Here is a 72,089-nt window from a genome sequence, read left to right on the forward strand (position 1 = left end):
CCGATCTCTTCTTCTGGTCAAGTTGTGCCACAAACTTCTCTTCTCCCCAATCCTATTCAATACTTCCTCATTAGTTATGTGATCTGCCCATCTAATCTTCAGCATTCTTCTGTAGCACCACATTTCGAAAGCTTCTATTCTCTTCTTGTCCAAACTATTTATCGTCCATGTTTCACTTCAACTTATTTTGATTATTAATAGGCATTTCGTTTGTTAGCTAAAAGCGTGACACTTCAGGTGCTGCATTTTCTTTTCTTTTAATTTTTATTTTATTTTATTTAGTAAAAGAAGTGGTAAACATTGCTGTTTCTTGGGTCATGTATTGCACTTTATCGTGGTGCCCAGTGATTTTAATAAATTATGATGTAGCGTTACGAAATAGTTTCCTAGTACGGCAAACTGTCCTGAAACACTCCGAATTTGTCGCCATGACATTTCGGAACTTAACAGATTTCCATTTTTAAAATATTTTTCTGGAAAAAATTATTGAGTTTCTGTTCTGGTACAATGTTTTTAATCTATGTTCATCTTTACGGAAACGAAAATATCACATCCAGCAATAATTTTCATGTCATTAGTACCAGTAGAACATATTGCTATGACGAATGATTAAAATGAGCGTAATGGCTTGGAAATATGTACAGTCGAGAGGAAATGACGCAGTTACTCATGAAAGGAGGGGAACACTATTTTACAGTATTGTACGTTCACTAGATTAACTGCCACCGCGCGCGCGCACACACACACACACACACACACACACACACACACACACACACAAAACAGAATTTATCTACTACTTGTTCGTAAACATATGTTGAGGCAGTCTTACGAATTTCGATATTAGACTATACGTCGTTAGTTTTCAACGTAGGAAGTATCTGTTAGTAGAATATTAACTGTAATTAGACATTCGTGGTACTTCCAAATGAAAAGTTACTTTTCCTCCGTTCTCGTATTTAGATTCATCCATTGCAGCGACAGTTGGTCGTCATTGCTCTTACCATGAATAAGTGTTTAAAAGCAGGGCACACGCATGTGATGGATCAAATGGCTCTGAGAACTATGGGACTTAACAGCTATGGTCATCAGTCCCCTAGAACTTAGAACTACTTAAACCTAACTAACCTAAGAACGTCACACAACACCCAGTCATCACGAGGCAGGGAAAATCACTGACCCCGCCGGGACGCATGTGATACTAAAGTTTCGTTCTTAGCGCAAAACGTAAACAATAGGTGTTACACGAAAACCATGCAACGATACCAGTCTGATGCCGGCTACATGCGCAGTACGCTGCGCTTCGAGCCTCGATATTCCTACTCCGCGTGTGACTGTAGCGATCCTTTTGCTCGTAGGAAGCGGTGAAGTGAGAACCTGCACAGCCGCAGCAACTGCCAGATGATTTACGACGTCTGCGACGCAAAGTGGTTTCAGTCGGTTGCGGATCGGAGCCGGTCCTGAGCGCATCAGTATTTATAGAGGGCGGCTGCACAGCCATTGTGTGGCCCGCCCGCTTCTGGGAAGCCCGCCGTGCGCCGTGGCTGTGGCCGCGAAACGACGGACCGCGAACTGCAAGCGAAGGGGGCCGCCGCCGCTCCACAGGTGCCCGCCCGGCACGCGCGACCGCGCTGTTGCACGAGCGCGGCAAACCACCTCGTTTGTATGCTCTCGCCGTTGCAAACTAGCAGGTCGGATTGCAAATGCTATGTACCAGTTTCGTACCGAGTTTGATAGAAGTACGTTGAAGTGGCTTGAAAGCTACTTGAAAGACAGTTACGTGTTGTCTGTGGCAATGCAAAGTCGCAGTGGAAGCAAGTTCTCTCATGGGAGCAACGGGGTCAGTCCTGGGTCCGCTACTGTTTTTCTTCTTGGTGTTTTTGTTTTCAGTCTTGATATTGGTTTGATGCAGCTCTCCATGCTGCAGTATCCTGTCCAAGGCTCTTCATCTCCGACTAACTGCTGCAATCCACATTCTTCTGAATTTGCTTACTGTATTCATCCACTGACCTCCCTCTACGACTTTTACCCCCTCACTTACCTCCAAATTTCTGAACCCTTGATATCTTAGTACGAGGGTCAAATGAAAACCTTAAATATTTTTTGAAATATTATTTACTGTGCAGAAGTGGTACAAAGCCATATCACTTTTCAACATAATCTCCCCCACGCTCGATGCAAGTCCTCCAGTGCTTACAAAGTGAATAAATTCCTTTAGAAAAAAATTCTTTTCGTAGTCCGCACAATCACTCATGCACCGCGTGGCGTACCTCTTCATCAGAACGAAACCTCTTTCCCCCCATTGCGTCTTTGAGTGGTCCAAACATATGGAAATCACTTGGCGCAATGTCTCGTGAGTATAGTGGATGAGAAAGACACTCAAAATGCAGGTCTGTGATTGTTGTAACTGTTGTACGGACAGTGTGGAACCTTGCACTGTCATGTTACAAAAGGACACCTGCTGACAGAAATCCATGTCGCTTTGATTTGAGTGCAGGCCGCAGTTGACTTTCTAGGAGATCTGTGTATGATGTACTGGTGACAGTGGTCCATCTAGACATGTAATGCTCCAAAATGACGCCTTTTTCGTCCCAAAAGAGAGTCAGCATAACCTTCCCTGACGATGGTTCTGTTCGAAACTTCTTTGGTTTTGGTGATGAGGAATGGCGTCCTCTTCGTTTCCGGTTGGTGGAAGTGAACCCCGGTTTCGTCCCCAGTAACGATTCTTGCAATGAAGCCATCACACTCTCGGTCAAAGCGCCGAAGAAGTTCTTCACAAGCATCAACACGTCGTTCTCTCATTTCAAGAGTCAGCTGCCGTGGCACCCATCTCGCAGACACTTTGCGAAACTGGAGCACATCATGCACAATGTGGTGTGCTGACCCATGACTAATCTGTAAACATGCTGCAATGTCATTCAGTGTCACTCGGCGGTTTTCCTTCACTATGGCTTCAACTGCTGCAATGTTCTGTGGAGTCTCAACTCGTTGTGCCTGATCTGGACGAGGAGCATCTTCCATTGAAGTCACGCCATTTGTGAACTTCCTACTCCATTCGCAGACTTGCTGCTGTGTCACCGTACTGAACCTTCATTCGTCGATGAATTTCAATAGGTTTCACACCTTCACTACGCAAAAACCGAACATAACGCTGTTCTTCCCTGGTGCAAGTCGCAAGTGGGGCGGCCACCTTTATACTCATACTGCGATGGTATGTGTGCCTCTGCACTATGCTGCCACCTACAGGCCATTCTACACACTGTTTGTAGCACGCTTACCAGCTTACAGGACAACAGCGCAAAATTTCGATTTGTTATTACAAATTTAAGGTTTTCATTTGACTCACCCTCGTATGTGTCTTATCAAACGATCTCTTCTTTTCGTCAAGTTATGCCACAAATTTCTTTCCTCCCCAGTTTTATTCAATACCTCCTCGATAGTTACGTGATCTACCCATCTAATCTTCAGTATTCCTCTGTATCACGACATTTCGAGATCTTCTATTCTCTTCTTGTCTCCACTGTTTATTGTCCCTGTCTCACTTCCATACATGGCTACACTCTGTACACATAATTCCAGAAAAGACTTCCTAACACTTAAAACTGTATTCGATCTTAACAAATTTCACTTTTTCGGAAATGCCTTCCTTGTCATTGCCAGTCTACATTTTAGACCCTCTCTACTTGGGCTGTCATCAGTTATTTTGTTACTCAAATAGCAACCCTCATCTACTGATATCACTCTCTCGTTTCATAATCTAATTCCATCAGCATCATGTGATTTCATTCCATTACGTTATCCTTGTTTTGCTTTTGTTCAAATTCATCTTATATCCTCCTTTCACAATAGTGTCCATTCCGTTCAGTTGCTCTTTCAAATCTCCTGCTGTTGTGGAGCGGTGGGTTAATAATGACAGATAAGAAATATTGTTCGCCGTCTTTTATGAACTCCTGAAAACCATTTTTGTGGTCATCCAGAAACGATCGAAAACATACTGACCGGCCGGCCGCCACTGTATCGTGCTTCGGCGCTCAGGTACCCCGATCGTCCGTCTTGGCTACTTCCTTTGTTCAGCAGGACTGATACACCTTTGCGGGCTTTTCCACCCAGGGCCTGAGTTTCGCCTGCCGTTTCATTTCCACTGGCGTTCCAACCTCTACTTTTATAGGCAATCATTCATTACACCATTTTGATAATAAAGACACTCTGTCACCTTTCATGCAATAAGCGTTAACATCTATTTACAAGGTGTATGTGATAGCGTCTTCTTTAAATATTCATATATACGACGTACAACGTATTAAATGATACCTTATTCCATTTGCAAATCACAGCAAAGTATGTATATGAGTGCTTGTAAGGTGCGAACTTACAGCCATCTTACAATGTATACGCCAGTATAAAAGGAAGAGGGCAGTATTGTACTGCCTTGGAGAGCCCATTGACTAGTCACTGGAAATTACCTGATTAACATATCGATCAAGGACATTTCAACCCTTCTAAAGCTACCAAGATCGACTGTTGGTAATGGAATTGTGAAATGGAAGAGCGAATGAACAACCACAACTAAAACAAGACCAGGCAGTCCTCGCGTAGTGACAGACAGGAAAAGCCGAAAATTGCGCAGAGTGGTTGTAAAACACCACATGAAATCAGCGGTAGGAATCATTGGTGAGTTGCAAAATAACACCTCAGTCCAGTTAGTACAATTACTGTGCTTACTAAGTCAAAAATACTGGGGTATGATGGGTGAACAGCTCCTCATAAGCCACATTTCTGCAGTGAGTGCTAAGCGTCGTTTGAGGAGAACAGTGGCGCCACTGTACAGTGCGTAACAGGAAACGAGTGATTTAGTGTGCTGAATCATCTTATACCCTGTGGCAATCCTGTGGAACGATTTGGGTTCGGCGAATTCATTGAAAACTGCTATCACGTATAGTTCTAACAGTGAATTACGTAGGGGGTAGTGTTACCGTATGGTGGTGCTTTTCGTGGTTAGGGTGCGGTCTCCTTATTGCGCTTAAGAAAGTGCTAAATGAGGAAGGACATGAACACACTTCATCGCACTGTGTGCTGCACACAGGAGGGGAATACCCCGGAGAGGATTGTTGCCTTTATTAACGTGACAGAGTACCGTGTCATAAAGCAGCATGTGTTTGTCACTGGTTTGTGGACAATAACAATCCTGAAATGTACTGGCCTACCCGGAGTCCCGATATGAACTCAATGGAACATCTTCAGGATGCGTTATAATTACGACGTCGCTCCAACGCCAGCATCTAACATCACTACAATCTCTGATTTTGGCCCTAGAGGACGAATGGACTGCCATTCCTCCACAGTCATCCAGACTCCTTACTGAAAATATTCGTAACATAGTACAACGACGTGAAGGACAGGCACTCCCCATATTAATGCCCACTAATAGCTCTGAGGAAAGATGGTAAACTGGCCAATCACAAGGCTTATTTCTCATCTACCAAACAATCTATCTATTGAAACTTCCTTTGTGCCAGACCGAGACAAGAACTCGGGACCTTTGCCTTTCGCGGGCAAATGCTCTACCAACTGAGGTACCCAAGCACGACTCACGCCCCGTCCTCACAGCTTCACTTCTGCCAGTATCTCGTCTCCTACCTTCCAAACTTTACAGAAGCTCTCCTGCGAACCCTGCAGAACTAGCACTCCTGAAACAAAGAATATTGCGGAGGCATGGCTTAGCCACAGCCTGGGGGATGTTTCCAGAATGAGATTTTCCTCGTCTCCTACCTTCCATTCTGGCAGAAGTAAAGCTGTGAGGACGGGGCGTGAGTCGTTCTTGGGTAGCTCAGTTGGTAGAGCACTTGCCCGCGAAAGGCAAAGGTCCCGAGTTCGAGTCTCGGTCCGGCACACAGTTTTAATCTGCCAGGAAGTTTCATATCAGCGCACACTCCGCTGCAGAGTGAAAATCTCATTCTGGATTTTATCTATTGTTTCTTTCCTAATACTAGGCGCGCAGTGCGGAACCGCGTGACTGCTACGGTCGCAGGTTCGAATCCAGCCTCGGGCATGGATGTGTGTGATGTCCTTAGGTTAGTTAGGTTTAAGTAGTTCTAAGTTCTAGGGGACTGATGACCACAGATGTTAAGTCCCATGTGCTCAGAGCCATTTGAACCATCTGAATCTTTCCTAATACTTCCTATTTACATTGCTGAACTGAGGTATCTTCAATAATTTCAGAGTCCAACAAGGGAGAATAAATGAGAACGACAGTGCATCCTTCCTCCATACTCGTTTCTCTCTCTTAGTGATTGAATTTGGTTTTCTGTAATAGCCTCGTTCACAACGACAGGCCATAGGGGTCCGTGACATCACTAGTGTTCGATTCTCGCTGACCATGCTTGCTGCTGTTGGAAACACCAAACAGGCAGCCGTTTCCACTCACTTTCTAGAGTAGCAGGCCATTGTTTTCACTGTATAAATTACCGACTCAGTTCCAACCTTAGAAAAAGCAATATCTGGTGCTGGGATACGTGACACACTCCAGATGGGTTGGAGCTCAGATTATTCGGTGCACTCACAAACTTAAGCCCACATTACCTCCTTCGCACCGTGTACCTCTGTGTACCATTAATCTTCGCCTAGTAAGCGTGTGCCACCAGCATCGGGCGACGTGAAAGCGTCTTATGGAGTCGACCCATTTAGAGAGCGGGCGGGCGCCCTGGGAAAGCGGCGTAATTCTCGCTGTGTCGATCCGAACGGCGCTAATTGCGGGAACGAGGCCTATCAGGCGGCGTCTGAGGCAGCAGTATTTATAGCGGGCCCTCGCTCGTCCAGCGGCCCGTCACCCAGCTCAGCGCAGCGATGGCCGGCGCCTCTGCAGTTGCTGGCGGACGCGGCGCCGGTGCAGCGCGGCTGGTGCAGCGGCGGCGGCGGCGGCGGCGGTGGTGGTGGTGACGTCACCGCTGGCGCCGGCCTGACCCTTCCGCGACGTGCGCCCGCGTCCACTCCTTAATGGGCGGCGCTGTCTTTCCGCGTGCCGGCTCGCGGCCTCTTGCCGCTTTAGTGGATTCCTATCGCGCCTTGCGTGCAGTGCAGCGACGGTTAAGTGCAAGGAGATAGGTTACCTCACCAGCCTCCAGGGAGGGACCTCTGAAGCATCACTTGGGTAGAGCCTGCTACCCATCTCTTAATACACAATTAACTCAATGGCAGTGTTACATTGGCTGAATATCGTGGCCCACCATTAACTAGGTTGGTGCATAAGTTCGTCGCGTTTTCTCCTTAACTTTAATGAACACAACAGATACACATAACAGAGATTCAGTTATCAATAATACACTACTGGCCATTACAATTGCTACACCACTAAGATGACTTGCCACAGATGCGAAATTTAATCGACAGGAAGAAGATGCTGTGATATGCAAATGATTAGCATTTCTGAGCATTCACACAACGGGGTGCACTAATGCCAAACGCCATTTTTTCGGATGAATCCAGGATCTGTTTACAGCATCATGATGGTCGCATCCGTGTATGGTGACATCGCGGTGAACGCACATTGGAAGCGTGTATTCGTCATCGCCATACTGGCGTATCACCCGGCGTGATCGTATGGGGTGCCATTGATTACACGTCTCGGTCACCTCTTGTTCGCATTGACTGCACTTTGAACAGTGGACGTTACATTTCAGATTTGTTACCATCCGTGGCTCTGCCCTTCATTCGATCCCTGCGAAACCCTACATTTCAGCAGGATAATACACGCCCGCATGTTGAAGGGCCTGTACGAGCCTTTCTGGATACAGCAAATGTTCGACTGCTGCGCTGGCCAGCACGTTCTCCAGATCTCTCACCAATTGAAAACGTCTGGTCAATGGTGGCCGAACAACTGGCTCGTCACAATACGCCAGTCACTACTCATGATGAGCTGTCGTATAGTGTTGAAGCTGCCTGGGCAGCTGTACCTCTACACGCCAACCAAGCTCGGTTTGACTCAATGCCCAGGCGTATCAAGGCCGTTATTACGACCAGAGGTGGTTGTTCTGGGTACTGATTTCTCAGGAACTATGCACTCAAATTGCATAAAATGTAATCATATGTCACTTCTAGTCTAATATATTTGTCCAATGAATACCCGTTTATCATCTGCATTTCTTTTTGGTGTAGAAATGTTAATGGCCAGTGCTGTATGTTTCTTTCCTGTTTGCAACAGTCAGCCAATGTTAGAGCAGTTTTTCGATTTCGCAAATGAAGAGGCGAAGAACTTTTCAAGCCATGTTGGGAGCAATTTACATCCAGGAACGTAGTTCCTTGAAGGTTGTTCGAAAGAGAGCGGGAAAGGAAAAAAACTGAGGGCACAAGATCAGGTGAATAAGGTGGGTGCCCTACCCAACTCCTGTATACTGTATTTTCACAGTTTATCAGAATACGGGCGGGCGTTATCGTGGAGTAGCATCACTCCACGCAGCGTTTTTGGTCGTTGTTCTTGGATTCCGTCCGACACAAATGTGAGCAGTGATGGGTACAATTCGTAGTACGTCACACCGTCGCTGTTCCAATATTACCTTTCATGGACGCGCGCAGGTCTCTGTGTGAGGTTTGCTGCTTTGTGCGAGCTCAGTCATACCTTTCTGTTCCTTACTTTAGCATAAAAACAATATTTCGCGTCACCAGTAACGATGCGGAGTAGAATGGTTCGAATTGTTAAGGGGGAATTGATGACGAACAGTCGTAGATGCACTTGTGGCCTGCTCCTGATTTCTCTGATTTTGGCTTAGGGCATGCAGTACCAATACAAGCAATTTTTTAACATTCCACGTTATATGCAAAAACCGCACGATGGTGCAATGATCACAATTCATAACACTTGCCAGTTCTCGTGCATACCGACGTGGATCATTGTAAATTAAGGCCTTTAAACGATCTTCATCAAACCGTGAAAGTCTTCATGAAGGTGGAGACGCTCTAACGTCAAAACGATCCTGCTCAGATTGCCGTGCTTTTGCTCTGAGCACTATGGGACTTAACATCTGAGGTCATCAGTCCCCTAGAACGTAGAACTAATTAAACCTAACTAACCTAAGGACATCACACACGTCCATGCCCGAGGCGGGATTCGAACCTGCGACCGTAGCAGTCACGCAGTTCCGCACTGAAGCGCCTAAAACCGCTCGGTCACTGCGGCCGGCCCTTGCCGTGCTTTGTCCAATGGCATTAACCCATATACGGCGCATATGTTTCTGTCTGCCTTTGCTGCTGTCACCTCCCTACTGTACTCACGCAGAGAAATACGTCAGAAATGTTAAGATGTCTCCAGTTGGAACTCCATTTTATTGCGTCCACACCTCCACTCACTATCTCCAAATGACAAAATGGCAATTTGTAAACTCAAATAGCAACAATGAACGAGAAAAATGTGACAATCGATAAATAAACCCATAACAAAGCGAATATTAACATCCAGAACAGAAACGCTACTGACTTATCCACCAACTAATATATAGCAGCCAATGTCGTTAGATTTTGTGCGGAAGTATTCACGCTTCTGACGATCTGATCAATATACACGAAAATTAATACACCTGTTGCACTTCTGGCCAGCTCCCTCTCGTTGGGTGTCGGCCATTGCGCAGTGACGCCATCCTAGAAACAGGGGTTGGGCAGAAATAAGGAAGTACCGTGAGAAATGCATGCTCCAACATATGCTATCCAAGCCTGCACGTTGCCCTGTTGTATTTTACCACAAACGGCAGCTGTGTAATGTCCTCAATACATTGCAAATGTCAGTGGATATAACAGTGCTCTGTATTGTTGTCACCGTATTATGTCGGGGGTAACTGAATTCGAACGTGTGCAATTTGTTGGACATCGTGCGGTAGATGTTTCCGTAGCCAAGGCAGCCGAAGTGTTCGGTGTGTAGAGATGCACCGTATCTAAGATTTATACCGCATACAGGGAAAGTGGACAAACAGCTGCGAAAGGCTATGCAAAACTGAATGTTCAGTCGCGAAACGTAACAGAACCAAAACAACATGAAAGGAGCTCCATCAGCTGGGAAGTGCAGGGTGAGATGATGATGATGTTTGGTTTGTAGGGCGCTCAACGGCGCGGTTATCAGCGCCCGTACAATTTCCCAACCTTTGCTCAGCCCAATTTCGCCACTTTCCTGGATGATGATGAAATGATGAGGACAACACAAACACCCAGTCATCTCGAGGCAGGTGAAAATTCCTGACCCCGCCGGGAATCGAACCCGGGACCCCGTGCTCGGGAAGCGAAAACGCAACCGCGAGACCACGAGCGGCGGACTGACAGGGAAGTGCAGGGTGAGCTGATATTTCAAAACCATTCATCAGGGATGCAAATGCCCGTAACCGTGGAAGGTGGTGGGGAAGCCATAAAAGCTGGACTGTGGAGCAACGGGAGAAAGTCATTTCGTCGAATGAGTCTTGTTGCATATTGTTTGTATCTTCTGACTAAGTTTCCGTCACCGCGCGGAGTGGTAGCGCGGTTTGAGACGCCTTGTCACGGATTGTGCGGCCCCTCCCGCCGAAGGTTCGAGTCCTCCCTTGGACATGGGTGTGTGTGTCGTTCTTAGCATAAGTTTGTTTGTGTGTAAGTCTAGGGACCGATGACCTTAGCAGTTTAGTCCCTTAAGTATACACACACACACACGTAAATACACACACACACACACACACACACACACACACACACACACACACACTGAGGTTCCATCCAAAGAGGGAAAGATAGCGCAGTTCGATGATGATTCTGGCAGACATAACGTGATATTCCCTGGGTCCGATGGGTGCTGTATTAGGACGCATTACTGCCAAGGATTATGAGACCATTTTGGCTGATCAGGTTCATTCCGCGGTACGATGTATGTTCCCCTACGGAGATACCGTGTTCCACGACGACAAAACCGTTGTTGTCACACCTCGCATCGTCCAGGACTGGTTTTGTGAGCATGAGGATGAATTGTCGCATCTCGCCTGGCCATTACATTCACTAGATCTCAGTGTAATCCACTCTCCGTGCTTTGCTTTGGAAAGGAGGTTCCGTGACAGCTATCCACATTGCATCGTCATTACCTAAATTTGCCACTATTTTACACCCAGAATGGTATAAGATTCCCTTCAAAATAATACAGGACCTATGTTTATCCATTCCGACACGTCTGTAAGCTGTTCTGAATGTCAACGGTTTTCCTACACCGATTGTCTAATGTGTTGTGTGTTTGGTGTTTCCACATTTTTATCTACCCGCTGTACATGCGTGGTGTTAGCGGACAGGCGGCGGCGCAGCTCCGCCGGTGGGCCTGCGAGCCGTGAGCAAGCGCAGGCCAGCCCCGCTCCCACATGCCCGGCTGCCGTAATGACGGCCCGCTCTCTGCCGATAGCTTACGTTCTGGAAATAGCCGCGCCGCGCATCACTGCTGCTGATTCAGCGCGGATCCGCGTCCCTCTGTTTACAGCGCGTGGCATTTCGCTTCTGTCGCGACCACTACTTGAAGTAACGCCATATCTAGGGCCTCTGTTCCTCCTCCTTCTCCACCTCAACTTACTGTCACCAATTGGGCTTCTTACACTTTCCTCTACTTATTGATGATGCAGACTTAGAGAAAGATTTTGACGGGAATACTCTCTTTCAAATTCTAAAGGTGGCAGGGGTAAAATACAGGGAACGAAAGGCTACTTACAATTTGTACAGAAACCAGATGGCAGTTATAAGAGTCAAGGGGCATGAAAGGGAAGCAGTGGTTGGGAAGGGAGTGAGACAGGGTTGTAGCCTCTCCTCGATGTTATTCAATCTGTATATTGAGCAAGCAGTAAAGGGAACAAAAGAAAAATTCGGAGTAGGTATTAAAATCCATGGAGAAGAAATAAAAACTTTGAGGTTCGCCGATGACACTGTAATTCTGTCAGAGACAGCAAAGGACTTGGAAGAGCAGTAGAACGGAATGGACAGTGTCTTGAAAGGAGGGTATAACTTGAACATCAACAAAAGCATAACGAGGATAATGGAATGTAGTCGAATTAAGTCGGGCGATGCTGAGGGAATTAGATTAGGAAATGACACACTTAAAGTAGTAAAGGAGTTTTGCTATTTGGGGAGCAAAATAACTGATGATTGTCGAAGTAGAGAGGATATAAAATGTAGACTGGTAATTGCAAGGAAAGCGTTTCTGAAGAAGAGTTTAGATTTAAATGTCAGGAAGTCGTTTCTGAAAGTATTTGTATGGAGTGTAGCCAGGTGCGGAAGTGAAACGTGGACGATAAATAGTTTAGACAAGAAGAGAATAGAAGCTTTCGAAATGTGGTGCTACAGAAGAATGCTGAAGATTAGATGGGTAGATCACATAACTGATGAGGAGGTATTGAATAGAATTGGGGAGAAGAGGAGTTTGTGGCACAACTTGACAAGAAGAAGGGACCGGTTGGTAGGACATGTTCTGAGGCATCAAGGGATGACAAAGTTAGCATTGGAGGTCAGCGTGGAGGGTAAAAATCGTAGAGGGAGACTAAGAAATGAATACACTAAACAGATTCAGAAGGATGTAGGTTGCAGTAGGTACTGGGAGATGAAGAAGCTTGCACAGGACAGAGTAACATGGAGAGCTGCATCAAACCAGTCTCAGGACTGTAGACCACAACAACAACATTGATGATGTTGCTCCGATCATAATTTCCTCGGACCTCAACTTCACTGACTGATAAGACGGTCACAACTTTCCCTTCAGCTGTGGGTGTTCGATGGTCATAAACGTTTAAACACCGATCTTTCAACAGCGATACTGAGATCATAGCAAAACAGTGACATCGATGTGAAAGACAAAACTAGACCTTCGATGTTGGCAAACTAACCAGGTTACTTGTTACCACTGTCAGTAATTGTTTCGTCATTTATACCCATCTTTGCTTTGAAACTGTGTCCTAACGACTAATGTAACACATTTAGTATGCGTGGAGAGGGCGGGAAGTAATTTTTTGCAATCATGTAACGCTGAAACACTGGCAATTGCTGGAGATAATACCATTTTTGTTCATTCAGTTCGTTCTTTCGTGGGGTCAAGTATTGTATACTCATGTTGTTTTTTTAACTGTTAAAAATGCTATGTCGATCTGTATAGGTACACTTCAAACAAAAAGCAGTAGCAATTCATGAGCTAGGAAAAGAATCTGACCTCAAATTCATTGTAGAAGTATCTGCTATCTGAAATTCACAATTCTATACTTTTGAAAGCTTTTTGCAACTACGTACAGTGATTAATAGTATTATTAATTGGCATGCTGGTATTGTAGATAAGACAGGTAGTTGTGATAGTTGCGAATTCCGCGGCTTTCAGGCGTGGCTATTTGTGATATTTATTCAGAAAAGTAGGTCGCAAACAGTAAAGTAAAGGTTGGTTAGTCGTTAGACTATGTTGAATTTCAAAATTACTGGCATATAACCAGTACACGAGAGAATCTAAAGAGAAAACACCGTAACAAAAATTACAAAGCACTTACTACCAACTCCACATGTAAACCTATGTGCCACATCAACATCGCTCGATTCTCTTCTCAAGGAAACGCACTTCCCACGTGCTTCAGCATCTTCAAAGGCAATGAAAACTAACAAGGATTTGCTGGCCGCTGCTGAAACGACTGCCAGTGACGATGCGCAATACATTCATACATTGCAGGAAAACATGGCAACCAAATCTGATTTATGGAGAGAACATTTGCAAAATAGCAGAAGAAAAGAATAAACTGAAAACGGGAACAGTTCAGTAATTGCCTTAAACAAGAACCGTTGAAGCATGGAACCACGTCAGCGGTATTGCTTATAAAAAGCTGCAAAAAATACAATGAAATGTTAGAGTTGTATAGCCACATCACAAGCACGGTATTGTCTCTGTCAAGAGCGCAATAGACTGAAGTCGGAACGTCTCTCAAATGTGCTGTTTCACAGACTAGACAAAAAGTGTCTGATATAAAATGTTAATTAATGATATTTTTATTGCGTTTTAAATAGGATATTGGATGTATTTGTGTGATGCTTTTTACGCCGTTCTGTAAATTTAAATATAGACACGATTCCATTGTCTTTTGGAAGCGATGAAATCAAAATCAGTATCGATGATTTGCAACCTGCTCATTCCTAATTTCCACCTCCAATCTGGAGGAAAAAAAAGTAGAAATATAGAGAGAATTTAATAACTGAATGAAGTTTCGGCACTGCAGCAGGGCGAATTATGTTTTAGAACTTAGAAGGAGATTAAAACTGTGCCCCAGACCGGGACTTGAAGCCGTGTCCTTACCTTCCACGGGCAATGTTCTTGTCGACTGATCTGTCTAGGTACTAAACACGATATTCACTTCTTTCAGTACCTCTCTCCCGCTTTCCAAAAACAACGAAAGTTTCCTGGATACATTCCTGGATCAACACTCCTGCAGGACAGCCCTAGTGTACTCTTTCCAGAATTAATCTTTCAACAGAGCATTGTGCGTTTTTACGAAGCTCTTTAATCATCCAGGAATACAGATAATGATCTCAAGAGAGGAAATAAGTTACCCGCTCAAATAAGTACACTGGACCCTTCGGAGGGCTGCAGATGGTGTACGAGGAGTGCTCAATAAGTAATGCTACACTTTCCTCACGGTCTGTTTTCTTTGAAGACATTTAGAATTCGCTTTAGGACATCGCAGAATATTCCCGCTTCAACCCCTACGATTCTGTGAAGTTCCGATTGGTGGTGGCGCTCTATGTAGCCTTCAAAATAGCGCATGTAAAGGAGGAACGTTCCAAGCTGAGAACTGTCAGTGAGTCTCTTTTGGAGGAAAAACCAGAGTACCGCAGATATTCATGTCTACGAAGACCTGGCAGTGAACAAAAGCACATTGAGTCGTTGAGCCAGGCGTCTATCATCGCTATAAGTTCGCGTTGACCCGTCCGATCTCCCGCGTGCCAGCCGGCTGCACACAGCTGCGCTGCCCTCAGGAAGTTAAAGAAAAGACATCAGTGTGTTCGTCCTTCTCCATGACTACGAAAGCCTCACTCAGGTATTCACCCCCGAGAGGAGGTCACCAAACTTCACTTGACTGTACTTCCCCGTCCACCAGGCAACCCGATCTCACACCTTCCGACTTGAATGTGTCTGGCCGGAGGAAGGATCCATCTCACGGGCAGCAGTACGTGGATGATGGGGAGGTTATTGGTGCGGCAAGACGTTGGCTCTGACATCAACGAGTAACACAGTACCATCAGAGCACACAGGCTCTAGCAGCAAGGTGGCGTAGCGCCGTCGCGTTGAAAAATGGGGTTTTGTAGCATATAGAGTGGGGAATGATATAGTGTATTGGAACACTGAATATAATGAACCTGCTTAAAAAAGAAAAAAAAAGGTTGCATTTCTCTTCTGAACGCCTCTTGTAGAACAGATACCAGACGGTCATTAATCTCCAAAGCTGACGTAAACCAAGTGATCTGTACAAGGGATCAGAGCAGTAAAATGGGACGATATCACAGAGTAACATAACGGAATTAGTGTTTGGACGTTCCCTTCATCATTCCGTAAATGTATTGCCAGATTTGTATACGTACAAACGTGATCATAGCGAATCATGTACGACTTGCAGCCATGTCCCACGAGGTAAGAACAACGGTAGTGAGAACGTCCTGAGTGACATGGACCGGAGGCGAGTGTCATACTTGTGAGTGGCAACCCTTTTCAAACACGAGAGGAAGTACTGCTGTCAGTGAATGGGGAACCATCTCCTCAACTAGTTTCCGGGAAAACACTGTCATGTGAATTACATCCGAAGCACATTTAATGTCTGGTACCTAGCAGAAACTGGACGATGGCTGAAGGTGTGTAATGCAGCCCGGTGAGTCTTGATTTTGCCTCTTTCCAAATAACGTGAGGTATCTAGTGCATCGACGGCCTGGACAGGCGTTCAACGTGTACTTCAGGCCTAGGTGGTTCTCTCATGCTTTGGCGCTATTTTTCGCACCCTGACTTAGACCACTCATTCAGATTACCATAAATATGAACCAGGACGTTTATTTATCATATCTTCTGGTGGTATCTCGTCTCTCGTCCTGTGTGCTTACATTTTTTTCACGGTAACCATCAAGGGGAACTGTCGTACATATGAGTGAGCTTTCCTGTTTCCTGCAGAATCGTTTCTCAAGTCTTAAAATAGGAGCTCCGTTCCTTTTGAGTACTTTTCTGTAGGAATTGGGGAAATATTCCTCAACAAATAAATTTAGTGAATAGGCGATAGTTATTCAGTTAAAAATATCACCCATTCAGGATAAAGCAACCAGCTTTCACCACATCGAGTGGAATTTTGTTCATGACTCGCAGTGAGCCATGACTTTCCCCTTATTCGGAAGAGCCGAATTTTAGTTCTCAGCGATTCTGTAAGTGTAATGGTTGCCACGGGTCTGCGTGAAGAAACTCGACCCCAAAAACGAAAAGCGACAAATCTGCACGACCTTACACAGACCGACTAAGCATTGCATTTATTGATTAGTTAATATGCTGATCATAAGCGTTAACGTGGGGTTCAAGCTGCTCTATTGTGGGAGTGGAGTTTCATTGAACTGATGGATGCAGATAGACATTAGTATGACATCTTTATTACAAAAATGGCGTAAACGAGAACGTGCATAAATACAAAGAAAATAATGTCGTTATTTCCGCTCATACAGGCACTATTCAACACAATGTTGCGGGAGGAAGGAAAAGATTGGTTCAACAGTCTGCCCTCTCCACAATGGCGAAGGAAGAGGAGTGACTAAAAAAATACGCTGCCATTTTCACAAGAGAGTGGAATTGCCATTATGCACTCTCCACTACCGTAGACTAAACAGTGTAAGCGATGGATACCATAATAAGAAAGTGCCATCGTGGTCTCCCCACCGAAAACCAGGTAACGCACATGAATACCCGTCATAGTAACACTCTTTTAAGCGAAGAAAATAAATTCACTGCAAGGCTAAGGAATTGCTATGGCATTAGCAGTACGCACGGCCAACCGCTCGTCATGTGGTCGCGTGCTCTAGCACAAAGGGCCATGAGTCCATTTCACGAAGTTACAATCTCCACACGTGTAACACAACAAAAAGACTAAAGGATACTGAAGGAGATACTGGAACTTTGAGGACCAGAATCTTTATCCTGATACGGCCCTTATCTGACATCACGCTCGTCACGAACAAAGGCCGGATGCCAAGTCCAACATTACTCAAGAATTATCGAATTTACGAAATAAAACTTATGAGAAACGAAAAGAAAATAGTGCTATCTCACTAACGATCCTTTAGTGCTCTGCGAACGCATTATAGCCAACTAAGTTGGCATTCACTGAGTAAACCCATGCTTACCGATATCAGCATCGCGAACTCAAGGCTCCACCAGCGAGCAAGAACAGGATAGAACTACCCGTGGTTCCACGTCTGCAAAGGATAGCTAGGGGCGTTGGGTCGCGAGAGAATTGGCGCGCTCCTAACCCGGCCAATCAGAGGCCACGGGATTGCCTGCATTATTTTGAAGTACTCAGCTAAGTTGGTGGTGTAATAAGGCCAGGCAGTTAAGACAAAAAAAAGGTCGAATGTGTTAAATAATCCGTGCAGTCGCAAGATTTTGTACAGTGGTAGGAGTGAGTACCACGAACAACATACTAGAAATTTTGATAAGTGAGGCTGAGTATGGGAGTGGGGGCTGCATTTGATGGTCACTTTTCTACGTTTTTCTTGAATAACTCGAAAACAAGAGCCTCTAGCGAAAACGTATCCTTGTACAGAATTTAACTACATTAAATTTCGTACAAGAAGTTCTGTACGATTAACAGTTGACGCATAGAAAGCGAAAGAATATGTAATTTTCGCGCGCCACATTTGAAGGCACGGTTCATAATTGCTGGTTGCATGAAGTTACAGCATTAGGGGCAGCTGAATCATCTTGTACCTTGTCAGATTTTTAGCACTGCTCTCACAATATACCCTCCCTCATGATACTTTGACCGAGTATGTGTGACTCACCCGTAATGCCCCTTTCACACGCCTGCCCCCCCCCCCCCCCCCCCCAGAAAAAATGCGGAAGTCGAACAACGATACTGAATTATTACACGTTTATGCTGTTACAGCCAAGCTCCAAACGAATGTTCGCAGCACCAAGGGAACTGCAATAGAAATGGGATGTAATTCGTGTCGGACGAGTCACCGCCTTCATCTGAGACGCCTATGACGTGGCTCTCTAACTGGCGTTGCACAAAAGTAGCTCTCGTCTTCCGTGTGCATGTATCTGCTTTGCAGCAGCAATTCAAGGTCTGAAGCAGCAATTCGTATGTGTAGTTCATCAATATTCATTGCCATAACATGACATTTGTATAAAATATCGTACGTATAGCTTCCGTAGAGCCCTAGATAGGACGGACGATTTGGTGTGAGTGCGAAGTGCACGACAAACACATCATGTTTTATATTATCGGTCAGTGCCTAGACTTGCCAACTGTATTCGGATGGTGTGGGAATTGAACCCTCCTTCTGCTGTACGGAATTTCCGTGATTCCTCGAAATCATTAAGAAAAATGACATGAAAAATCCTCCGAGAAGGCAGCCGTTTCTTTCTTCTTCCTTGTTTTATTTTTTCGGCAACATTAGCCAGCCATTCGCAGACACTGTTTCTGCACAGGATGGTCTCCGTTCATCTGAAAACGTGACTGTGAATATGCCGGAAATTAAAAAGGAAAAGCCAGTCTCTAAAGATCAACGTTAAGTTAAATGTAGACCACTTCCTTTCGTCACGGAAACGAATCGGAGCTGTATTTCATACAAATGTAATTGCTTTTTGGAATGTGTTAACATACATTTGTACAAAATCGGAACCACCTTGCATCTCGTCCTTTTGTGGAGAGCTGCTGGCAAACTTTTTCATTGAAAAATTACGAGTATATTTTAGTTCTGAACTGACAGCTTAGAAGCCACTTTAATGGGTCTTGAGTGGTGATTACCTCTTTGGCAGCACAGATTTCAGTTATTTTTGGAATTTCAGTTACTGTAATCAGAGGACACGATATGCCAGTATGTAGTTAAGTCTTTAAAAATATGGATGCCTCTCAATTATGTGAATGTAATATAGAAATAATGCACTTCGCAACAGCAACGCAGTTGTCGTAAACCTAGATATATTCGCGGTTCTGATGAACGAGAGTGTGAGGTGTTTCAAAAGTGAGATATAGGTCTTTCTTTTATTTAATAAAAACTGTAGAAATGTTCTATGTAAAGATGTTCGCATACAGAAAGTTTGCGTTCCAATATGAAATTTTGGCTTCTGGACATGAGGACATGGCTCACTGTGACTAAATATATAATAATAAAAGTTAAATAGCACGTAATTGCACTTCATTCCCTACCTCCAATGTATAAGATGATTGATACTGCTTCTAAATAGACGCTTCTGTCTAGCAGTGATTCTGTATAATGCTGATTTCTTTCTTTTAATCGGGTAACCCACTGTCGACCATCCCTGCTCCGTGATACGGTGTCCCAAGGAATTTAGCTTATTGGAAGTACAAATTCATGTCTATTGCCGAAGAGGTGAGCTACAATCAGGTATTCATAATTCGACAATCTGTACCACTGTTGCACTACGCATTCGGACATGGAGTTGCTATCCTCAATTGTCCCTTTCCCACAGACCGGTGAAGTTTATTGACATAATGTTGATATACTCAGCTGCTACGCTGTCCTTAGAGTGAATGATCAATTTTAATGTTATTTCCAAAGGCGCTGAAGCCTAAATGAAGGAAGCTTGGTCTAGACAAACCCTTCCGATGCAATGTACTTTGCAGTTTGTGATTTTTCCCACCGTGATGTATGTGCGCATTAACCTTCATTACTATGAAATACATTTCATGTGAAATATTAATGTACTACATGGTTTGTGTACGGAAGTTTGGATTTGGCATCTTTCTGTTTCAGGTAAGAGCGTACGTTTGCCATCAAAGATGCTAACAGCTCCGTCGTTAAAATAAACTAGGCTTATTCGTCTGACCTTGCACTTTGGCCGCTGTTTCCCGGCCGGTCGCCTTTAATCGGCCGAACTGACGTATGAAATCGGCAACTGTCGGCAGATCAAAAGCTGGAGCCGGTGGCAGCGTACAATCTGCAGGACACGCTGGCAGCGTACAATCTCCTCGCGAGTCGAAGGCCCCCCGCTGCTCTGAGAGGTCTGCAGTCGGCTCCAGAGCAGATTTACGACCGACCTGACCGCTCCGCGCAGTATCTTTAACATCGAGCGGCCATTAGCTGCGTGCGATATGGGCGCGCCTAATGAACGCGCAAAGTGCCCTCTCAGTAAATGCCTTTGTTCCCGCTCGCGGTCGCAGCCGATGCCATTCTAGCCATCCGGAGCTCTGATTAATCGCCGCTAAGTAAGCCGGGGAGGAAAGCAATCTTCCACTTAAATCGTACTTTACTGGCGATCGGCGTATATGGTGTGGATTTTGTCTCCAAATACGGTACCTCTGTGCCTGTGACGCATATTCTTGAAGGAAGCGAGGAATCGCGTTCGATAGAGAACGGGACCAGATCACTGGTTATTAGATCTTTAATTAAAAATAATATATGGAACAAGGTTATATCGTTGCAATAAATAAATATTTTACAAATTTGCAAGAATAAACAATGAATGGAATGCAATTCGCGTTTATGTTCCTTCAATACTTCTCGCCTATTTCGGTAATCTCCGATTTCGCAACGTAACTGATGTTACTATCTTCCTCTACATATTACCACAGCTTCTGAAATTGTCATCTTCAGTTACGTCTACGGCACATCTTGTTGTTTGCTTATGGCACTCCAAGGACATTTTGGCTTCTGCAAGTTTCACACTCTTGGGTTATACGTATTTTTCCTCTTACTTTTTTCAGTCTTCTATTAGAACTGGACCCTCACTTGTATTTTTAGGACTGTAGTCATCCTGTTTTCTTTATGGTCTAATTAAGTAATTATTAAGTCTACAATACAGTAAATAATAATAATAGACGTGAAACAATTATTTGAACCACACTTTCGTATTTCTAGGGAAGTTTGTGTTAATAATACTGCATTGGTGCACAAGTTCATACCGTTTATCCACGAGATAATAAACAAAACAGATACATATAACAGAAACAGCTATCTTTAATATATTCTCCTTCACTGTTTACAACACTTGGACAACTCTGTGGTAACTTTTCGATTCTGCGACTGTAGAAATCAAGTGTTTTTGAGGCAAAGAACTCGTTGAGCCATATTCGGAACCCTTTTTCATCCGGAAAGAAAGTTCCTTGAAGGATGTTCGACAGAGAATGGAAAAGGTGGAAATCTGAGTGCTCAAAATCAGATGAATAAGATGGGTGCAGAATGACTCCTGAACCTAACTCCTGTATACTGCTTTTTGTCAGTGTAGCAGAATGAGGCCGGCAGTTATCATGGAAGGGAATCACTGTGAGCGGCGTGGGGTTGCTATTCTGTCATTCTGCGCAACGGATTAATCTGAGATGTACCCTTTACCCTGTGACTCCGGCAAGATGCAATTTCCACCCCCACACTACTACAGAAGTCAGACAGATGCTCCTAACGTTCTAAAGAGAAATTCATGAAAAACTTTCAGCAATAAATATCTTCTGGAGTCGTCCACTGTAAGGAAATGACACAAAAATTCACAAAATTTCTTATGTAACTACTGGGACTCTTGGGTACTGGAGTAGTGCTAGTTAGTGTAAGAAAAACATGAAACTAACGAAAATTATTATTTAGTTTGCTAAAATTCTGAGAAAATCACAATGGCACTTTTAGTTATGTACTGAATAAGTTGTTTCCAGGCTCTTTTCGGAATGTGAAGTTACCTCTTAAGGATAAGATTCGCTAATGAAATTTCTATACAAAGTTTAAGATTGTTATTGACTTGGCAGAATGGCTGAGAGCCGCGACCACTCAACTTGAATAATTATCCGTTAGAATGTTGCTAGGTACGGTCGAGGCTGTCGCGTGTGAAATGCAGTGAAGTGTACTGTTGTGGAGGAAATATGGGGCTCACAAGAGCTGTAGCGCAGAATACCGTAAGCTGCGATGACTGCTGTCTGCGCCTCAAGCTGCTGACAAATAAGATAACTCTCGTTCTATCTGGATTGACCTTCGCCAATCAAACTCTCCCTATGCCTTGATGAAGTCAAGGACTCCTATTCGGCCCTATTGGCGTGATACACCGGTCAGATAACCAGTCCACCACGATGCCACTCAAAAATTCGCTAGCAGGCGTTTAACTATAACTCTGTCTGTTCACACCGCACAATAAGTGTGGCGGCCAACACAGTGAACAACGCTTAATTGCAAGGACTCAATATAGAGTCGCACTCCAATTCGCTCTTGACAGAGGTGCTCTCCCAGTGAAGTACTGAGAAGAAACTTGTTCCTCGCTCTTTAAGTACATGTACGAGCGCGCACGCTCTCATTACGTGTTCTCGTTCCAAGAGCGACAACATAACGGCCTCTCTCCACGCCAGACGTGAAGGGTTATATCTTTCTGTCTCTTCCATTACTCCTTCAGCTCAATGCGTCAGAAATACTGTCTGCCAATCAGCATTGCTCTTCTAAAATGGGAGAATGACGTTTCGCTTAAGGCGACCAATCTGGAAATCTGTAGCATCGGCGTTTGGCGTTTGCTGTCTCCTTGTGAAATTCTCTGAAACTGTGTGCTATATTTGTAAAGAATGCGTTGGTTGGGCGCTCCCACACAATGTAGCAGAATTTGCTTTTAAGCCGAACACGGGGTCAATCCTCCTTTCACTCGGGCAAACGCTGTCCACTCCACGGGCGGCCGCCGGCCGACGTAGATATCTCCCTGTGGAAACCTCTGAAGGGACTGGCGTCCTGGCGTGCGGTGTTTGCCTCTCCTGAACTAAAAGCTTTTGTGACCATCTTGTCTTGATGTGTGTGTGTACGCCAGCCTCGAGTATTTCAATCTCGGAGCGCATTTGTGATTTATTAGTTATTTCCATATTGTTTACATGAATTCATTCATTGACTTTATCTTATCGAGTTTGGGTTCGAATGAAGCGTCTTGATGTGCGGAATATGGTTGTAAGGGCGGAATATGTAAGCAATGAAGGTCAGGAGACCACGACGTCTTACATCACTTCACGCAGTCCTCCTGGTTGTGGTTCTTGGACTTCGTCTGCGAGATAGCTCAGTTGTTGACAATAAATGTCAGCAGTGATGCTTACACCTCAGGGAAGAAGTTCGTAGTGCATAACAATTTCGCGTTACGCTAGATGCATAACATAATATTTTGAGGATGGGTGCAGGTCTTTGTATGGCGAGTTTGTGCTCAGTTCGGGCTCAAACATTGCTTTCTTTTCCTATGTTAGCATAAAGACGCCATTTCTCGTCACCAGTAACGATACAGGATAGTAAAAAATGGTTCAATTGGCTCTGAGCACTATGGGACTTAACTTTTGAAGTCATCAGTCCCCTACAACTTAGAACTACTTAAACCTAACTAACCTAAGGACATCACACACATCCATGCCCGAGGCAGGATTCGAATGTGCGACCGTAGCAGTCGCGCGGTTCTCGACTGTAGCGCCTAGAACCACTCGGCCACTCCGGCCGGCCTTGGAATATATTTCAGGCTTTCGCCACCAACCAGATATCTAACAAAAGTTATTATGTTTTCTTGTTCCAGTCCTTAATGACAGGTTAATCTTTCATGTACTGCAGTCTTCTGAAATTACCAGATTTACTTCGGAAAAGTAAGGTTTTCCCAATTGCGATAGAATGTTCCAACGTACAGCATGGTCGTATATCTAGGAACAAATATCCTATTAAAGTGAAAATGTGTTGCAATCGAGAAAACCTTGTCAGCGTTGTTTTTAGTTGTGTATCTGTTGCATTATTACCCCACTCCATTTCAATAACAAACGAAATCAAATTTGAAGAACGATTATCAAAAGCGAGTTACAAGTTAAATATATGTTGAAACATAAGCTACTGGCAATTATCACAAACTTCCATGTTCAGGACAGGGAAAATTGTTAAGACATTATAGAAACTCACTTCATTTATAAATATCGCATATGACACGATAGAAGATCTTGTTCCGTTTCAAGACACAGTATGGTGCACGACCGACGAATTATGACTGAACTGACCACACGTTATGTAACTAGCTTTAAAAAGGTATTTTACTCACCTTGAAATTCTGTAGCTTACCGTCCAAACAGCCTTAATGAATCACACGACACTTGACAAATACTGCACAAGACACAACCTCGCGTCTCACAACACAGGAAACGGTGAAAAATTGTAGAAACTGCTTCTGACGTTCTCTAATGGGCGTTCCTCCTTGTGATTTTAATATGTCACTAGGCTGAAACACCGACAGGAAACATCTTCTTACGTACACGCAAAAAAAAATTGTAGCTGATGGTTGGAACTTAAATAGTGGCAAATATTTATTCACAACCGATACAAAAGAGTTACTTGTTTGCACCTGTTACTGCCCTTCAAAGTAGCCACCAGCGTTGTGTAGAACCCGTTGTCAGCGATGTGGAAGTCGTAGTATTCCGTTAGCAGAGCCTGTTCTGTTGATGGTACGAATGGAGCGGTGTACTGCCTGTCGAATCTCTGGAACAGTTTTGAAGCGAATGCCACGAAGTGATTCCTTCATCTTCGGAATCAAATCGAAGCCACAAGGACTTAAGTCTGGGGAGTATGGTGGATGGTACAGTACTTCCTAGTCCCATCGACCGAACAGGGCAGCCACAGCTTGTTATCCTAATGCATTATGCTCCACCACGCAGACCGTCAATGCACAGTATTACTGTTCGTTGTTGGAGCATCACCTGCGACCAGCTTTGCGAAAGAAGCGGCGACACTTTCTACGCAACCCACCCATCATTTTGCACAATGCGCGGGCGCATACAGCGCAAGCTGTGGCTGCTCTGTTCGGTCGATGGGACTGGGAAGTACTGTACCATCCACCATACTCCCCGGAATTAACTCGTTGTGACTTTGATTTGATTCCGAAGATGAAGGAACTACTTCGTGGCATTCGCTTCAGAACTGTTCCAGAGGTTCGACAGGCAGTAGACCGCTCTATTCGCACCATCAACACAACAGGCTCTGCTATCGGTGTACTAAGCCTTCCAGATCGCTGGCAACGGGTCCTACACACCCCTGCTGTCTACTGTGAAGGACCGTAAGAGGTGCAAACATGTAACTCTTTTGTATCGGTTGTGAATAAATATGCGCCACTATTTAAGTTCCAACCCTCTTATATAGTATGTTTACGAATAACCTGTGTATACATTTCTCTTTTTTACCATTAATTAATCACCGTTATTGTATAGTAGTATTTATGTTACTATGCTGAGACATAATTTTGCAATCAATCAAAAATGTAACATCTTCAAAAATGTTACAAAACACGACCTTTTATGTAAATAGAGAGAACAGGTCTGAAGGAAGCAATAAAATAAGTAAACAAATGCACTGACTTAAATGCAGAACACTCCCCCTAAGAGGTAATTGAAAGACTAATGTTACAGGTGTCAGAATTGTTCCTTGGTAACTGGTTTCGATAATTAACCATCATGAGACCATCAGAGCATCAAATACGGATAAAGGTACCAGTATAAATTCTCTGGCAGGAGTTTTAGTTTTGAGCTACTTCCGGACAAGCGACATGGACCAAACTAAGTAGAAATTACCACGTGTTCTTATTTGCATCACTCTGATGGTCTGACATTTGTTATCCGAAACCGGTTACCAGAGTATAAAACTATCATGCCATGCTTACCTCGTATTTTAAACCATAGTCTCCAATTCCATTGACATGTGTCAGAAATTATAGAGCACAGGAGATGAATCATGGGGAAAAGAGCACTTTAAAAAAAAAAAAAATAAAGCAGAGTAGGCCTTATTCTCGGTTGAGGAGACTGGTAAATCTATAGGTGTTGTATTGTTCTCTGATTAGGTGCTAGAGATCATTCTTACGACGTGTTCTAGCTGTGGAAAAGGATTTAGAAAATACAGCTATGTGGCGCTCATGGTGGGATAGAAAGAATTTTCTTGTGATGGTAACTAGTGTTTCCATTGTATTGTCGATTTAATGAACAGGAAGAATAGCGTTCGTTGGTCACACAGAAATATAGTTGACGTGTACATTAATCTCTGTCGTTGTCTACACGTAGCCTTGATAAGTGCGGACAATTGAAAACGTGGCAGCAGGGCGCGAGCGGAAACAAAACAGGAGAATGAGCGAAGAGGGGTGGAGCGGGATAATGAGCCCTGCCTCCCACTGCCAAGGCTAGGAGCCTAAGTCCGTATCTGTGCTACTCTGAAAGCAGAAATGACATAACATTCATAGGGACAACCTATCGCCAACTGGCGTTGAGACGGTCATACTTATCCTTGTCGCTGACTAGCGTCAGTCTCTTCACTCGTTCCAAAATAAGAAAAGAAACCAACCAGCAACGCATAACACACACCAAAGGGAAATGCACAGAGTAGTCGGTAATTGTTACAGCGCAATTATAAGCTGAGATTGGCGGCGTCGTAAACGTCTTAGTTCCCGCCTGACCTTTACCTGTATCTTAGGTGACCTTAGCTCTAACTTCCACATTAAAGTGTCCACATATTTACTATCCGAAAACTGGTATGATTCACCTCTCCATGGTTGTGTATCCTGTACATGTCTTTTCAATTGGCTAATGCTACCAACATCCATTTTAACCTGTTTACTGCATTCAGGCCTTGGTTACCATCTACAATAATACCGCCCCCCCACCCCCCCGCCCTCCCCATCACACTTCCCTTCATACCAAATTGACGATTCCTTGATGCCTCAGAATGGGTCCCATCAGCCGATCCTTTCTTTTAATAAGGTTGTTCCAATAATTTCTTTCTCCTCCAATTCAGTTCCTCCCCATTACAAATTCGATATACCCATCTAATTTCCAAAACACTTCAACAGCAAAAAATTTCTAAAGCTTCTATTGTTGTCTGAAATATTTATCATCCACGTTCCGTATCTTGATAAGATTACACTCCATACAATTACTTAATTTCTAATCGCTGTTAACTCATTTCTCTTGGCAAGAGATATTACTGTAGCTATTGCAAATCTGCATTATATATCCTCTGTACCTCGACCACCATTAGTATTTTGCTACCCAATTAGGAGACCTTAATGACAGCTTCAAGTGCCTCATTTTCCAGTTTAAATCTATCAGCATTACCGTATTTAATTCGGCTATAATTCCATTACCATTTTTGTACTATTTTTGCTATTCGTCTTATAACTTCTTTTCCAAATACCTTCCATCGCGTTCAACAGCTCTTCTGCGTCCTCTGCCTCTGACAGAATTACATTGTTATCGGCAAACCTTGTAGTTCTTATTTCTATTTCTTGAACATTAATTACCGTTCCTAAGCTTTCTTCGGTTTCCTTTTCTGTATGCTCAATGCACAGATCCAAATAACATTGGGAGAGTCTACGACTTTGCCTCACTCTCTTGTCAATCACTACTCCCCTTCCCACCTCTCGAGTCTCGTAACTGCGGTCTATTGTGTAAAAAAAAGTTGTAGACATCAGTTGCTGTATTTTACCCAAGCTGTCAACCGAAATTCAAAGAATGTATTCCATTCAACAGTGTCAAAAGCTGTCTCCAAATCTACAAGTGCAACGAATACATATTTTCCTTTCCTCGACCTATCTTCTAAAACACGTGAAAGTGTCAGTATGGTTTCAAGTGTTTCAACATTTCTCCGGAACGCAAAATAATATTTCCCGAGGTCTGTTTCAACCAATTCTAACATTTTAATAATTCGCGTCGTACCTCGCGACCTTGGTGTATTAAACGGATGGTTCGGTAAAATTCATACCTGTCAACACGTGCCGTCTTTGGAATAGGAATTATTACATTCCTCTCAGAATCTCGAGGGGATTTCTTCCACCCGATACATCTTTCATACAAGATGTAATAGTTCCGTGATGATTGACTCTCCCAAGTGTCTCAGTAATTCTAAGGGAACTTCGTCTACTCCAGGGGACTTGTTTCGATTTGGGTGCTAAATAGCTCTGTCAAATCCCTCTCGTAACATCTTATCTCCGGTCTCATCTTCATTTTCACCTTCTTCGCTTTTTATAAAACGTTCTTCAAGTTTGCTTCCTTTTTGTAAATGCTCTGTCCTTTCCTTTCAGTCCATAAGCTGACGCGATACGAATGGTGAACATAAATGTTACATAAGAGGACGTTCATCGCCAGCTTAGATCGGCATGAGCATCCGTGAGAAGGACGCTGCATTGTACCATCGCTGTAATCAATAAATGGAAGTCAAAGCCTTCATATAGGTTACATTTTCATTCTAAAGGGAATCTGTAAATCCAGGAGAAATAGCAACGCCTTCTTGCAAAATGTAAGAATAAATTCATCCTAATTTTTGCATCCGTTTAATGTTACACCCTGACTGTACGTTGAGTGCGAGAAGCTTACGTTTGTCCTGTTTCTGGACTAACGGTTGACGATAAGCTCGCAAATTCGGACTACGTCGTGTTAACCATACATTCTGTTCCCGTTCCAAGGGACATAGATCAGTGTTTATCAGCACTGAAATTCTCGGTACCCCTCCTCAACTAGTTTTGCAGTTATATATAACTAGATGTCATACACTGTAGTAAATAGTTATGAATGACAGAGACGTTTCAGTATTTACAGCGGGACAAGACTGATATTGTCACACATAAGAGAGGGACCACATCAAATATCAAACAATCAGGAATGGGTGACACTGTGTGTGTGTCAATTGCCTTGTATTACTAGATATTATGCGGCATTTGCGAGACCTCAGGAATGTGCTAATGAGTTTGGCAAGCAAAGTTTCAAAGCCAACACTATTTCATTGTTTATACACAACTGGGCATTAAAATTGCTACACCACGAAGATGACGTGTTACAGACGTGAAATTTAACCAACAGGAAGAAGATGCTGTGATATGCAAATAATTAGCTTTTCAGAGCATTCACACAAGGTTGGCGCCGATGGCGACACCTACAACGCGCTGACATGAGGAAACTTTCCAACCGATTTCTCATACAGAAACAGCAGTTGACCGGCGTTGCCTGGTGAAACGTTGCTATGATGCCTCGTGTAAGGAGGACAAATGCGTACCATCACGTTTCCGACTTTGATAAAGGTCGGATTGTAGCGTATCGCGATTGCGATTTATCCTATCGCGACATTGCTGCTCGCGTTGGTCGAGATCCAATGACTGTTAGCAGAATATGGAATCGATGGGTTCAGGAGGGTAATACGGAACGCCGTGCTGGATCCCAACGGCCTCGTATCACTAGCAGTCCAGACGACAGGCATCTTATCCGCATGGCTGTAACGCATCGTGCAGCTACGTCTCGATCTCTGAGTCAACAGATGTGGACGTTTGCAAGACAACAACCATCTGCACGAACAGTTCGACGACGTTTGCAGCAGCATGGACTATCAGCTCGGAGACCATGGCTGCGGTTACCCTTGACGCAGCATCACAGACAGGAGCGCCTGTGATGGCGTACTCAACGACGAACCTGGATGCACGAATGGCTAAATGTCATTTTTTCGGATGAATCCTGCTTCTGTTTACAGCATCATGATGGTCACATTCCTGTTTGGCGACATCGTGGTGAACGCACATTGGAAGCGTGTATTCGTCATCGCAATACTGGCGTATCACCCGGCGTGATTGTACGGAGTGCCATTGGTTACACGTCTCGGTCACCTCTTGTTCACCAATTGAAAACGTCTGGTTAATGGTGGCCGAACAACTGGCTCGTCACAATACGCCAGTCACTACTCTTGATGAACTGTCGTATCATGTTCAAGCTGCATAGGCAGCTGTACCTGTACACGCCATCCAAATTCTGTTTGACTCAATGCCCAGGCGTATCAAGCCCGTTATTACGGCCAGTGGTGGTTGTTCTGGGTACTGATTTCTCAGGATCTATGCACCCAAATTGCGTGAAAATGTAATCACATGTCAGTTCTAGTATAATATATTTGTCCAATGAATACCCGTTTATCATCTGCATTTCTTCTTGGTATAGCAATTTTAATTGCCAGAAAGTGTATACAAAAATATATGATTTGAGGGGCGTTCAGTATGTCAAAAAGTAATGCAACACTTTTTCTCTGAGTCCACTTTAGTTTTATTCAGGATTCCGATACACGACATTATTGGCTGCAAAACCCTATTTTTTAACATTGTTGATGTGGTGTCACCGCCAGACACCACATTTGCTAGGTGGTAGCTTTTAAATCGGCCGCGGTCCGGTAGTATACGACGGACCCGCATGTCGCCACTGTCAGTAATTGCAGACCGAGCGCCGCCACACGGCAGGTCTAGAGAGACTTACTAGCACTCGCCCCAGTTGTACAGCCGACGTTGCTAAGAAAGGTTCACTGAGAATTACGCTCTCATTTGTCGAGACGATAGTTAGCATAGCCTTCAGCTAAGTGAATTGCTACGACCTAGCAAGGCGCCATTTATCCTTTGCTATGTATCTAATGAAGCATGTACAGTAACAAGACCAATGTTCACCAATTGTGGATTAAAGTTAAGTATTCCAGCAGCTACGTTCGTTTCTTTATAGCATTCATTACGTATCCTGTTTCAGACCTCACGCCAGCCTGCGTGAGTTTAAGCGCGTGCCTTTCGGTTACCCGTCACTGTGGACTGGCTGTCTTGTCAGTCTACAACAGTTCAATGCGACGGCGTTACGCTGCCTTACTACTAGGGCCTATATGCCAGCATGGTACCACTCTGCAGGTCGACTTCGGAAACAACGCCTTGCTTATCAACAGTCACCCCAATATCCACGTACTGCTCCCTGCGGAGTGCATCCTTCATTGGACCAAACAGATGATAGTCGGAACGTGGGAGATCCGCGTTGTAGTATGAATGAGGAAGAGCAATGCAGAGAAGTTTTATGAGCTCCTCTCCGTTGCGCTGACTCGTGTGAGGCCTTCCGTTACCATGGAGAAGGGGAAATTGTTTGCACTTTTGTGGCGACGAACGCTCTGAAGTCGTTTCTGCAGTGTCCTGTGAGGGTAGGACAGCTGTGTGCGGCCGACCGGTCTGCTTGATGATAGACGCCTCGCCAGTGACTCACCGTGCTATTGTACACTGCCAGGTTTCCGTAACATTTTGCACGCGCCTATGAATATCTACACTCCACTGATGCTCGGCTGAAGGAAACTCTATGACAGTTATCCGCTTGGAACGCCTCTCTGCTAAACATGTCATTTTGAAGGCTACCTAAAGCGGCAGCAACTATCGACACTTCATGAAACTTTATGAAGCAGAAATAATTCACGATGTCCCACCCAAATTCCACACGTTTTCATCCGACAGTGGCTGAGAAAAAAGCATGTGTAGTGTTACTTATGCCAACAGCCTTGCCGCAGTGGTAACATCGGTTGCCGTCAGATCACCGAAGTTACACGCTGTGGAGCTGGGCTAGCACTTGGATGGGTGACCACCCGTTCGGCCGAGCGCCGTTGGCAAGCGGGCTGCACTCATCCCTTGTTAGGGAAACTGAGGAGCTACTTGATTAAGAAATAGCGACTCCGGTCTCTAAACTGACATACGGCCTGGAGAGCAGTGTGCTGACCACATGCTCCTCCATATCCGCATCCAGTGACGCCGTGGGCTGAGGATGACACGGCGGCCGGTCGGTGACGTTCGACCTTCGTGACCTGTTCGGGAGGAGTTTAGTTTAGTGTTATTTATTGAGCGCCCCTAGTAGATACCTATTATCTGTCCTGTAGTACATCTACTTCATTTGTTACATTTATCACATAAAATGATACGTTATGATGCTTGCGTAAGCCTGAATGATATTCTTCGTTACGCATTCGGTTGCTGGTTTTGAGCTAGATAATGCTAAGAACTTAGACTGCGCCGGAAGAATACAAAGGCCATATTTTTAGACAGTAGGGAAAATACTTCGGGTGAAGATATCGATTATTGTTCTAAGTAATGTGTCAAATTAAGCTTCATCATTTACACTGTGTTGCAAACGTAACAGTATCACGCAGATGCTGTGATTATCGTTCCTCGCAGACTGATTGACTCTGGGGCGCATCTTCTTGAACGCAATATGATTTTCCAAGTTGGCGCAACTTTTTAATATACGAGGTTCAGCTTCTCAGAGAGTCAAGAGACGTTTTAGATAACATAGTCAAAGAGCTGTAAATATCCCAAAGCGATTTGTTTGGATACTTCCGTTTTTTTTCCCTCCATCACTATGAAGTGTCGTCTTCACAGGGAAAAGGTACTTAGTATTTTGATTATTAGAATGGCAATGCGTATAGATGAGTTACTGCTGTTTTTGGTTTTAGTGTGTTTGAATAGAGAGCATTTATTGTACACAAGTTAAAACACGATAAGAGCGCACATATTGCTTTCATTTGTTCGAAAACATGCACTTTCTATCAGTCACTATTTGCCTCGACTTGTTAGGAAATACCTCACCACGGGAAACTTTTCAGATTGGAAAGGCACGCGATATATCCTCGGATAAGAGCGATATGTCTTTGCCATGCAATTTATAACTTAAATAGGAAGTTACGGAAGTAATGTAGAAAGATACCGAAACGATGTATAATGCACGCTACCAAACAAAACAGTAAGGTACCCAGAATGGGAGGAGGAAATGAAATGAAACTTCATTATTGGAGGGCGTATTCCACATTATTTCGGTGATTACAAAAACTATCAATTTTACATAGAACTTGGCAGTATGAACCCACTCATCAGTGTGACGTTGTACCCACTCTGGTCTGAATGCATGCACTGATTCGCTTTCGATGGGTATATCCTGTCCTGATGCAGGCTGTCCCACAAATGTTGTAACCGGTCGTTGATATCCTGAACATGTGCGCCGGGGCTGTTTGACGACCGAGCTTTCCCCATACAACTGTGAAGCATAGGTCCGGTGGCCTTGTTGACCACGGTAGTATCTTAGCATCACACAAACAGTTTATATGATACGTAACTTGTGTGGACGAGGAATGTTCTGTTGAAAAATGGCATCACGATATACACTCCTGGAAATGGAAAAAAGAACACATTGACACCGGTGTGTCAGACCTACCATACTTGCTCCGGACACTGCGAGAGGGCTGTACAAGCAATGATCACACGCACAGCACAGCGGACACACCAGGAATCGCGGTGTTGGCCGTCGAATGGCGCTAGCTGCGCAGCATTTGTGCACCGCCGCCGTCAGTGTCAGCCAGTTTGCCGTGGCATACGGAGCTCCATCGCAGTCTTTAACACCGGTAGCATGCCGCGACAGCGTGGACGTGAACCGTATGTGCAGTTGACGGACTTTGAGCGAGGGCGTATAGTGGGCATGCGGGAGGCCGGGTGGACGTACCGCCGAATTGCTCAACACGTGGGGCGTGAGGTCTCCACAGTACATCGATGTTGTCGCCAGTGGTCGGCGGAAGGTGCACGTGCCCGTCGACCTGGGACCGGACCGCAGCGACGCACGGATGCACGCCAAGACCGTAGGATCCTACGCAGTGCCGTAGGGGACCGCACCGCCACTTCCCAGCAAATTAGGGACACTGTTGCTCCTGGGGTATCGGCGAGGACCATTCGCAACCGTCTCCATGAAGCTGGGCTACGGTCCCCCACACCGTTAGGCCGTCTTCCGCTCACGCCCCAACATCGTGCAGCCCGCCTCCAGTGGTGTCGCGACAGGCGTGAATGGAGGGACGAATGAAGACGTGTCGTCTTCAGCGATGAGAGTCGCTTCTGCCTTGGTGCCAATGATGGTCGTATGCGTGTTTGGCGCCGTGCAGGTGAGCGCCACAATCAGGACTGCATACGACCGAGGCACACAGGGCCAACACCCGGCATCATGGTGTGGGGAGCGATCTCCTACACTGGCCGTACACCACTGGTGATCGTCGAGGGGACACTGAATAGTGCACGGTACATCCAAACCGTCATCGAACCCATCGTTCTACCATTCCTAGACTGGCAAGGGAACTTGCTGTTCCAACAGGACAATGCACGTCCGCATGTATCCCGTGCCACCCAACGTGCTCTAGAAGGTGTAAGTCATCGAACTCATCGTTCTACCATTCCTAGACTGGCAAGGGAACTTGCTGTTCCAACAGGACAATGCACGTCCGCATGTATCCCGTGCCACCCAACGTGCTCTAGAAGGTGTAAGTCAACTACCCTGGCCAGCAAGATCTCCGGATCTGTCCCCCATTGAGCATGTTTGGGACTGGATGAAGCGTCGTCTCACGCGGTCTGCACGTCCAGCACGAACGCTGGTCCAACTGAGGCGCCAGGTGGAAATGGCATGGCAAGCCGTTCCACAGGACTACATCCAGCATCTCTACGATCGTCTCCATGGGAGAATAGCAGCCTGCATTGCTGCGAAAGGTGGATATACACTGTACTAGTGCCGACATTGTGCATGCTCTGTTGCCTGTGTCTATGTGCCTGTGGTTCTGTCAGTGTGATCATGTGATGTATCTGACCCCAGGAATGTGTCAATAAAGTTTCCCCTTCCTGGGACAATGAATTCACGGTGTTCTTATTTCAATTTCCAGGAGTGTAGTTCCATGAGAGATAAAACCTGTGGACACCGGATGTCCTTGACCTACCAGTAAGCCGATATAGTTCCTTCAGTCATACACCATACGTGACGTAAAATTGTATCCCATGACTCCCTACACAACAACGCCAGGAGTAACGCCACTATGCCTCTCCAAAACATTGGAAGTATACGACCTCTTCTCTGGTTTCCGCATGAGTGAGGATGGTCATCCAGGGTAGTCCAGAAGTGTGATTCATCGCTGAATACAATACAACGCCGAGCATCAGTATTTCTCAGCCACGGCACCACTCCACTGCAACCGTTTCTGTTGTGGTGTTGAAGGCAGCCAACGTAATGGACAGTAATTCCCTAATCTATCTGTTGACAGTCGTCACCAATGGTGCTCCATGACGCAGAGTGTTGCAAGGATTCCACAACTTCTTTTTATTTGGCAGGCGCAAATGTGAAGAGATGACGATGTGCTGGGTGCAGAATATTGCGATCCTTCCCTGTGATGGTCGCCGGAACCTTGATAAGTATCCCTGCCCTCAAGATCGTATGCAGTCCAACATTGGGCCACTGTCGCAAGGTGGATATCGCAATGTTCGAACAGCTGGCCAAATGAGATCTATAATGAGGCACCTTCCAAGCTCTGTCAGTTGCTGAAAAAGCTGTTTCACATGACTTCGTGACATTTCATTGCCTTTCACAGTCAACATTCAACATCTGACGCTGTTGACGCCCCTTACACACCCTACCAGACCTGGTAACAACGCTACACACAATGGTCATTAAACTTCCTGGCAGATTAAAACTGTGTGCCGGACCTAGACTCGAAGTCGGTACCTTTGCCTTTCACGGGCAAGCTCTCTACCATCTGAGCTACCGAATCACGACTCACGACCCGTCCACACAGCTTCAATTCTGCCTGTACCGCGCCTCGCCACGAAGGTCATTGATGCAGTCTGTCGCAGAGAATTGCATCAGTAAGCATTTTCATATCCACGTATGATGAGTACGTGAAGGAAGTTACATTGACACCTGACCATCTTTTCTGGTGAGGTTTAACTTTTTTTTGCAGGTAGTGTATAATATTTTCGTCTACTGTGCCTCTATATTCCTGAGCTGCCCTCATAAATATCGTCAGTCGTTCACCTACTTGGGGAGGGAGATGCAACCCGCAGTACTCCAGCGGCCTGAATCATAGCCGGCCGCGCCCCTTTAACATGCACGTGTTTTTGGCGCATGTTGCGGCTGCTGTATTTATCGTCCTTCACTTAAGAGTACAAAGTGCTACAGTTCTCTCGGAGATAAAGATGCAAATGCAGCGCTGCAGCGATGAGTCACACGTTTGCAGCAGTCAAGGCGGTCTCACATGGAGTCGAGAAGCGTTTATCGGCTGCATCAGGGAAGTGTCACTGAGCTAAACAACTATCAGATACCAGTGACTACTCGGTTACGACACTACTTGTATAAACACTTCTTATTCAAACAACACTATGTCAAGAGTACACTGCACACTCATTGCTGTAAAAGGTCGCTTAGTATAAAAGGTCGTTTAGTAAACGTGGTTCGAGAAACACATTAGCTCGATATGCATGGCACAGTACACGTAGAGTATATTGTAGCTTTCTTAGACCATTACAGTAACGGAACCGAGCTGGTCCTGCGTTCAGAACTGTTCAGTATTCAACCAAAAATACTATGACACCGACAGCTGCTCAGATCCTCTTTCTTTGTTATGAATATCGATTATAAGTGATCACCTTTAGTCAGAGAAATCATTACTTTAGCATTCCTGTGCTTGTACAACATATCAGAAATCAACCTTCGTATGTTGCAAAACTTTTATTGTTGACGTAGACATTCGTAATCGAAATGTGTTAGCAGGCAAGGAGCTGGGTGTGGTAAGGTGCCACACAACAAAAAACATAATACTTTACCCAGAAAAGTCAATTTGTTTTAAAAAATTCTGTAAACTGCTATTATGAATTTAATTTAATACGTGATATTTGATAAACACAATTAAATGCAAGAAAATTGCGGTTAAATCCTTAATGATGGAAATTGAAGCAACATTCACTTAAAGTTTCCAGTTGTGACAGTTGTAACCTCGCTGGCTGAAACTAGGTGAGCCGGGAAAGAAATCTCGGCATGAGCTTGCCTAAGACGGAGAAGGTGCCTACCAACGATCTTGTTGCAAGCAAACATATCGACGAAGTAATTACAAATACAGAGAAACTTCATTTAGCTCAAAAGGAACTTAACAAACGTGGTAGGTTTGCTGCACAAGTTGACAAGCCGAAAGGAAGTCCGTTGAACTAAACAAGCTCCAATCCCTACAGAATGCAGTCAGAGGCTTAGATTCTCCAGACAGAGGTATCTAGTGGTAGGCTTGATTCAGATCCAAAACCGTGAAATAGCGTGCTTCAGCTAACTAAGTAATACACGTGTGAAGATAAGGCAAGGGCATCGACTCCAAAAGTAGCTTCCCGTTAAACGCTCGGCAGTCCACAACGGTCCTATTACTTTCACCACTGCCTCTGGAAACCGAAAGTATTGATGATGCGTACTGAAAAGTAGAAGGTTCAATGTCACTCTGAAAGCAGTTATCAGTCATCTTACTTAACACATGCATTCTGGATCACGTTAATCGCTAAGGTGAATGAAGCACCGGAACCAGGGTGGTGATAATTTTGTTGATTACCCCAACTGTCCGGTTGAAACATCCGGAAAATCACTTAATAAACTCAACAACTGTTGAGCTTCATTTTCCCTCAAATGTCGAACATTACACTGGAAATCACTCACATCAGTACTATTAACTGGAGGAAGTTGGCCATAACTACATAACTGATAGTCATTATCCAGATGAAATTTAAAGGAAAACTTGTTTCAGGAGTAGCCTAAGACACAACCCCATCATACTCCAACTAAGTGACTAGGCAAATGTTCGGTGGCAAAGACTTTATTAGATCACGAGAACTATTGAATTTTCAGATTAACTCTGTCTCCTCCAACTAAAGTAATGACTGACCACTAATAGTCAGTAACTGTTCATCCAGTTGTTTTAAAGTGTGACATTTAAAACTCGTAGTATTCTTGAGATACAAGCATAATTATGCAAGGATTTTCACTGACATCAACACATAATACTAATAGAATCTGTCCAATGTTCTCAATACAGTTCACAATTGTTACTTGTTGATCTTATACCGGAAAATAGTGTTTGTTAATTAGTTCATTTCTCGGCCTATCTAACAAACCTTTCTTAACAGCCTTACTATATAAAACACTCAAGGTACCCAGTTCTCCAATAACCTCGTAGGGCGGCGGGTGATAATCAAATGGTCTGTGTTTCTCGTTACGTCGTTATGAAATTGCTCATAAACTCTCTGTGTGTGCTTTTCACCTACCTTCGCTGTTTACATGAGCCTGAAAACTATTTTTGTGGTTAGCGAGAAAACGATGGAGAACATACTTACCATAATTTCGAGACTACAAGTCCACGTTACTCTTTCTGCTCACTCAAAGAAAATATTCCTATTTGCTGTTTACTCAGCGGGATCAGGAACTACAACTATGAATAAAAGTTTTCAGTTTTAACTGATTGATATATTGTGTAAAAGTTCACACGCACAAAATATGTCTTAGTATCACAACTAATATCCCTATCCCAGACAGTACTATCAACGGTTCAGAGGCGACCACAAGTTAATTATTCGTCTTAAAAGACGAAAATAATCTCGTAATTTGCTACGCGATTTTGTCAGAATTACTGGCGACACACAGACAGTGGTATCTGTGCAATCTAAGCGATCCAGGACGGTGTACAGTCATCGTTAGTTCACTTCCTACTTTTGCCGAAAACGCGTTCATGTCTGCTCAGCTCTGACATCATCTGAGGCAAAGCACATACGGTCGTTTGACTGGCGCAAACGGTTTGATATCTCGGTGCGAAGTGTCTCCTTCCACTGCTTGTCTTTAGTAACGTAGTGGAGCAGGGGCCGGCAAACTGAACATCTGTTATCTACCGCCCTAGCCGCAGGTACCAGAATCTAAATGCCCCCACTTTCTGATACGTATTAATTAATAGCCACGTCGTTTAACGGTTTACAATCTTCCTAACTTTTATATAAGTAGTGTTAAGTTTGCTTTAGTTACTGATAAGATTTTATATCGACTGTATTTAAACTTCGCCGGCGAGAGTTTTTAGAACGGAACTGACAGTAGAACATGACCTCTGATCCACCACTCTAAGTTTCCTTGTAACCAATGTTATTTACAATACGGGTCTTGAAACATGGTACATCTGTATTATTGTACGAATGTAATAGAGTGCTGTAATTAGAACTTTCTATTACAAATATGAATTATACTTCAGCTACCGTGAATAAGGACATTTTCGTTCAAAATTTGGTTTTTAATAAATAACTTGGAAACTAATAGAGGAAGCTTATTGGTGTCACCTATTTAATGTCTTTACATGAAACTGACGCTACATACGAATTTTCAGCTTCCTGGGTCTAATATTTAGGCGATTCAGTCTTTCTTAAAAACACCGATGTTAGCCAAAATATTTCTCTGATCAGGTTGAGATTTATAACTTTTAACTGTGACGTAAATTTTCATATTCTGACCAATTTTTAACTATTTAATTTTAATATTCAGTGTCACTTATTTTCTTCTTAAGATAGTGTATTTTGCCTAATATATTCGTATACTCAGGCATACACTGTCGAAATTTGGAAAAGTTTGTTTTAATTTCACTCTTAAATTAGGGTGCAGTCCTTTGTATGTTAAGCGCAGGCGTATTATGATGACGTTGCGCTGGTAGTTGTGAACTGGGTTAACCCCCTCACACTTGCTCGCCTGTATACCTCTTAATGATGCAGCACTTGTTTCGCCTCAACCTGATCAGTAACATTAGGCAACTGCCCTCTAGTTAATGGTTAAATGACATGAAGAACTACAAGATCGAGAATTTTAAGGGCATTAGCATTCTGCTGTGATTCAACAGACAAATACAAATATTCTACAATTCCGTCACTAATCTCCGTTGGTAATTTAGTAATCTCTTGTCTAACTGCCATAACAGGGTTACACGAACGATTAAAATGTCACCACCTTCCACGAGCTACACTTGGACTCACGATCACCCTTTACCATTACCTGATAGTCAGAAATTTCTTTGCACTGCGATAAATTAGCGTAATGTTTAAGTTCCTTAGCCTTGTCTTGCAACTATTTGATTTCTGCACACCGCTTTACATCAGTATTAACGTTAGACAACTCCTGTACGTGATCACTTAGGTGATAATGATGAGCTGAGAATAACTGAGGCCATGAGGAATAACTCTCGTGGAGCAGATCAGTACTCTGCTGCACACTGATGAAAGACTCGAGACAAACAACCATGGCTTGACTTATCTTGTCGAGTACAGTGGGGCTCAGCAGCAGCGGGCAGGCCATTGCCTCATGGAGACGCTGCACCAAGTTACTAACACCGCCTTTGTAGGCATTTCCAGATCTGTAACTCGTATATCAATTGATTTTTCTTAAAACCCCTCATCCCAGCCACAACTCTTACATTCATGCTTGTGAACTGAAGCATCAGGGAACAAAAAGCATGTGAACGGTACGTTGTACGCAAAGAAATAAAAAAACAAATTTTTAGTAATTCTGCCTTTTATTTTACGATAGCTGACTCACCCGCACGACCACGCTCTGCTGCCATTGAAATGCCTCAGGAAGAGAGGAGCTGGGAATAGGGTAAAGGAATATTTCGGAAGCATTCGCTAGATAACGAAAGGGAACTTCCAGAAACCTTCGGTCGTAACGGGAATGGAAACTAATTTCATTTATTTCTGGGACATTTTTCTAACTTCATCTGTGACTCGTTAGTCGCACAAATAGAGGCTACATACAATATTTTTAAATTTCTGCCTAACTCTGCCCATACTAAGTAATAGTTGTCAGTGTATGCGTTAGAATGGTATTTTTTCGAGATGACTAATATCTTATGACACTTGCTTGATGGTAATCTTGTCATCCCAGAAAAGTCTAACATTATAAGTAAATCTATGCATTAAGTACTTCATATATAACAAGTACAGTGACTGTCCTGTTTCACTCTCCGAACCACATCAGAATTTTCTTCTGTAGTTGTCGATAACCTTCCAACCGACAAGCGATGTGGTTAAGTCTAAAACATAGAAACTATGAATCCATGTGTTTCGTTCTGTGGAAGATTGAAGAGGGGGGCTGTAATGACCTCACAAACCTGAAGCCGACGTCTACCATCTTAGTTGTCCCAGTTAATAGCTTATGGTGGAAGTGTTCTGATGAAAAACACAAGCTTGCATCGTTTACGGGTGTAATAACCATTCTGATTAGTTCCGAAGTGTAAAGAAATCACATTTCATTCCCAAGCGAACTCGATCAGACGATATTTTCTTTTATATAGGGTGTTCCGGGAGGAATGTCCATTATCCAGTGATATGACAGGAACGATCATTCGAAGCAAAAATGTCTTTAGTCCGATCCACGAACGATGGCTGTTCGCGCATATCGAGGCACGGATGGGGATTGCGTTGTTGAAAATTCAAAGCGACAGTTGCGGTAGGCTCATCGCTTTCTTTTCCGCTTGAAGAAAGCGTATATCCTGCAAATTATGTCTCTCGCTTGCTTATGCAGAGTTTATCACTTAACACCACAATCAGCGATGACCAATCGGAACAAATGGAATCTAAATTCACTAAACAACTCGCTACGATCACGTTTAATGCTCACATTAGCTACGGAATTCACACAGAGCACTCAGAGTGCTATTGAACGCCCATTGGCTCTCGGGGAATACGTGACGCAGATGCGCAGAACAAACCTATACTCGACCGCCATCGTTTGTGACTTCAACTGTAGTAAACATTGGTTCTAAACTGCATACCTTCAGAGCTATGCGCACTTCTTCATTTTCGATCCTGTGAAACAAATCTATTCTGCTGCAAGCTTTTCGGCTTCCAGGTTTTGAGCGGTGATAGTGTGTACCAAAACAATAAAAAGTCTCCAGTACACAAAGTCTCCAAAGAACCTTAAGAACTGTGAGATTCATTTCTTGTAATGAAACTATGCTCATGGGTCTTAGAGTATGCATTTTAGAGTCCATCTTTATCATTTAATTTTTTATTGTTTTGGTCTATACCAACTCCTCCTAGAAACTGAAAAGCAAAGAGCTTGCAGTAGAAAAGATTTCTTTCACTGGATGGAAGATGAAGTGGTGCTCATAGCTCTTAAGGCATGTATTTTATCCCTGAATACTGAAAGTTACTCCTGGGACACCGTGTATACACGAATTTGGGTTGCGGTGTTTACCTTTACTGTAGCGGTTTTATTTCATTCATACGACTTTAGATTTCCTATCAATTCAAATCGAAAAGATCTTTGGGTGAACGCCATGAGAAGGAAAGATTGCAAATCCACCAAACATAGCAAATGTATGTTCTCCGCATCTCAGAGGTTTCGTCATTCCGTATTAAGGAAGATGCTGGATTTCGAAAGCAGCGTTTTCACATAACAAAGTTCTTTTCTTGCTTATTCGAGACAAATAACAGGAAGAAAGTTGCACTAACGAGGCGAAAGGCTTCGTATTAATAGATAAAATAACAATTTAAGAAGCAAAAATTGTCTGAAAACGTGTTTCTTACGTTTTTATTCACGGAAACACTGTGTAACATTTCTATTAAGACAACTGTTGAATGCACACGGCACGGATTAAGAAAATGAAGCTGTTATAAGCAGTAGTTTCCTACATTTTAGGGAATCTGACACGGCGGCGCTGGCTTCAAGCTTCAAAGCAACGCACAACTGAAGTTTCCGCTTATTATACTACTGTGGTTACTTCTTTCTAAGGTGATTGTTACACAATGTCCTTTCCAGAAGTAAGTGAGAGCCATCAACAAATGGAGGAAAGAAATGCTTATCAGTCCTAATATATTGCAGGCTAGTATTTTCAGTACTGAAAGTTAAATCGGTGAATTGTATAGCTATGGTTTTGTTTTATTCATAAACGACATCAGCCTTTGGTTTCAAATTTCAAAGTAATCTGTGAATGTCTTAGCTAAAGGCTACTGTTTGCAAAGGCAGTGTAGAGTAGGCAGTGGGGGAGGGGGGGGGGAGTAGGGTGGCCACTATCTGTGACGGAGCCCCTCTTATCTGCTGCTGCTGCTAACGTATGTTGGCAATGCATGAGGTGAAACATTTTACCGAGGAAATGTCTATTATAGGAATTCTTATTTAAAGATCTCAAAGCTGGATAATAGAACCATGTTCCTTCTTCAGAAAGAAGATACAAGAAAGAAGCGCCAATTAACCTTTTTTGGACACGCTAGTTGTTTGCTGTGGTATTTAACTTATAAATAGAAATAGACAATAGAACATAACAAGTAGCAAATCAGTAATTATCTGTCACGTACCCGGTCCTGTTTCACAGCAGTTTCAAAAACTGCACCCCGAGAAACATTGACAATATATTGTTTAGTTCATCATATTTCCAGTAACGCATGTCAGTTTCCTCCCGAAAGCTTCAGTACTTTTGTTACATATAAAGGATATTAAATGTTTATTATCACAGAGCGACGAGGGGATCACAGAACACATTTAGGCCATACAAAGCCCCGTTGGCATTCACAACAAAAAAACTCAAAGCAGTAGTTTAAAGCATGAAACTGGGAAAAGAATAATTAAATTTGAACAGGTAGGTGTTTGCAAATAACAGTGTATATTGTGTGTCGCGAAATATACAGGACATGGGGGGGGGGGATTTTCGATAGGATATAAGGAGCTTCCAGACGCTTTTAGACTACGCAGTCATGGTAGACCGGTGGTTGCCAAATACACTGTTAGACTATTGCATAGGAACAACTGACACTTTCTAAGGAACAACTGGTAGTTGCTATGGAACAATCGACAATTGCTACAGAACACCCGAGTGTATGCAGAGAGCGGGAAGTGTTAACTGCAGAGAAGATCGTGCGCGAACTCTACGTGTGCATATGGCAGTTCATATCGTGAGTGAGGTTGTTGTTGAACCGATTAGTGCGACTTTCCGCGTGGTTCGGAAACATGTCCGGAAGACATCATTTGGGTCCTTACCATTGTGGACGAGCATTTGGATGGCTGCATCCGGTCAAGGTGTCACTACTATAGCCACAGTATGCTATGGGAAGACATGCCGGTTGTCGTAGATGGAACACCACACCGCAAAATGATCGATACGTAGCCCTAGTGGCGAAAAGGAACAGACATCTCATACCTAGGCAGATCGATGCAGACCTTGCAACCGCTAGCGGTACACATGTTTCTGCCAGAACCATCTCGCGGCAATTAAATCAAACTGGTTTGTTTGCTCGGAAGCTTGTTACATGCATCCAACTTCAATCTTGCCATAGTTGCGGAAGATTTCATAAGTGAAGGGTGCACATTGTTGGGGTCAGCTACACCGATCCAGAGTGATATTCTTCGACAAAACCCACTTCACTTGACAATTAAAGCTGGCGACCCGTCATCGGTACGGCCTAGGTGTTACAGTGTGGACAAGCGTTATGCACATTGCTGGAACACCGCTGCATATACACTCCTGGAAATGGAAAAAAGAACACATTGACACCGGTGTGTCAGACCCACCATACTTGCTCCGGACACTGCGAGAGGGCTGTACAAGCAATGATCACACGCACGGCACCGCCGCACCGCCGCCGTCAGTGTCAGCCAGTTTGCCGTGGCATACGGAGCTCCATCGCAGTCTTTAACACTGGTAGCGTGCCGCGACAGCGTGGACGTGAACCGTATGTGCAGTTGACGGACTTTGAGCGAGGGCGTATAGTGGGCATGCGGGAGGCCGGGTGGACGTACCGCCGAATTGCTCAACACGTGGGGCGTGAGGTCTCCACAGTACATCGATGTTGTCGCCAGTGATCGGCGGAAGGTGCACGTGCCCGTCGACCTGGGACCGGACCGCAGCGACGCACGGATGCACGCCAAGACCGTAGGATCCTACGCAGTGCCGTAGGGGACCGCACCGCCACTTCCCAGCAAATTAGGGACACTGTTGCTCCTGGGGTATCGGCGAGGACCATTCGCAACCGTCTCCATGAAGCTGGGCTACGGTCCCGCACACCGTTAGGCCGTCTTCCGCTCACGCCCCAACATCGTGCAGCCCGCCTCCAGTGGTGTCGCGACAGGCGTGAATGGAGGGACGAATGGAGACGTGTCGTCTTCAGCGATGAGAGTCGCTTCTGCCTTGGTGCCAATGATGGTCGTATGCGTGTTTGGCACCGTGCAGGTGAGCGCCACAATCAGGACTGCATACGACCGAGGCACACAGGGCCAACACCCGGCATCATGGTGTGGGGAGCGATCTCCTACACTGGCCGTACACCACTGGTGATCGTCGAGGGGACACTGAATAGTGCACGGTACATCCAAACCGTCATCGAACCCATCGTTCTACCATTCCTAGACCGGCAAGGGAACTTGCTGTTCCAACAGGACAATGCACGTCCGCATGTATCCCATGCCACCCAACGTGCTCTAGAAGGTGTAAGTCAACTACCCTGGCCAGCAAGATCTCCGGATTGTCCCCCATTGAGCATGTTTGGGACTGGATGAAGCGTCGTCTCACGCGGTCTGCACGTCCAGCACGAACGCTGGTCCAACTGAGGCGCCAGGTGGAAATGGCATGGCAAGCCGTTCCACAGGACTACATCCAGCATCTGTACGATCGTCTCCATGGGAGAATAGCAGCCTGCATTGCTGCGAAAGGTGGATATACACTGTACTAGTGCCGACATTGTGCATGCTCTGTTGCCTGTGTCTATGTGCCTGTGGTTCTGTCAGTGTGATCATGTGATGTATCTGACCCCAGGAATGTGTCAATAAAGTTTCCCCTTCCTGGGACAATGAATTCACGGTGTTCTTATTTCAATTTCCAGGAGTGTATTTGCTCGAAGTACAGCTACCGCAGTACTGCGGTACTCCAGGGAGATTATTCTAGACCATATCCATCTGTTTAAGAGCGCAATTGAGAATCCAAAATCGACCTTTGTATTGGGAGTATGACCTGTGTCAAACACGAACGTTATTTATGTCTATTATCCTGCTTTCTCATGTTATAAATATACCACTACACGTGTCTGTGTGCTAGACACACTGGCCCTACACCTGGAAACTATGAACAGCAAACAAGGGGGTGTTTTTCAACAGGATAACGTTCGGCCACCTGTGTTTCATGTCTCTGAGTATTCGTCTCCAATTATCTCTCTGTTTCTCATGACTTGTCAAGCAGTTTACATATATGAAATAGGTCAACCACTAAAAGGCACAAAAGAGGATTTTGAGGTGATTCAGATAGAGAAGAAACCAAGGAAGAATCTGAAACAGGAATTCAGCGGTTTGGATTTATCAATGTACTTGAAGTGCAGACGGCAGGGCGTGGTACTGCTTTGTTCATTTTTTTTTTGGGGGGGGGGGGGGAGGAGGGGGGGGAGTAGAGTTAACCGCAAGCGCTATTATGGAATATACGAGCAGTTGTATAGAGAATCACTGGTATGTTGTCTCTGGATGTCACTTGTAACTGAACTTTCCGGTGCAACTGATGGGACTTGTAGATGATGTGGCTGATGTTTACCGCTGTAGAAAAGGAACGCTTTGGTGGATGGGCAGTAACAGCGATAAACGGAGCAGAGAAACTGGTGTTACGGTTTTTAAAGCACTCAACTGTTGTTTTTTGACTTTGTGTGTTTTTTAAGTGCATCTTTATGTAGGGTTAACACAACACCCAGATGATGCCAGCTTAACTAATGAAACGCTTCGCTGAGGACTGTGTTCTTTAGATAGGTGGTTGTATGTTGAAGTAATTATAACGGTTACCTTTACAAGTTATACCTTCTGTCCTTATGATGGAAAATATTGCAACTATAGTTTCTGTTGAAAATGTGTTTGAGTGTGATGGAAAATAAAAAGTCTTCAAAACAAATATCTGGCCAACCAATAACCGGAGTCACGTACTTTTCATAATTTTGGTGTTTGGGTGGGTCGGGCGCTATGACCGAGCTGTTCTAGGCACTTAAGCCCGGAACCACGCTGCTGCTACTGTCTCAGCTTCGAATACTGCCTTGGGCGTGGATGTGTGTGATGTCTACATCTACATCTACATTGATACTCCGCAAGCCACCCAACGGTGTGTGGCGGAGGGCACTTTACGTGCCACTGTCATTACCTCCCTTTCCTGTTCCAGTCGCGTATGGTACGCGGGAAGAACGACTGTCTGAAAGCCTCCGTGCGCGCTCTAATCTCTCCTTAGGTTAGTTAGGTTTAAGTAGTTCTAAGTTGTAGGGGACTGATGACCTTAGCCGTCCCATAGTGCTTAGGGCCATTTGAACCATTTGGTGTTTGGATGTATTTTCTGAAGGCATTTGCCTTTGAGTGTAGCATAGTAGGAAAGTCAAATGCGTACGATAAATAGTCCAGGTAAGAAGAGAATAGGATCTTCTAAAACAAAGCGCTATAGCAGAAAGATGAAGATAACATGTTGAAAGTGGGCTGCTTCTGTGATGGCAGCGCAGTGTAGCGCCTTGCATTGGATCTCTGACTGCGCTTTCTTTGTAAGAGACTCTGTGGCTGGTAGGACTCGTTGTTGGAAATTAATCGCCAGTAGTGTTGGGCAGTTGGAGGTGAACAGCCAGCTGTGATGGATATTAAATGTGAGAAGTTAGCATTGATGGAGGGTAGTGGTCTGAAGTGTTAGCGTAGGCTAACGATCTGTACATATTGGACTTGGAGAGTGATTATATATCTTTATACTGGATGTCACATTATTAAGGTAAAAAAATACACTATTTGGTTTGAAACAAATGGTTCAAATTGCTCTGAACACTATGGGACTTAACTGCTGAGGTCATCAGTCCCCTAGAACTTAGAACTACTTAAACCTAACTAACCTAAGGACATCACACACATCCATGCCCGAGGCAGGATTCGAACCTGCGACCGTGGCGATCGCGCGGTTTCAGACTGTAGCGCCTAGAACCGCTCGGCCACGCTGGCCGGCGGTTGGAAACAAAATCTTTCCTTTGCTAACCACATGCCTATTAGTAGTTAGTAGCTTTAGTAGTTAGAATAATTCATTTAGCTGGCAGTATTGACGTTCGCTGTAATACAGTAGTTCGCGTAATGAAGATTTTTGTGAGGTAAGTGCTTATTGAAATGTATAGGTTATTGTCAGGATTGCTTCTTATTCAGGGCCATTCTTTTGAATTAATTATCTGAAGTCAGGTTCTAATTTCCTTTTAGTTTTTTTTTTTATTTTTCTAAGCAGTCAGATTGCGTTGTGCTAGAATATTGTGGGTCAGTGTTGACATGATAAGAAAAAGTAAAGAGAAAGTAGGCTCAGTACGTTCAGTTTTACTCAGCTGTTTCAGAATCAAATAACGTAGAAGATTCATCTTCGCAGACATTCAGCAATTTAAATACAGACACACACATTTAAATATACAAGTTTCGATGTGTAGACTGAATAATAAGGAAAAGGTACTGAAAATAATTGGTAGGAAATGAAATTTTCGGCACAGCTTGTGAAAGGAGGGGTCGGTTGATGCCACACCTTTTGATACATCATGTAATCGTAGTTTTCGTAACGAAGAGGGGGGGGGAGTTGCGTCAGTCCAGTCTCAGGACTGTAAGCCACCACAACAACAACAAGAAAGTTCATTAATTGTATTCAGTAACTAACGAGTAGTACTCCAACATGGGCACAGTTTTCTGTTGCCATTTTTGGAGAAGATCGCCCTGTGGGATTCCATTGGAGGGGCTCCACGTCAACAGAGGCAGCGGCTGGGAGTGGCTGGGTCCTGCGGCTCAGGCTGATGCTGGCCGGCCGGCGCGGGCACCGGATCCCTGTGTGCCGGTTCTGGGAGGCGTGTGCTCAGCGCCACCGTACACTCGCGCCGACGCCTCGTGTGAAGCCCGCAGTCAGCAGCAGCACGGCACCACGCTCTCTCACACAGGCGCGCCCGGCTCCGCCGCTCTTTGGCAATTACGCCTCTCCACTCCACAATTTACTTTCTCCTCTCTGTGTTCAGCCAGCATTCTTGGCAGCCTCCATGACCTGACCCAACTGTCTTAGTCCAAGCCCTAACAGCTTACCTTTTATTCCCGTTACTGAGGCGCCAAAAAAAGCGTGGAATACCTCCTAATATCGTGTCGGACCTAGTTTTGCCCGCATAGTGCAGCAACTCGAGGTGGCATAGATTCGACAAGTCGTTAAAAGTCTCCTACAGAAACATTGAGCCACGCTGCCTCTATAGCCGTTCACAATTACGAAAGTGTTGCTGGTGCAGGATTTTGTGCACGAACTCACCTTTCAACTATTTCCCATAAATGTTCAATGCCATTCATGTCGGCCGATCTGGGCGGCAAAATATATCGCTCGAAACGTCCAGAATGTTCTTCAAACCAATGGCGAACAATTGTTCAAAATGGTTCAAATGGCTCTGAGGACTGAAGTGCGTAGAACCGCTTGGGCGGCCGGTGTGGCTGAGCGGTTCTAGGCGCTTCAGTCTGGAACCGCGCGACCGCTACGGTCGCTGGTTCGAATCCTGCCTCGGCCTTGGATGTGTGTGATGTCCTTAGGTTAGTTAGGTTTAAGTAGTTCTAAGTTCTAGGGGACTGATGACCTCAGATGTTAAGTCCCGTAGTGCTCAGAGCCATTTGAAGAACCGCTTGACCACCGCGGCCGGCCGAACAGTTGTGGCCGGGTGACATGCCGCATTAGCAGCCATAAGAATTCCTTCATTTTTTTGGGTATATGACGTCCATAAATGGCAGTAAATTGCCTCCAAGTAGCCGAACTTAAGCATTTCCGGTCAAAGATAGGTTCAGTTGGACTACAAGACAGCCCACACCAGTATGGTGCCACCACCAGTTTACACACTGCCTTGTTGACAACTTGTATCCACGGATTGTACCCGGATTGTCTTCGGCCCCGGGTTCGATCCCCGCCACTGCCTAAATTTTGATAAATAATCAGCATTGGCGGCCGAAGACTTCCGGCATAAGAAATCAGCCTCATTCTGCCAACGGCCATGTCAAAGAGGGCGGAGGAGCGGACAGAGGTTCAGGGGACTCTCTTGTCCTAGGGGTGGGAAATCGCCCCTAAAGGCGGAAGAATCAGCAATGATCAACGACATGAGGATGCAGAAGGCAATGGAAACCACTGCATTAAAGACACATAACGTGTATCCACAGGACATGTGGCCTGTAATTGAAGAAGTGTCATGATGATCTCTCCATTGGCAAAAGATTCCGGAATAGTCCCCCATTCGGATCTCCGGGAGGGGACTGCCAAGGGGGAGGTTACCATGAGAAAAAGATTGAATAATCAACGAAAGGATAACGTTCTACAAGTCGGGGCGTGGAATGTCAAAAGCTTGAACGTGGTAGGGAGAGTAGAAATTCTTAAAAGAGAAATGCAAAGGCTCAATCTAGATATAGTAGGGGTCAGTGAAGTGAAGTGGAAGGAAGACAAGGATTTCTGCTCATATGAGCATCGGGTAATATCAACAGCAGCAGAAAATGGTATAACAGGTGTAGGATTCGTTATGAATAGGAAGGTAGGGCAGAGGGTGTGTTACTGTGAACAGTTCAGTGACCGGGTTGTTCTAATCAGAATCGACAGCAGACCAACACCGACAACGATAGTTCAGGTATACATGCGGACGTCGCAATCTGAAGATGAGCAGATAGAGAAAGTGTATGAGTGTATTGAAAGGGTAATGCAGTATGTAAAGGGGGACGAAAATCTAATAGTCATGGGCGACTGGAATGCAGTTGTAGGGGAAGGAGTAGAAGAAAAAGTTACAGGAGAATATGGGCTTTGGACAAGGAATGAAAGAGGAGAAAGACTAATTGAGTTCTGTAACAAGTTTCAGCTAGTAATAGCGAATACCCTGTTCAAGAATCACAAGAGGAGGAGGTATACTTGGAGATACGGGAAGATTTGAGTTAGATTACATCATGGTCAAACAGAGATTCCGAAATCAGATACTGGATTGTAAGGCGTACCCAGGAGCAGAAATAGACTCAGATCACAATATAGTAGTGATGAACAGTAGGCTGAAGTTCAAGGCATTAGTCAGGAAGAATCAATACGCAAAGAAGTGGGATACGGAAGTACTAAGGAATGACGAGATACGTTTGAAGTTCTCTAACGCTATAGATACAGCCATAAGGAATAGCGCAGTAGGCAGTACAGTTGAAGAGGAAGGGCCATCACAGAAGTTGGGAAGGAAAACATAGGTACAAAGAAGGTAGCTGCGAAGAAACCATGGGTAACAGAAGAAATACTTCAGTTGATTGATGAAAGGAGGAAGTACAAACATGTTCCGGGAAAATCAGGAATACAGAAATACAAGTCGCTGAGGAATGAAATAAATAGGAAGTGCAGGGAAGCTAAGACGAAATGGCTGCAGGAGAAATGTGAAGACATCGAAAAAGATATGACTGTCGAAAGGACAGACTCAGTATACAGGAAAGTCAAAACAAACTTTGGTGACATTAAAAGCAACGGTGGTAACATTAAGAGTGCAACGGGAGTTCCACTGTTAAATGTAGAGGAGACAGCGGATAGGTGGAAAGAATACATTGAAAGCCTCTATGAGGGTGAAGATTTGTCTGATGTGATAGAAGAAGAAACAGGAGTCGATTTAGAAGAGATAGGGGATCCAGTATTAGAATCGGAATTTAAAAGAGCTTTGGAGGACTTACGGTCAAATAAGGCAGAAGGGATAGATAACATTCAACCAGAATTTCTAAAATCAGTGGGGGAAGTGGCAACAAAACGACTATTCACGTTGGTGTGTAGAATCTATGAGTCTGGCGACATACCATCTGACTTTCGGAAAAGCATCATCCACACAATTCCGAAGACGGCAAGAGCTGACAAGTGCGAGAATTATCACACAATCAGCTTATCAGCTCATGCATCGAAGCTGCTTACAAGAATAATATACAGAAGAACGGAAAAGAAAATTGAGAATGCTCTAGGTGACGATCAGTTTCGCTTTAGGAAAAGTAAAGGGACGAGAGAGGCAATTCTGACGTTACGGCTAATAATGGAAGCAAGGCTAAAGAAAAATCAAGACACGTTCATAGGATTTGTCGACCTGGAATAAGCGTTCGACATTATAAAATGGTGCAAGCTGTTCGAGATTCTGAAAAAAGTAGGGGTAAGCTATAGTGAGAGACGGGTCATAAACAATATGTACAACAACCAAGAGGGAATAATAAGAGTGGACGATCAAGAACGTAGTGCTAGTATTAAGAAGGGTGTAAGACAAGGCTGTAGCCTTTCGCTCCTACTCTTCAATCTGTACATCGAGGAAGCAATGATGGAAATAAAAGAAATGTTCAGGAGTGGAATTAAAATACAAGGTGAAAGGATATCAATGATACGATTCACTGATGACATTGCTATCCTGAGTGAAAGTGAAGAAGAATTTAATGATCTGCTGAACGGAATGAACAGTCTAATGAGTACACAGTATGGTTTGAGAGTAAATCGGAGAAAGACGAAGGTAATGAGAAATAGTAGAAATGAGAACAGCGAGAAACTAACATCAGGATTGATGGTCACGAAGTCAGTGAAGTTAAGGAATTCTGCTACCTAGGCAGTAAAATAACCAATGACGGACGGAGCAAAGAGGACATCAAAAGCAGACTCGCTATGGCAAAAAAGGCATTTCTGGCCAAGAGAAGTCTACTAATATCAAATACCGGCCTTAATTTGAGGAATAAATTTCTGAGGATGTACGTCTGGAGTACAGCATTGTATGATAGTGAAACATGGACTGTGGGAAAACCGGAACAGAAGAGAATCGAAGCGTTTCAGATGTGGTGCTGTAGACGAATGTTGAAAATTAGGTGGACTGATAAGGTAAGGAATGAGGAGGTTCTACGCAGAATCGGAGAGGAAAGGAATATGTGGAAAACACTGATAAGGAGAAGGGACAGGATGATAGGACATCCGCTAAGATATGAGAGAATGACTTCCATGGTACTAGAGGGAGGTGTAGAGGGCAAAAACTGTAGAGGAAGACAGAAATTGGAACACGTCAAGCAAATAATTGAGGACGTATGTTGCAAGTGCCACTCTGAGATGAAGAGGTTAGCACAGGAAAGTAATTCGTGGCGGGCCGCATCAAACCAGACAGCAGTAGACTGATGACGAAAAAAAAAATCCATGGATTCGTGGTGTCTTCGCCAAACTCACACCAGTCGGTCGGTTTTCCGGTCGTCTAGATCGAATGGATTTGGTCACGATCGAGTAGAGTTGCTGCAGGTGATATCGTGCTGTTAGCAAAGGCACTCGCATCGATCGTCTGGTATACGTTCGTCGTACGCCCCACATTAATGTCTGGCGTTATTCCACGCAGTGTAGCTTGTCTGTGAGAATTGACAACTCTACACAAACGCCGCTGCTCTCGGTCGTTAAGTGAAGACCGTGGGCCGCTGCGTTGCCCACGATGTGAGGTAATGTCTGAAATTGGGAATTCTCAGGCCACCATTTCTCGTTCAGTCTGTTAATTCCCGTCGTGCGGCCGTAATCACGTCAGCAACTTTTTCACATGAACCAACTGAGCATGAATCACCTGAGTAAAAATGACAGCGCCGCTGCCGGCCGGGGTGGCCGAGCGGTTCTAGGCGCTACAGTCTGGAACCGCGCGACCGCTACTGTCGGAGGTTCGAATCCTGCCTCGGGCGTGGATGTGTGTGATATCCTTAGGTTAGTTAGGTTTAAGTGGTTCTAAGTTCTAGGGGACTGTTGACCTTAGAAGAAAAGTCCCATAGTGCTCAGAGCCATTTGAACCAACAGCGCCGCGAATGCACTATCCTTTTATGGCTCGTGTACGCGATACTACCGCCGGCTGTATATGTGCTGTGTATGTGTATATGTGTAACTTCTGTCATCTCAGTATAAAAGGTGCACGATGTGGACTATAACTCAAATAACGATTCTATAATATTTGGTTACGTTGCTTCGGGGACATATCCAGTTTTATTCTTCCTGTACATCCTTGTTGCACTTTGGTACGGTTCGCACCGCCTGTCACGACCCTAGCAGCGCGTTTCTGAGTCCTTTTGTCATCTGCCGTTGCGACACACCTGTTTTTTGTTTGCTGATATCTGGTGGTACCAAGAAAGCAGCGACCACAGGAATCAGGACGCGTGACGTCAAGGCTTAGGACGCAACGGTTAAATGCAAAGTTTTGCTGTATTTTCTGTACTTATTATTCTTTCTTCTTGAATCTGACGATAGTCTGCCGAAACACGATATGGATAAAAATGTGTGATCCAAATACACTGATGAGCCAAAACATTGTGACCACTGTCCACCGACTGGTGCCGCTGGGGAATATTCCGCGGTAAGGGAATTATGCACTACTGGCCATTAAAATTGCTAAACCACGAAGATGACGCACTACAGACACGAAATTTAACCGACAAGAAGAAGATGCTGTGATATGCAAATGAATAGCTTTTCAGAGCATTCACACAAGGTTGGCGCCGTTGGCGACACCTACAACGTGCTGTCATGCGGAAAGTTTCCAACCGATTACTCATACACAAACAGCAGTTGACCGGTGTTGCCTGGTGAAACGTTGTTGTGATGCCTCGTGTAAGGAGGAGAAATGCGCACCATCACTTTTCCGACTTTGATAAAGGTCGGATTGTAGCCTATCGCGATTACGATTTATCGTATCGCGACATTGCTGCTCGCGTTGGTCGAGATCCAGTGGCTGTTAGCAGACTATGGAATCAGTGGGTTCAGGAGGGTATTACGGAACGCCGTGGTGGATCCAAACGACCTCGTATCACTAGCAGTCGAGATGACAGGCATCTTATCCGCATGGCTGTAACGCATTGTGCAGCCACGTCTCGATCTCTGAGTCAACAGATGTGGACGTTTGCAAGACAACAACCATCTGCACGAACTGTTCGACGACATTTGCAGCAGCATGGACTATCAGCTCGGAGACGATGGCTGCGGTTACCCTTGACGCTGCATCACAGACAGGAGCGCCTGCGATGGTGTACTCAACGACGAACCTCGGTACCCGAATGGCAAAACGACATTTTTTCGGATGAATCCAGGTTCTGTTTACAGCATCATGAAGGTCGCATCCGTGTTTGGCGACTTCGCGATGAACGCACATTGGAAGCGTGTATTTGTCTTCGCCATACTGGCGTATCACCCGGCGTGAAGGTATGGGGTTCCATTGGTTACACGTCTCGGTCACCTCTTGTTCGCACTGACGGCACTTTGAACAGTGGACGTTACATTTCAGACCTGTGGCTCTATCCTTCATTCGATCCCTGCGAAACCCTACATTTCAGCAAGATATAGCAAGACCGCATATTGCAGGTCCTGTACGGGCCTTTCTGGATACAGAAAATGTTCGATTGCTGCGCTGGCCAGCACATTCCCCAGATCTCTCACCAATTGAAAACGTCTGGTCAATGGTGGCCGAGCAACTGGCTCGTCACAATACGGCAGTCACTACTCTTGATGAACTGTGGTATCGTGTTGAAGCTGCATCGGCTGCTGTACCTGTACACGCCATCCAAGCTGTGTTTGACTCAATGCCCAGGCGAATCAAGGCCGTTATTACGGCCAGAGGTGGTTGTTGTGGGTACTGATTTCTCGGGATCTATTCACCCAAATTGCGTGAAAATGTAATCACGTGTCAGTTCTAGTATAATATATTTGTCTAATGAATACCAGTTTATCTTCTACATCTCTTCTTGATGTAGCAATTATAACGGCCAGTAGTGTACAAACGGAGAAGAAACGAACAGGGAGTCATTCTGTCGAAGGTGCGAATCGTAAATAGGGAAATGATGTGGAATAAGATACTAATGGGCAGGTTGTTGTGGCCCTATATGTGGGAACGATCATTTTGGAAACTTTGAAGCAGGTACACTGTTCTCGTGGTACTGTCGCGAGCGCCTATGGAGCGTAAAGCACGGTGAAATAACGAGGATACGACAAAGTGGAAGCGTAGGCTTCCGTGGCCGTTGTCACACTCAATAAAATTCTTCTTGGTATGTGACCGCATAGTCAGTGCGTAAAATTCTCTGTTTTTTTTGCCACAACTCCATGTGTCCTGCCTCAGACTGTTTTCGCTAGATGCTGAATGATAAAACATTTGCTTCAAGTATACGGGCGGAAGAGACTACATCATAACCTCATTGGTTATAAAGAATGACGGGAGGAGGTGTTAGACGACCTGTATTGGTGTGTGCATTTTTTTTTCATTGGAGGAATTAATGATGTTTGCTTAATTGCTTGCCACAGGTGGAAACAGGCAAATGAAAAACGGCCAAAAGGTGTAAAGTAGCGCTGTTTAGTTGTTGCCTAGGACGTCTATCACGCCTTCCCTTCATCGTCGATACCCAGTAATTTTACGATTACTCCCACTTCCATCAGTGTACAAGCAAAACTTTTCTCATTCAGCTGTTAGCAAAAACTCCTGAAGGAAGGCCATTTTCAGTTGTGGGCGAAACGTTGGAGAATTTTAAACATTGACAGTGCTATCACATACACATAAGAATTTAATTGACTGTGACAAAGTATGGGACCTCATTGCTGGTGCAGGACCACTCCGTTCAGTGCACATTGTTGAACATGGAACTCGTCAGTAAGCAGTTTATACGTGTTCCCATATTGATCCGAAGACATGGCTAAATGGCTCTGAGGACTATGGGACTCAACATCTTAGGTCATAAGTCCCCTAGAACTTAGAACTACTTAAACCTATCTAACCTAAGGACATCACACACACCCATGCCCGAGGCAGGATTCGAACCTGCGACCGTAGCAGTCCCGCGGTTCCGGACTCCAGCGCCAGAACCGCACGGCCACCGCGGCCGGCGATCCGAAGACATCGTCAATTGAAATTGCACTGGAGCGGGGATCAATAGAACCGTATCGCCAAGTCGGATAAATCACGATTCTTGTTACACAATTTTGTTGACCGTTTTCGGATACGCCGTTATCCAGGCGAATGGCTGCTGGAAACACACATTGTGCCACAGACGCGTTGGTGGGGACAGTATCATGTTCTGGGTGGACGTTCATTTGATTTCATGTACTTCATAATGGCTGTAGTCGCTCCAGTGCCCGTTCCTTTGCACATGTCGTTCCTCTTAACAACACAAGCACTGCAATATCGTATCCAGTTGGCTTCCATGCGACCTGTAGTAGTAATTTGTGCATGTGTGTCTCTTTAAGATGAAATTCCTATTAAAATGAATGTCTCGTAGTAGGACTAGTGGCTATTCTGACCAAACTTTGTCAGTGAAATAAGTGGTGAACTCAATAATAAAAACCATCTGGTCTTTATAGCTTTTCTACTATTATGATGTATATTTCCAAGTCACATCTTATCATCTGGGCCTTCTGTTGTTATTTAAGGACCTTCATTATGATGTCAACTCACCAGTAACGCGTATCTGCGAAATTTCGACGTTGCTTTTTTCACTGCAACATCAATGTGGAGCTCCGGATGATGATCGGTTGGAAATAAGGAAGACTTTAAAGCAGACAAAGAAAATGTCACTAGAGGAAGAGCTTCTGTTTTCAAAACATATACAGAGGAGCTGGGATACCTGCATAATCGAGGGTATGATTTTGTCACGTAAACGACAGAGCAGCAAGCAACGAAGAGAACTTCATACTACCAGCGGGAAAAACCACAGGGAAATGAGAGAGATCTGCAGACAAGAGACGAAACTGACCTGAAAGCAGAGCTACTAGCAATGGATCATGGCAGCAGTTTTCTGTTAAGAGACGGCAAATTACGAGAAAGTGTAATAGTTTTTCGCGGAAGAGCATGAAGAGATGCTGTAAGAAGTAAACAAAACTTTTTTGGGTAGTAAGTTCAAGTGCTGTAGCAAACACTTTTCGAAAATATACACCATACATGCCAACTTTGGGAGCACAAATACAGAGACATCCATTTGTCCAGTTGTCTTTGCATTATTGCCAAGCCGGCCGGAGTGGCCGTGCGGTTCTGGGCTCTACAGTCTGGAACTGCGAGACCGCTACGGTCGCAGGTTCGAATCCTGCCTCGGGCATGGATGTGTGTGATGTCCTTAGGTTAGTTAGGTTTAAGTAGTTCTAAGTTCTGTGGGACTATGACCTAAGAAGTTGAGTCCCATAGTGCTCAGAGCCATTTGAACCATTATTGCCAAACAAAATGAAAGAGAATGAGATTTTCACTCTGCAGCGGAGTGTGCGCTGATAAGAAACTTCCTGGCAGATTAAAACTGTGTGCCGGTCCGAGACTCGAACTCGGGGCCTTTGCCTTTCGCAGGCAAGTGCTCTACCAACTGAGCTACCCAAGCACGACTCACGCTCCGTCCTCACAGCTTTACGGGGCGTGAGTCATGCTTGGGTAGCTCAGTTGGTAGAGCACTTGCCTGCGAAAGGCAAAGGTCCCGATTTCGAGTCTGGGTCCGGCACACAGTTTTAATCTGCCAGGAAGTTTCATATCAGCGCACACTCCGCTGCAGAGTGAAAATCTCATTCTGGAAACATCCCCCAGGCTGTGGCGAAGCCATGTCTCCGCAATATCCTTTCTTTCAGGAGTGCTAGTTCTGCAAGGTTCGCAGGAGAGCTTCTGTAAAGCTTGGAAGGTGGGAGACGAGATACTGGCAGAAGTAAAGCTGTGAGGACGGGGCGTGAGTCGTGCTTGGGTAGCTCAGTTGGTAGAGCACTTTCCCGGGAAAGGCAAAGTTTCCGAGTTCGAGTCTCGGTCCGGCACATAGTTTTAATCTGCCAGGAAGGTTAAAATGAAAGAGATATACATCGGTCTGTCCCCAAAAATTGGTAGTAAATATTTCAGAATGGAAACCTGCAAACGTGACCGTAGATTTCTTATCAGCACCAATTTCTGCGATTAGAGTTGTGTCACCGAGAGCGGAAGAGAATGAATGTTACTCCCACATGAAAAAGTCTCTCTGGAGAATAGTACAACATCTAGGAGTTACTCATGGGTGCAAATGGATGCAAAGAAAATGAAGGAGTACGACAACAAATTCGCAATTGTGCTGCGCTGGTGTTTCAACAGCCTGAAGGAAGATGTATGTGGTGGCTGGCATGAGATACATTCACAGGTACCAGATATCCCATGGCTTTATGACTTTTTAGACTGTTTTTAGATAGATGGCTGGAGAATGATGAATGCCCTATCAGGCTTTGGAATTGCTACATGTGGTGCCGTCGAACGACCATCGCTGTAGAAGCCTGGCACCACAAAATCAGTAACATGCTTGCTAAACCAAATCGTAAAACCTTTGACATAACAATGTGCATGAAAAGAGAAGCAGAAAATTCAGCGAGCGCGTTAATCAGGTCAGAGCTGAGAATGGAAGTTAAACGAAAAAGAAGTGTACATGAACGGAATGAAAGGTTGGAAAAATGTAGTAAAAAAAGGACAAAGAGGGTGGTGAGATCAGGGCTAGCTTGAAAGCTATCTCCTACCCACAAAATGTTGACTAATTTTATCAGAAGTTGTATATACAGGGTGGTCCATTGATCGTGACCGGGCCAAATATCTCACGAAATAAGCGTCAAACGAAAAAACTACAAAGAACGAAACTTGTCTAGCTTGAAGGAGGAAACCATATGGCGCTATGGTTGGCCCGCTAGATGGCGCTGCCATGGGTCAAACGGATATCAACAGCGTTTTTCTTAAATAGGAGCCATATGTTTGTGACTATTACAGCGCCATCATTCACAAAGCGAGGAAAAGGGTCCAACTAAAACATTCATATTTCTTTGCGTATTACACGAATATGTAATAAAATATGGGTGCTCCAACTTTAAAAAACGCAATTGATATCCGTTTGACCGAAGCAGCGCCATATAGCGGGCCAACCATAGCGCCATCTGGTGGCGGAGTTGCCATTGGTCACCACCGCCAGATCACCGTTCGGCTCCAACTCTCCTTCCCGACCCCACCGAACACCTGATCCTTAGTCTCTTCTTCCCCGGCCTTACCGTTACCTGCGCCACCATCTATGTCCGCCCTAACGCCCCTATTCCCTTCGACTTCCTCTCCCACAGTGACTGTAACTTCTCCTCCTACGTGATCGCCGCCGACCTCAACATCCATAGTCGTTCCGCCGCCCAGTTACGACGGTGGCATCGGTTCCTCTCCTCCCTTCAAGGCGACCTCATCTCCACCCCCCTGCACACCCGTCCCGAATCCAACTCCACTCCCGATGTTATCCTTTCCTCCCCCAATCTCCTTGGCCGCATAACGGTGGATGTCCTGGAGCCTATTGGTAGCGACCATCTCCCTGTCCTCCTCACCGTTTCAGATGGTCGTCGCCCCCACCTTGACACTCGTCATGACCCTCCCCCTAAGTACATCCATGACTATTCCCGTGCCAACTGGAATGCCTACCAGGATACCCTTTCCACCCGGGTCGATAGCCACCCCTTCACCTACCACCACCCTGACGATGTAACCCATGCCGCCTCCTTTCTCCAGCAGACCTTGTCTGAGGCCGTGGAGGCCCACATCCCTACTGTCGCCGTCCACCCCCACCGTCCTACCTTACCCCCACAGGCCGTCCTCCTACTCCGTGAATCCCGCCGTCTCTACCGTGCCTTCCTCCGCACGCGTGATCCGGACACTCTACGACGCCACCGGCAACTCCAGCGACACATTCGTAATTTGCTTGCGGCTAAGAAATGCCGGGACTGGCGACAGACATGCACCCGTTTAAATGCTACCCTACCTATCAACTCGTCCAAGTTCTGGTCAGCCTTCCGTCGCCTTTCCAGAACTAAATCCTCCCCCTACTATCCACTTCTCCATGATGATCACCCCTTCCCTGACTCCCTTAGTAAGGCCAATCACTTTGCCTCTTACCTGTCCAATGTCTTTTCCATCCCCAATGATCCCCAGTTCGATTACTCCCTCTTCCTGGATGTCTGCGATCGAACTAACACCTCTGTCCCTCCCCTCGCCCCTGGTTTCCGGTACTTGGACAACATTGCACACACAGAACTCAATGCCCCTATCACTACACAGGATCTCATTGCCACACTCCGCACGAAATGCAACACCGCTCCTGGTCACGATCGTGTCACCTACCGTCACCTTCGTGAAGCTCCTGTCTCTTTCCTCTCCACCCTGGCCAGGCTCTACAATGTAGTCCTGTCCATCGGTTACTACCCCGACCTGTGGAAAACCTCCCCTTATCCTGATGTTCCTTAAACCTGGCAAACCGGCGCCCGCCGTCTCCTCCTACCATCCCATCAGCCTTACCTCAGTCTTCAGCAAGGTCCTGGAATCTATCCTCACCCGCCGCATCCACCAGCATCTCTGCCAGCACCGCCTCCTTCCCGTTACCCAGTGTTGGTTTCGGCCGTCCTTCTCTTCCGACGATCTTCTTCTTCACCTCACTCATCTCCTTTCTGACCAGCTTAATTCCCGTCGCTCTGCAATCTTCCTCTCCCTGGACCTCGAACGAGCTTATGGCCACGTATGGCATTCCGGTCTCCTCTTCAAGCTCCAAACCCTCGCCCTTCCCATTAACTACGTCCGTCTGTTCGGCTCCTTTCTCTCCCACCGTCCTTCCTACGTCACCATCCATAACACCGACTCCTACACATTTTTCCCCTCCGCCGGTGTGCCCCAAGGCTCCGTCCTCTTCCCCATTCTGTACCTTTTTTATACGGCGGACATGCCGCCGCCGTCACCCCCCCTCCACCTCCTCCAGTTTGCCGATGACACCGCCTTCCTTGCCATTGCCCCCACCCTGCAGCGCTCCAAACACCTTCTCCAATCCCATCTTGACCGGTTCACCGCTTGGTGCAACCAGTGGTTGCTCAAGGTCAATCCCTCAAAATCCCAGGCGATCATTGTAGGCAAAACCACCCCATCCTTCCGCCTCCCTGATTTCTATATCACCATCTATGGCCGTCCTATCGCCCTCACTCCCACCCTAAGTACCTTGGCATCACCCTCGACTGTCGCCTCTCCTGGACTCCCCATCTCCGGACAATCCAAGCCAAGGCACGCTCCCGACTCTGTCTCCTCAAGCTCCTTTCCGGCCGTACATGGGGTCTGGACCCCTCCACCATTCTCCACACCTATAAATCCCTCATCCGCCCTATCCTTTGTTACACCCAACTGGCCTGGATCTCCGCCCCCCTTCCTTTTATAAATCCCTCCAAATCCTTGAATGCCATGCTCTCCGCCTCGCCTCTCGCATCCGTCTCCCCTCCCCCACGCGGATCCTGTATGTTCTCGTCCCCTTCCCCCACCTCCTCCTCTTCCTTGAAAGGATACGGATCCTGTACACCTCCCGCAAACTCGATCTTCCTCATCTGCTTGTCTCACCAATCCTCTCCCACCCCCACCCGCTGAAGCACCTGTATTTCCACGTCCCAACCGGTCTCCATCTCTCCACCCTCCTTACCCTCTCCCAAGGTGGCTTCCTCTCTGATGATGTCCTCCTCCCCTCCATCTACCCCTCCTATCAACTTTGATCCTCCCACCCCCCACTTCCTGTATCCTTTCCTTTAGGCACGCTCCCTCCCTTATCTTTCCTTTTCCCCCCGTCCCCTCCCTCTTCCCCTCTTCCCCCGGGCTTCCCCTACCCCATCCTCCCTTCCCCCTCTCTCCCCTGCCCGTGGCATCTCTGCTCTCCCCGCTCCATTCCCCTTCCTCCTACTCCTCTCTTGGCAGGTCCCCGGACTCGCACACGCTCAGTGAACATTCGTGCGCCGGAGATCATCGCCATCAGTGTTTCGTGTGTGTGCCATCGTTTGTGTGTAGTGTTGTTCGCCGTCACGCCACCACCGTTCACATGCCGTCGCCATCATCCATGTTGTGTGCACCGTGTCACCTAGTGTTAGTGATGTTTCTCGTCCAGCGTGAACGGCTCCATGTTTTTACGATTTTTAGTGTCTACATTTTTTGCCCACCGTTTTGACTGTCTTCTCTGTGCCTTCTTTATGTACTACTTGTTGTCAAACTCAAGGCTGAAGAGCGGCGTATTGTGCTGCTGGCAGCCCGCCTATGTATAAGGTGTTTCAAATCACAATAAAGAGAAAAAAAGCGCCATCTGGTGTCCCCCTTCACGCTAGACAAGTTTCGTCTTTGTGGTTTTTTCGTTTGACGCTTATTTCGTGAGATATTTTGCCCGGTTACTATCAATGGACCACCCTGTAGATAGAAAAAAGTAAAAAATGTATATAGCAACTTATAAATAAAAAAACTGTAAACACAAATACATATTGATGATGCTTATAAGCTGATTTTAAACACGCCTAAATGAAAATAATTTACTTTTGCGGTTTAGCATGTCCAAAGCCTGGGTAAAGTGATGGAAATCCGATTATTTGTAAAAATCTGGGCTCGGTTCTGTGGCCGGCCACACCATATTTAGTTTTCTGTGGTTTCTCAGATCATTCCATGCAAATGCTAGGATGGTTCCTTAAGGAAGCCATGGTTGCTTCCTCCGCCTCCAAAAACCACAGATCCGAGCATAAGCTAAACCTCTAACGACTTAAAACATCAAACGAAAAACTCGTTTTCGCTAGGTTCATATGACGATGAATGAAGATATTATGAAGTAAAATTATACGTATCACTGGAATGTAAACTTTGTCTCTGTTAGTGAATATGTTATTCGCTTTGTAAGCTTCTAAAACAAGCATACATACTTTAATGATGTAAAGATAAGACTCATGTCTTGGCGATATTTGCTGCGAACAATTTCCAACTTGTACAGAACCGTATAGAATATTTCCTATTTGGTTACCTGCATATCCAGTAATTTTACTCTTGTTCTGACTAACGTTTACGCAGTGGCGTGCTAGGTAGGTTGGTACCCTGTGCAGACTTTTAATTTGTCAGCCCTCCTCCCCCAAACTGCCCACCTCACTAAAGCATAAAATATAACATTTGTGTGTAGGAATTTTCTCATAAGCGTGACTGAGTAATCAAAGTGTAATGTTAACTACTTCACAGACGGTTGTTTATTGATGAAGAAGAAAAAGTAAATCGCGTTAAAAAACCCTCCATTTAACTTATTATTAAGGCAGAACAAGTAACCGAAGATCTCCTTAGTAACAGGTGACTAGCACGCAGCTTACAATTTCTTTCTTCTTTTCCGGCTGCATATTTTTAAATTGCCTCATCAATATCGATGTCTCCAGATAGCTCGTTTTTTATTGATTTACATGTCGTGGTTGACGCATAACGGGCCCAAGATAATTCCTAATTAATTTGCCATTTTAAGAAAATGATTTCTCCTACATAATGCTATCGAAACACACAAAGTTTAGAAAAATCTTAACCCCAAAATAAAATTGGGAAACCTTCCGAAAAGATTTTCTTAGTCGCGAACTTTGTGCAAGGATGCCGTCTTCAGGTATCTCATGATAATTGCCAACTGATTTTTGTATAATCGTGGGAAGTTTTATTTCTGAAGTTTTAATCAAATGACTAGGATCTAAAACAGGATCTCTTATGCGTTCCGTGGTTTTGCAACGTGTATAGATTTGTTGTAGATAGGTGTCGATGCAGTCTGAACATTGACCCTCTCAGTTTTCAGCGTTCTGCATAGTAAGGCTTGAAAATGTGAGTTCGGTAAACTCTAGGTAGCGTCCCTGAGCTCTTTTAACTGCCGGGCACGGGGACTGGTGGACTGTCCCTCGGCCCTTTCTGGGCGCAAGTTTCACTGGATGCAAATTTCAGTGGGTGCAGTTTTCAGTACACCGATCTGACGTAAGCAGCCCCCACCATGACGACCCAATTGCGAACCTACCCATCAAATATTTCTTCAAACGGCTGTTGCACGGAAACGGTACTTTTCCGTACATGGACTCCAATTCAAAATATTGTCTACTCAGTCCCCTCTACAAGTCCGACAAGGGGAATTTTATAGCACCCTGTAGGCATTGCTTTGGTGAAAACGCTATGAAGACAGTACATGGTTTCTGTTTTAAGATTTCTGAAAGATATGTGTTTTGCATATTAACTGAAATAAATACGGACCGAAACGAGCAATATTATGAGCCACGTGTATGACGAAGAATCATTTAACTGCTTATCGTTCCTCAACTGGTTCAAATGGCTCTAAGCACAACGGGACTTAACATCCCAGGTCATCAGTCCCCTAGACTACTTAAACCTAGCTAACCTATGGACATCACACACATCCATGCCCGAGGCAGGATTCGAACCTGCGACAGTAGCAGCAGCGCGGTTCCGGACTGAATCACCTAGAACCGTTCGGCCACAACAGCCGGCTATCGTTCCTCCGTTTGCTATTAACTGATTGTGGTTCTTTGTTAAACAGTTTGCAGTAGTAAACAACGGCATACAGTGACATCTCCCGCAGTGACGTAGTCTTTGTTTTCCACATGCGGTATGAAAGCTTTTGCTTCTGAGCGTGGGGCCTTCAAGCTTCACAAATTTCCTCCGAGAATAGTTATTACGTAGAAAAAAATGGGGTGAAGGATACCGTCTACCACGATTAATCTGCATAGTAATGTTTATCTCGGAGATAAATTGGACGTAGGTGTCGCAGTTTCCAGAAGCAGCAGCGTAAGTCCTCTGAAGTGCGCAGGCGTTCTGATTTGGCGCCACATCAGTGAGCCCCGCACCTGATTGGTTCTCGTGTGCACCTCAGCCGGGAAATGTCACACTGGCCGGAGTACACTGAGGGCATTTCACGCTTCTTCCACACGCTCTAATACACCAGGGCGCTTGCCTGCCGCGAAAGTTGTCGTCTGATGAAATGCGTCGGCTTCGGCTATTTTTAATTCCTGCGAGCTTTGGGTAGGACCTAGAAGGCTACCGTTATTTTAACCGCATCAGCTGAAAAAGTCACGCAAGTTCAAAGAAGAGCTTCTCTCGTTCAGAGCGAAACCCTTACACAGACGGTCAATGTGCAGCGTAACTTGGAGACTGATACTGATTTAAAGAGCACATAACCTGTTTGCTTCTTTACTTTGATTACTGTACGGAAAAACTGAACTTAGACAATGTTCAGTTTCTTTGTGTTAATACTAATGTGTACAAACATTAAGTTTAAAATGGTTGCAGTACTGTCATGTCCTTTATGCGAAGTAGCTTAAGTCAATCAGCCTCAATTTTCTTAATTTTAATTTACAGAAGAACCTCCTTTATTCAGACATCAGTAATCCGGATGTATGGCTCATGCGGCTAGGATTATTTTCATTGTACAATAACAGTACAGTGTTTTACACAATAAATGTAGAAACAACGTCTGGATCACAACTTTTTATTTACTGGCTGGCGGTTTATGTCTGCGTTGCGGATAATCTTTAGGTTTTGCGTCACAAAGTACAGTTCGTCAACAGTCTTGTAAAACTTGATAAACTGGCCTTTGTGGTGCCAGACATGAAGCTGATATGTAACGCAGATTGAAACCAGTAGTCAATAAATAAGAAGTTGTGATCCAGGTGGTATTTCTTTATTCGTTATAACAAAATGGTCACGGTTCCTAAGACATGGCGTCAGTTATTATTTGATGCTACGGAAGCAACAGCGTTAGCAAACGATGCAATGATCATCAAATTTAAATTAAGCAAACCGCCGTACGAGGATAGTGGACAGAGGCAGTTAAAACTTGGTGGTGGTTCTACAATAGTGTACCGCGCCATATTGTTGCGAGTGCAAAATGACATCAAAAAGAAACAAGGTGGTAGTGTCCATGGAATAGTATCCATCACCAAAAACTTAGCTGCATCGCATTTGACGGATGAAAAGCTGTTGGAAAACTTCGCTGCTGAATTTAGTTATGGAACTTCACCAGTGTCAGATTGAAACAATTACTGCAAAGAAGATTTTTGTTTAAAAATGAAGAGTAAGGGAAATTTAGAGAGTTATGGGACAATAGAAAAAGGAAAAGAAATTTTTTTGGAAGCAGCAGCAGAACCCCTTGGAGAGGATAAAAAACGAAGAAATATGTAGAAGAGATCTCCAGTGAGTTGGAAGACCTGATTTAGGAAAAGAAAAAAGCATATATCAAATGGTTAAGTGGCAAGACGTTAGAATGAAGTAACTTATTTGTCAAGATCAGACAACAGGTTAAAATGACTTTCAAGGTGGAGAGAAAGGAACAATGGGGGGAACTGTGCAGGAACGTAAATAAAACAATGGGGGAGTGACAAGTCTACTGAAGCATGGAAGATGATAAAAAAAATTAGAAATAGCAATGAGTACAAGAACATTATAACAAATTTCGCTCAAGTATGTACAGATATTGTTAAAAGTTATTGCAAGAAAATAGGTTGGACAACAAAGGAGAGGGAGAAGTTAAGATCTTAGAAGAAAACAATATAGAAATAACGGAGGAGGCTGTGAAATCAGCTCTGCCTGAAGCAAAAGTAAATAAAGCCCCAGGACTAGGACATAAAGAACCGAACTACTCAAGTATGGAGAAAGTGTAGTGATAAGATATCGACAGAAATTTTAGAGAAAATAGAGGGGGAAGAAGATCCACCTCTGGAGTGGAGTTTGTAATGTATTTCCTCGATACATGGCTGGCAGCACTGCTACAATGGTAACACCGGTTCCCCTAAGATCACGTATGTTAAGTTCTCTTGGGCTTGGCGAACACTTGCATGGGATACCCTCCGGGTCTGCCGAGCGTTGTTGTCAAGCGGGGTGCACTCAGCTCTTGTGAGGCGAATGGAGGAGCTACTTGACTGAGAAATAGCGGCTCCGGTCACAAAAACTAAAAACGGCCGAGAGAGCGGTGTGCTCACCACATGACGTTTAATATGCGCGTCCAGTGACGCCTGTCGGCTGAGAACGACATGGGGGGCGGCCGGTACCGTTGGGCTTTCCAAAACCTATTCGAAAGGAATTCCCCGTTATACAAAACGGGTGGTAAGAAGGCATTAAAACATTATAGAGCAGTAAGTCTTATCCCAGCTTTTTCCAGTATTTCGAGTAAGAAAATAGAAAAGGGTGTGTCGGCATTAAGTGAAGAGAAAAGTTTTTTTAGGAAAGGACGATCATGCCTTGGTAAAATTTTCTGTGTCAACTATGAAAAAAAATGCGGAAATAATAATCGCATATATTACCTTTATGGACCCACAGAGAGCGTATGAGCATGTCTGTAGAATAAAAATATGAGAAGAAATGAGAAGGGTTAATCAGAGAGAAAAACGTATTAACGTTTTAAGAAATTAAACAAGGACACAAAAGGGATGATTGAAAAGGGAAGCAAGGTTACCAGCAGTATTTTGTTGACAATGGTCTAAATCAAGCTTTTGGAATGTCACCTGTTCTGTTTAATATTTATTTGGAACAGGCAACGAATGGCTGGTGCAGGAAATGCTCAGGCATGCGAATAAAGACTGGTGACGATATTCTTTACTCTCTTTCATTTGCGGATGACCAAAGATAATGTTCTCTTAAGGTGAAGGGGACATGTAATACATGCTCAGAAATCTTAGAGGAGTACTGCAAATGGGGTCAGGCTAAATAAGCAATAAATAAATAAATAAATGTGGACAAAACTGAATGTGTGTGTGTAGGACACGACTTGGTGAAAATTGAGACAGAGGAAGGAGAAATAAAATTCCTCAAAAATTATGATCATTTGGGAACAATAATAGATAACTCCGGTACCTGTGACAACAGCAATGGGGAAGAGACTTACTAAAGCTTTGCATGTGATAATAATGGAGCGGCAATATTCTCCAGGACACTAAGGAAAGCATATTTTGCAGTGTAATGGAGAACATATACATAGTGCTATATAGGACTGAGATGTGGTCACAAACAAGGAACGTTAGTGAGAAAATTAGAGCAGTGGAACTTAACTACAGGAGAAGTTAACAAAGCAAGGTAGGATACGAAATGGTTAGGTATGGAGGGACTCTGAGATAAGTGCTACATAATACTATGGAGCGTAGAGCGCTTCAGTGCTACTGGTATGTACAGAGAATGCCTAACGATAGATAGCAATGGAAGATTTCAAACTATAAGCCGCCTGGGGGAAGTAAAGCAAGCGCCAAGATGGGAAAAACACATACAGGAAGCAAAGGAAAACAGAAGACAAAGCAGTAAGACAGTAACACAGAAAGACAAAGCAAAGATGATGTCTTTACAGGAAATGCTCAGTATGTCCACCATCGTTCCTCAACAATAGCTGTAGTCGAGGAATAATGTTGTGAACACCACTGTAAAGCATGTCCAGGGTTATGGTGAGGCATTGGCGTCGGATGTTGTCTTTCAGCATCCCTAGAGATGTCGGTCGATCACGATGCACTTGCGACTTCAGTAACCCCAAAGCCAATAATCGCACGGACTGAGGTCTGCGGACCTAGGAGGCCGGGCATGACGAAAGTGGCGGCTGAGCACACGATCATCACCAAATGACGCGCGCAAGAGATCTTTCACGCGTCTAGCAATACATTTTTTCATTCTAATAAAACCCCATGTCATTCCAAGCATGTGTGTCAATTTTTACCTCTCTATCTACATTATTCCGTGGTTTATTAAGTTTTCAAATTTACACTGACTTTTTGATCACCCTGTAAATTAGTCGACTGGATATTTGATTTTCAGGTACGCCTCCGCACTTGTTGACAGATAAAACTGGCGTGCCTCTCGTTCTTTTCAGCAATATCAGTCCTCCACGGGTTTGTGTTGGTACCAGACTCTTAGTGAAAAAGATGGAGGAACAATGTCATCGAAGCTGCAACATTAAAACGAAATTATGAGAAGATGTGCTGTTAGCAGGCATCTCAATGATTGCAACACATACGCCATTCGAGTTCAAACGCTTGCAGTTTCCGATGCGACTTGCATTTGCAATGACCGTCAACAAGGCGTAGGGACAACCACTAAATCTGGAAAATCCTTGCGTCTCACGTGGACAACTGCACGTGGATTCCTCAGGCGTCGGGAAATGGTTTGATCTATTCGTGTACGCAGCAGACACAAAAACCAAAACTCCCGGCCGGCCGGAGTGGCCGAGCGGTTCTAGGCGTTACAGTCTGGAACCGCGCGACCGCTACGGTCGCAGGTTCGAATCGTGCCTTGGGCATGGATGTGTGTGATGTCCTTAGGTTAGTTATGTTTAAGCAGTCCTAAGTTCTAGGGGACTGATGACCTTAGAAGTTAAGTCCCATAGCGCTCAGAGCCATTTGAACCATTTGTGTCTCCCTAAGTACTCCAGAAAACAGATAATGCAACAAAACACTTTCTTTCTCTCCGTTGCATTGCAAAGCATGCCGGGTGCAACTAATTGAAAGTAAATATCGACAAAATTCACAAGAAAATTCACTATTCTATAAAATAAATGCGCTGATGACATGCACCCAGCAGTACCGTTATAATAGATATGTCATGTGTCCAGGCAACACACCCATTCTGGCCACGCCTCACAGCATAGTTCAGACCCGAGTCACGTCTCAAACTTTCGGGCCAAATCACAATGTTTTGCAAGTATTTAGCAGGGATGCAGATAAGGTATACATATTCATGCAGTGACATTTACGTCTAGAGCGCCATTTCTGTTTTCAAATTCGCCGTACGGACAATTTGTGCTGGGGCCCGTCGCCTGGGCAGATTGGCAGCCACTTGTGTCGGCCATTAGGGCTATATTTAGTCAGAGCGCTGTCGCAGCACTGGGTCACGGCTCCAGCAGTGGCGGCTGCTGCTGCTGTTACTGCTTCTGGTGCAGCCAAAGCAACAAGGGCGGCGTGCCCGCGAGCTGAATCCTGATGAGGGCGCGCCGCATATTAAGAGATTAAACGCCCGCTGCCACTCCTCTCCCCACACCTCTCACCTTCAGCTCACCTGTCGGTGGCGATTTTGTATGCGGATTCGTTTCAATTACGCAGGCCAACGACGAATACAAATTGCCTCAGGTTGCACTTTATTGCTGTTGATTATTCATACTACATACAGGTTGGATTTCTGAATAAATATTCCACTCATTTATGTATCAATTCAATGAAGCACCTGCATGCTGGTTAACCGATAACTATCGGCATCCTGACATAGCACTTCATCATACAAATAAAATTACGTAATGACGTGAAGGTTTGCAGAAACTTTCACAATCTGATGAAAAGTACTTGGACTGGTATTAATGCACATTACTATGGAGTGTTTCCACCGCTCGCATTTATAATGGCTTGAACTTTGCTGGGGACACTTTCAAAGAAGAGTCTGAACACCTGTCTAGGAACGGCAAACCGAGCTTCCTCAAGAGCCGAAGTCAGAGCGGTAATGATGCAGGACTCTGGGGTTCTGGAGTGAAGTCGACCATGTAGCTCGTCCAAAATGCGTTCAGGTCGGGATTCTGGGCGGGCCAATTCACTTCAAGAATTTGGCTCACAGATACCGCATTATGACTGATATTGTCAGGCTGATACAACTATCGTCTCCGAACTGTTACTCTGCTGTAGACAGTACACAATGCTGGAAAAACTGCCTTACACAAGCCATTTATGAACGATGGAGAGATTTTAAAAAATTGATTCATTTTTGTTATGTAAGAGTTTATCAATATAGAACTTACACACTGATCAGTCACATCACTATAACTACCTACCTAACATGGATGGCAACGGTGACGCGTCATGGCGTAGAAGCAATGAGGCCTTGGTAGGTCGCTGGAGGGAGTTGGAACGATACCTCCGCACGCATGTTGTTGTTGTTGTTGTCTTCAGTCCTGAGACTGGTTTGATGCAGCTCTCCATGCTACTCTATCCTGTGCAAGCTTCTTCATCTCCCAGTACCTACTGCAACCTACATCCTTCTGAATCTGCTTAGTGTTTTCATCTCTTGGTCTCCCTCTACGACTTTTGCCCTCCACGCTGCCCTCCAATGCTAAATTTGTGATCCCTTGATGTCTCAGAACATGTCCTACCAACCGGTCCCTTCTTCTTGTCAAGTTGTGCCAAAAACTCCTCTTCTCCCCAATTCTATTCAATACTTCCTCATTAGTTATGTGATCTACCCATCTAATCTTCAGCATTCTTCTGTAGCACCACATTTCGAAAGCTTCTATTCTCTTCTTGTCCAAACTATTTATCGTTCATGTTTCACTTCCATACATGGCTACACACCATACAAATACTTACAGAAACGACTTCCTGACACATAAATCTATACTCGATGTTAACAAATTTCTCTTCTTCAAAAACGCTTTTCTTGCCATTGCCAGTCTACATTTTATATCGTCTCTACTTCGGCCATCATCAGTTATTTTGCTCCCCGATTGGCAATACTCGTTTACTACTTTAAGTGTCTCATTTCCTAATCTAATTCCCTCAGCATCACTCGACTTAATTCGACTACATTCCATTAT

This window comes from Schistocerca piceifrons, chromosome 5 (genome assembly GCF_021461385.2).
Source record: "Schistocerca piceifrons isolate TAMUIC-IGC-003096 chromosome 5, iqSchPice1.1, whole genome shotgun sequence".
NCBI classification, from domain to species: domain Eukaryota; kingdom Metazoa; phylum Arthropoda; class Insecta; order Orthoptera; family Acrididae; genus Schistocerca; species Schistocerca piceifrons.